This window comes from Phyllobates terribilis, unplaced genomic scaffold (assembly GCF_046119375.1).
Source record: "Phyllobates terribilis strain yellow unplaced genomic scaffold, ASM4611937v1 Scaffold_1__5_contigs__length_1240528914, whole genome shotgun sequence".
In the NCBI taxonomy this organism is placed as follows: domain Eukaryota; kingdom Metazoa; phylum Chordata; class Amphibia; order Anura; family Dendrobatidae; genus Phyllobates; species Phyllobates terribilis.
In genome coordinates this window covers 1,223,252,464-1,223,324,552 of record NW_027362761.1, presented here as the reverse complement: position 1 = coordinate 1,223,324,552, position 72,089 = coordinate 1,223,252,464, and the positions used below count along the sequence as shown (strand labels likewise).

General features: G+C 45.9%; 1 protein-coding gene across 1 annotated transcript; it reads right to left on the bottom strand.

Annotated features, from left to right (window-relative positions):
* Positions 1-43,165: 43,165 nt before the first annotated feature.
* LOC141231532 (vomeronasal type-2 receptor 26-like) lies at positions 43,166-45,462 on the bottom strand. Its single transcript, XM_073667733.1, has 2 exons — positions 45,459-45,462; positions 43,166-44,055 (listed from the first exon to the last, which is right to left on the bottom strand). Exons 1-2 carry the CDS (start codon positions 45,460-45,462, stop codon positions 43,166-43,168), a joined length of 894 nt encoding a protein of 297 aa, XP_073523834.1.
* Positions 45,463-72,089: the final 26,627 nt, after the last annotated feature.

The following is a 72,089-nucleotide window of genomic DNA, read 5'->3' as shown; positions in this document are numbered from 1 at the left end:
ACAGTTATTGTTTACTGGGGTATACCAGACAATTTTAAATAGATATATTTGTGACTGAACAGTGAGCGACACACTAAAACTGTTTTTTTTAGGTAAAAATGGCCCAAAAGTGGATAATACAGAGGTTTGAACCGTGGAGCTGCAAAACCACACTTCTATTTCTCGGCCCTACACCAGACTATTTTCAACAAATATAGTGGTGTCTGAACATTCAGGAGACACTACTGTTTTTCTTTACGGCAAAAAATGGCAGAAGCAGGATAATACAGAGATTTGACCCGTGGAACTGCAAAACCACACTTCTATTTCTTGGGCCTGCACCAGACTATTTTCAACAGATATATTTGTGTCTGAACAATCAGGAGACACTATTATTTATTTTTTTACGGCAAAAAATGCCAAAAGCAGAATAATAGAGATTTTTTACCATGGAACAGCAAAACCACAGTTATAATTTACTGGTGTGTATACCAGACTTTTTTAAATATATATATTTGCGGCTGAGCAGTGAGCGACACACTCAAACTGGTTTTTTTTTAGATTCAAATGGCCCAAAAGTGGATAATACAGAGATTTGAACTGTGGAACTGCAAAACCACACTTCTGTTTCTCTAGCCTACACCAGACTATTTTCAATAGATATATTTGTGTCTGAAAAATCAGAGACACACTTTTTTTTTTTTTGGGAGGGGGGGTCACCAAAAGGTTAATAAGACGGGTATTTGTACAGTGTGAAGGAGGAAAACAAAAAGAGGATTTAGATGAAAAAAAAGGATTTTTCCTGGCACCCGAGACCTGGAGCTAAGTCCTGCAATTTAAGCAACAGGGGCACACAGGACTGTAATGCAGCGTTTGCTGGTATAACCACTGCATCTCCAATACAGCCTGCCTGCCTGCCTGATATCTGAGATGGCTATTAGTCCTGAGAAGGACTGTTTGTTTGATCTGGCAGCCTTTACAGACCCTACAATAACTATTTTGCAGTATATATCTCTCCCTAAATCAGCCGTGCTGTCCCTACACTGTCTAATCCCAGCCGTCTGTGTACAAGATGGCGGCGCCCGGTTTTAAATACTCGAGGTGACGCTGTGTGGCCAGCCAATCACTGTAATGCCCACAAACAACATGGCTGCAGCATTACCGTCACTGGCTGGCAATCCCTGCATGTTAGTCTTGTGTAGGCCCGACATCCCAGTGTGGTTTCGCAGTTCCACAGGTCAAATCGCTGTACTATCCAGTTTTGGGCCTTTGGTATCTAAAAAAAAAGCAGTTTGAGTGTGTCGATCACTGTTTAGCCGCAAATATCTCTATTTAAAAAAGTCTGGTATACCCCAGTAAACAATAACTGTGATTTTGCCATCCCACGGTAAAAAATCTCTATTATTCAGCTTTTGGTAGTTTTTTCCGTAAAGAAAAACAGTAGTGTCTCCTGACTGTTGTGACACAAAAATACAGTCATATGAAAAAGTTTGGGCACCCCTATTAATCTTAAGCTTAATGTTTAATAAAAATTGGTGTTTTTGCAACAGCTATTTCAGTTTGATATATGTAATAACTGTTGGACACAGTAATGTTTCTGCCTTGAAATGAGGTTTATTGTACTAACAGAAAATGTGCAATCTGCATTCAAACAAAATTTGACAGGTGCATAAGTATGGGCACCCTTATCATTTTCTTGTTTTAAATACTCCTACCTACTTTTTACTGACTTACTAAAGCACTTTTTTTGGTTTTGTAACCTCATTGAGATTTGAACTTCATAGCCAGTTGTATGCAATCATGAGAAAAGCTACTTAAAGTGGCCACTTGCAAGTTGTTCTCATGTTTGAATCTCCTCTGAAGAGTGGCATCATGGGCTCCTCAAAACAACTGTCAAATGATCTGAAAACAAAGATTATTCAACATAGTTGTTCCGGGGAAGGATACAAAAAGCTGTCTCAGAGATTTAACCTGTCAGTTTCCACTGTGAGGAACATAGTAAGGAAATGGAAGAACACAGGGACAGTTCTTGTTAAGGCCAGAAGTGGCAGGCCAAGAAAAACATCATAAAGGCAGAGAAGAAGAATGGTGAGATCAGTCAAGGACAATCCTCAGACCACCTCCAGAGAGCTGCAGCATCAACTTGCTGCAGATGGTGTCACTGCGCATCGGTCAACTATACAACGCACTTTGCACAAGGAGAAGCTGTATGGGAGAGTGATGCGAAAGAAGCCGTTTCTGCAAGCACGCCACAAACAGAGTTGGCTGAGGTATGCAAAAGCACATTTGGAGAAGCCAATATCTTTTTGGAAGAAGGTCCTGTGGACTGATGAAACCAAGATTGAGTTGTTTGGTCATACAAAAGGCGTTATGCATGGTGGCAAAAAAACACAGCATTCCAAGAAAAACACTTGCTACCCACAGTAAAATTGGGAGGAGGTTCCATCATGCTTTGGGGCTGTGTGGCCAATGCCGGAACTGGGAATCTTGTTAAAGTTGAGGGACGCATGGATTCCACTCAGTATCAGCAGATTCTTGATAATAATGTTCAAGAATCAGTGATAAAGTTGAAGTTACGCAGGGGATGGATCTTTCAGCAAGACAATGATCCAAAACACCGCTCCAAATCTACTCAGGCATTCATGCAGAGGAACAATTACAATGTTCTGGAATGGCCATCCCAGTCCCCCGACCTGAATATCATTGAACATCTGTGGGATCATTTGAAGAGGGCTGTCCATGCTCGGCGACCATCAAACTTAACTGAACTGGAATTGTTTTGTAAAGAGGAATGGTCAAAAATACCTTCATCCAGGATCCAGGAACTCATTAAAAGCTACAAGAAGCGACTAGAGGCTGTTATTTTTGCAAAAGTAGGATCTACTAAATATTAATGTCACTTTTCTGGTGAGGTGCCCATACTTATGCACCTGTCAAATTTTGTTTGAATGCAGATTGCACATTTTCTGTTAGTACAATAAACCTCATTTCAAGGCAGAAACATTACTGTGTCCAACAGTTATTACATATATCAAACTGAAATAGCTGTTGCAAAAACACCAATTTTTATTAAACATTAAGCTTAAGATTAATAGGGGTGCCCAAACTTTTTCATATGACTGTATATCTGTTGAAAATAGTCTTGTGTAGGCCCGACATCCCTGTGAGGTTTCGCAGTTCCACGGGTCAAATCGCGGTACCATCCAGTTTTGGGCCTTTGTTATCTAAAAAAAATGCAGTTTGAGTGTGTCGCTCACTGTTCAGCCGCAAATATCTCTATTTAAAAAAGTGTGGTATACCCCAGTAAACAATAACTGTGGTTTTGCCATCCCACGGTAAAAAATCTCTATTATTCAGCTTTTGGTAGTTTTTTCCGTAAAGAAAAACAGTAGTGTCTCCTGACTGTTGTGACACAAAAATATATCTGTTGAAAATAGTCTTGTGTAGGCCAGACATCCCAGTGTGGTTTTGCAGTTCCACAGGTCAAATCGCTGTACTATCCAGTTTTGGGCCTTTGGTATCTTAAAAAAAATCAGTTTGAGTGTGTCGCTCACTGTTCAGCTGCAAATATCTCTATTTAAAAAAGTGTGGTATACCCCAGTAAACAATAACTGTGGTTTTGCCATCCCACGGTAAAAAATCTCTATTATTCAGCTTTTGGTAGTATTTTCCGTAAAGAAAAACAGTAGTGTCTCCTGACTGTTGTGACACAAAAATATATCTGTTGAAAATAGTCTTGTGTAGGCCCGACATCCCAGTGTGGTTTCGCAGTTCCACGGGTCAAATCACTGTACTATCCAGTTTTGGGCCTTTGGTATCTAAAAAAAAAGCAGTTTGAGTGTGTCGCTCACTGTTCAGCCGCAAATATCTCTATTTAAAAAAGTGTGGTATACCCCAGTAAACAATAACTGTGGTTTTGCCATCCCACGGTAAAAAATCTCTATTTTTCAGCTTTTGGTAGTTTTTTCCGTAAAGAAAAACAGTAGTGTCTCCTGACTGTTGTGACACAAAAATATATCTGTTGAAAATAGTCTTGTGTAGGCCCGACATCCCAGTGTGGTTTCGCAGTTCCACAGTTCAAATCGCTGTACTATCCAGTTTTGGGCCTTTGGTATCTAAAAAAAAATCAGTTTGAGTGTGTCGCTCACTGTTCAGCCGCAAATATCTCTATTTAAAAAAGTGTGGTATACCCCAGTAAACAATAACTGTGGCTTTGCCATCCCACGGTAAAAAATCTCTATTATTCAGCTTTTGGTAGTATTTTCCGTAAAGAAAAACAGTAGTGTCTCCTGACTGTTGTGACACAAAAATATATCTGTTGAAAAAAGTCTTGTGTAGGCCCGACATCCCAGTGTGGTTTCGCTGTTCCACAGGTCAAATCGCTGTACTATCCAGTTTTGGGCCTTTGGTATCTAAAAAAAAAGCAGTTTGAGTGTGTCGCTCACTGTTCAGCCGCAAATATCTCTATTTAAAAAAGTGTGGTATACCCCAGTAAACAATAAATGTGGTTTTGCCATCCCACGGTAAAAAATCTCTATTATTCAGCTTTTGGTAGTTTTTTCCGTAAAGAAAAACAGTAGTGTCTCCTGACTGTTGTGACAGAAAAATATATCTGTTGAAAATAGTCTTGTGTAGGCCCGACATCCCAGTGTGGTTTCGCAGTTCCACGGGTCAAATCGCTATACTATCCAGTTTTGGGCCTTTGGTATCTAAAAAAAAATCAGTTTGAGTGTGTCGCTCACTGTTCAGCCGCAAATATCTCTATTTAAAAAAGTGTGGTATACCCCAGTAAACAATAACTGTGGTTTTGCCATCCCACTGTAAAAAATCTCTATTATTCAGCTTTTGGTTGTTTTTTCCGTAAAGAAAAACAGTAGTGTCTCCTGACTGTTGTGACACAAAAATATATCTGTTGAAAATAGTCTTGGGTAGGCCCAACATCCCAGTGTGGTTTCGCAGTTCCACAGGTCAAATCGCTTTACTATCCAGTTTTGGGCCTTTGGTATCTAAAAAAAAAGCAGTTTGAGTGTGTCGCTCACTGTTCAGCCGCAAATATCTCTATTTAAAAAAGTGTGGTATACCCCAGTAAACTATTACTGTGGTTTTGCCATCCCACGGTAAAAAATCTCTATTATTCAGCTTTTGGTAGTTTTTTCCGTAAAGAAAAAACGTAGTGTCTCCTGACTGTTATGACACAAAAATATATCTGTTGAAAATAGTCTTGTGTAGGCCCGACATCCCAGTGTGGTTTCGCAGTTCCACGGGTCAAATCGCTGTACTATCCAGTTTTGGGCCTTTGGTATCTAAAAAAAAAGCAGTTTGAGTGTGTCGCTCACTGTTCAGCCGCAAATATCTCTATTTAAAAAAGTGTGATATACCCCAGTAAACAATAACTGTGGTTTTGCCATTCCACTGTAAAAAATCTCTACTATTCAGCTTTTGGTAGTTTTTTCCGTAAAGAAAAACAGTAGTGTCTCCTGACTGTTGTGACACAAAAATATATCTGTTGAAAATAGTCTTGGGTATGCCCGACATCCCAGTGTGGTTTCGCAGTTCCACGGGTCAAATCGCTTTACTATCCAGTTTTGGGCCTTTGGTATCTAAAAAAAAAGGAGTTTGAGTGTGTCGCTCACTGTTCAGCTGCAAATATCTCTATTTAAAAAAGTGTGGTATACCCCAGTAAACAATTACTGTGGTTTTGCCATCCCATGGTAAAAAATCTCTATTATTCAGCTTTTGGTAGTTTTTTCCGTAAAGAAAAACAGTAGTGTCTCCTGACTGTTGTGACACAAAAATATATCTGTTGAAAATAGTCTTGTGTAGGCCCGACATCCCAGTGTGGTTTCGCAGTTCCACGGGTCAAATCGCTGTACTATCCAGTTTTGGGCCTTTGGTATCTAAAAAATAATCAGTTTGAGTGTGTCGCTCACTGTTCAGCCGCAAATATCTCTATTTAAAAAAGTGTGGTATACCCCAGTAAACAATAACTGTGGTTTTCCTCTTCCACGGTTCTAATCTACTCTTTATTACCCTTTTTCCATTGAAAATGCAAGTGTAAGCTATTTTACTTCATTTACAATGGGCAAGGCGCGTGGCAAGGGACGTGGAAGTGGACGTTCTGGTGATGGTTCGTGCAGAGGATGGGGCCGTGCCAAGGTGAAAATGTGCCACAACCAACAGCCACCCACATCTTCTCGCTCCCACTTCTTGACCGAATTACTAGGAAAGCACAGAACAACACCAGTATTGAGAACTGATCAGTGTGAACAAGTTATTAATTGGATAGCAGATAATACTTCCTTTTACCTGGGCACCACCACCTCCGGTCTGTCTTCCACACGGTCAACTCTTAGTAGCCGTGAGTCTCGACCGCATACTCCTCCTCACCCTGATGCTCCTTCCTCCCACCATGCCGAGTGTCGTCAGACAGCAAGTGATCTCACACTTGGACACTCTGAAGAGCTGTTAACTGGTCCATTTCCATATTTGGGCCCCTCGCCTGATACGCTTGAAGTGGTGGAAGAGGAGATCCCATGTTGCGATGCCCAAATATTTGAACAGCCACGGCCACAGGAAGTCAACGTTGGCAATCTGTCACAAGAGGTGGACGATGACGAGACACAATTGCCAGGAAGTGAGGAGGAGGATCGTGGTGCGCAAGTGGAAGAGGAGGAGGTGGTGGATGATCTAGTAACTGACCCAACGCTGAAGGAGTTCATGCAGAGTGAGGCCAGCAGCACACAGGAGGAGGGAGGCAGAGTACCCCAACAGGCAGGAAGAAGCAGTGTGGTGGCCACAGACAGAAGGCAGGCAACAGTTCCCCGTAACCCCAACACGAGGGAAGTTACCAGTACAAGCGGTAGGTCTTCCAGAGTCTGGAATTTTTTTAAAGACTCTGCTGATAACCCCAAAAAGGGCATATGTTCCACCTGCCATGCCAGCATCAGCAGGGGTGACAAAACTACCAGCCTGACCACCACCAGCATGACCAGGCACATGGCAGATAAGCACCCGACTTTGTGGGGCGAAACCCAGGGTCCACGACCAGTGTCAGCGGGTGTCACCACTGCTTCTTCCACTGTTGTGCGTGCAATAGAACCCCTTGTTGTGTGTGCAAGGCAATCCCCTGTCCATACTGCATGTAAAGATGCCCCCTCCTCTCAGTCTTCACTTGTTATGGCAGTTTCTCAAGAAACAGCATCAACGTCCACGTCCCACCGCAGCGTTCAATTGTCCATATCCCAGACCTTTGAACGAAAGCAGAAATTCGCAGCTAACGCCCCACAGGCCACAGTCCTAAATTCGCACATTTTACGACTGCTTGCATTGGAAATGCTGCCTTTTAGGCTGGTGGAGACGGAATCCTTCCGCAATCTTATGGCGGTGGCCGTCCCTCGGTACTCGGTCCCCTACCGACAGTCTTTTGCCCGGTGTGCCATCCCCGCACTACACAAGCACGTGTCCCAAAGCATCTGCCGTGCCCTCAACAACGCAGTTACTGGGAGAGTCCACCTGACAATGAACACGTGGACAAGTGCTTGTGGCCAGGGATGGTACATCTCTCTGATGGCACACTGGGTAAACATAGTGGAAGCCGGGACCCAGTCTGACCTTGGGACGGAACACATCCTCCCCACACCCTATGTCAGTCAGAGTTGCCCACACAGTGGACAGCTCCTGCGCATCCTCCTCCTCCTCCTCATGTTCAGCTTCCATCTCAGATATCACCACATCAGTTACAAGCTGGAAGCATTGCAGTACTGCCTCCGCCAAGCGGCAACGGGCTGTGCTGAAACTCATAAGCTTAGGTGATAAACCTCACACTGCTTGTGAGTTGTGGACAGCTGTGAAAGACCAGGCAGATCTGTGGCTGAGACTGCTGAACCTACATCCCGGCATCGTCGTGTGTGACAATGGCCGTAACCTGGTGGCGGCTCTGAGGCGAGGTGAGATCACACACGTACCATGCCTGGCTCATGTGCTTAACCTCGTGGTTCAGTGGTTTCTTAAATCGTACCCCGAGTTGCCAGATCTGCTCGTGAAAGTACGCCACCTGTCAGCTCATTTTCACAAGCGGGCTACAGCTTCCGCCGCCCTTGCTGTGTTGCAGCAGCGTTTGGAGCTTCCGGCACACCGACTGGTGTTTGATGTCCCCACACGTTGGAACTCTACCCTCCACATGTTGAAAAGGATTTGTGAGCAGAAGAGAGCAGGTGTGGAGTACCAGCTGCAACAAGGCCGTCGATATTCAGGTCAGACTCCACACATAAGACCTCAGGAGTGGACCTGGATGTCTGACATATGTACCATCCTGACAAACTTTGAGGAGGCCACCAAGATGGTGAGTGGCGATGACGCCATCATTAGTGTCAGCATCCCACTTGTCCGTCTTTTGCAACGCTCTCTGCAGAGAATTAAAGAGGAGGCATTGCAGCCAGAGTATGATGAGATAGATCAAGAAGCCATAGCGGGCGATTACATACAGCCCAGCCTCATCTCATCCCAATGTGCATTGGGGGACACTGAGGAAGATGAGGAGGAAGAACAGGAGCTGCTATCATGCGTTGTAGACAGTAGTAACTGTACAAGTGTCTTACCGTCGGTTCAGCGTGGGTGGCCTGAGGACAGGGGGGAGGAGGAAGAGGAGGAGGAGAGCATGGTCAGTCGTCATCTTGGTGAGGACGTGGAAATCTTGCCCGTTACCAGTCTGGCACGCATGGCTGACTTTATGTTATGCTGCCTTAACCGTGACCCTCGCGTTGTCAAAATGTTGGGTGACTGTCATTACTGGTTGGTGACACTTGTAGACCCCCGCTACAAGGAGAAATTTCACTCTCTTATTCCTGAGGTGGAGAGGTCTACAAAAATGGGGCAGTACCAGAAGGCCCTTGCTGCAGAACTCTTAAAAAAATTCCCATCTGAACACGCTAGCAGCAGAGGTCACAGTTCGTTGCCCAACCAAGGCGTACAGGCGAGAGAGATGCAACTCCAATCCAGCAGAGGCAGGGGAACACTGTCAACGTTCTGGGACAGTTTTCTGACACCCGCCCAGCTTACAGGCCCTGAGGCGCGGGGTACTCTCACAAGGAGTGGAAAGTTTCAAAAGTTGGTGAGGGAGTACCTTGCCGATCGTATCAGCGTCCTCCGTGATACCTCTGTGCCTTTTAATTATTGGGTATCCAAGCTGGACACTTGGAATGAACTCGCTCTGTACGCCTTGGAGGTCTTGGCCTGCCCTGCAGCTAGCGTGTTATCGGAGCGTGTTTTTAGTGCCGCTGGGGGAATTATAACTGATAAGGGCACTAGCTTGCCAACTGACTATGCTGATAAGCTGACCCTTATCAAAATGAACAAGGGCTGGATTGGGCCAGACTTCTCATCACCACCAAATGACAGCAGAGTAACATAAAGTCAAATCCACTGTGTTATTTCGGGAGGTGTATTCACATGCACCGCTTAACACCCACACATGGGTATACGCTTCCTCGTTTCGGCTGTTTTATCTTCTTCTCATTATCCTCAGCCTCCACAACCACTATACCACCAGGGTGCCAGCATTGCAAGTTCCTACGTCCTTATTTTTGGCAGCTTTAGCTTGCAAGGCATAAGCAAACACTACGGGACACCCACTCCCCAATAATGGGACTTATGTTTGTAATATGCTGTACTGCATGGCTTTTGTAAGGGGCATTGCAAGTTGCTCCATCCTAATTTTTGGCAGCTTTTGCTTGGAAAGCATAAGCAAATACCATGGGACACCCACTCCCCAATAATGGGACTTATGTTTGTAATATGCTGTACTGCATGGCTCTTGTAAGGGGCATTGCAAGTTGCTCCATCCTAATTTTTGGCAGCTTTTGCTTGCAAGGCATAAGCAAACACTATGGGGCACCCACTCCCCAATAATGGGACTTATGTTTGTAATATGCTGTACTGCATGGCTCTTGTAAGGGGCATTGCAAGTTGCTCCGTCCTAATTTTTGGCAGCATTTGCTTGGAAAGCATAAGCAAATACCATGGGACACCCACTCCCCAATAATGGGACTTATGTTTGTAATATGATGTACTGCATGGCTCTTGTAAGGGGCATTGCAAGTTGCTCCGTCCTAATTTTTGGCAGCTTTTGCTTGGAAAGCATAAGCTAATGCCATGGGACACCCACTCCCAAATAATGGGACTTATGTTTGTAATATGCTGTACTGCATGGCTCTTGTAAGGGGCATTGCAAGTTGCTCCGTCCTAATATTTGGCAGCTTTTGCTTGCAAGGCATAAGCAAATACTATGGGACACCCACTCCCCAATAATGGGACATATGTTTGTAATATGCTGTACTGCATGGCTCTTGTAAGGGGCATTGCAAGTTGCTCCGTCCTAATTTTTGGCAGCTTTTGCTTGGAAAGCATTAACAAATACCATGGGACACCCACTCCCCAATAATGGGACTTATGTTTGTAATATGCTGTACTGCATGGCACTTGTAAGGGGCATTGCAAGTTGCTCCGTCCTAATTTTTGGCAGCTTTTACTGGGAAAGCATAAGCAAATACTATGGGACACCCACTCCCCAGTAATGGGACTTATGTTTGTAATATGCTGTACTGCAGGGCTCTTTTAAGGGGCATTGCAAGTTGCTCCGTCCTAATTTTTGGCAGCTTTTGCTTTGAAAGCATAAGCAAATACCATGGGACACCCACTCCCCAATAATGAGACTTATGTTTGTAATATGCTGTACTGCATGGCTCTTGTAAGGGGCATTGCAAGTTGCTCCGTCCTAATTTTTGGCAGCTTTTGCTTGCAAGGCATAGGAAAATACTATGGGACACACACTCCCCAATAATGGGACTTATGTTTGTAATATGCTGTACTGCATGGCTCTTGTAAGGGGCATTGCAAGTTGCTCCATCCTAATTTTTGACAGCTTTTGCTTGGAAAGCATAAGAAAATACCATGGGACACCCACTCCCCAATAATGGGACTTATGTTTGTAATATGCTGTACTGCATGGCTCTTGTAAGGGGCATTGCAAGTTGCTATGTCCTAATTTTTGGCAGCTTTTGCTTTGAAAGCATAAGCAAATACCATGGGACACCCACTTCCCAATAATGAGACTTATGTTTGTAATATGCTGTACTGCATGGCTCTTGTAAGGGGCGTTGCAAGTTGCTCTGTACTAATTTTTGGCAGCTTTTGCTTGCAAGGCATAAGCAAATACTATGGGACAACCAGTCCCCAGTAATGGGACTTATGTTTGTAATATGCTGTACTGCATGGCTCTTGTAAGGGGCATTGCAAGTTGCTTCGTCCTAATTTTTGGCAGCTTTTGCTTGCAAGGCATAAGCAAATACTATGGGACACACACTCCCCAATAATGGAACTTATGTTTGTAATATGCTGTACTTCGTGGCTCTTGTAAGGGGCATTGCAAGTTGCTCCGTCCTAATTTTTGGCAGCTTTTTCTTGGAAAGCATAAGCAAATACCATGGGACACCCACTCCCAAATAATGGGACTTATGTTTGTAAGATGCTGTACTGCATGGCTCTTGTAAGGGGCATTGCAAGTTGCTCCGTCCTAATTTTTGGCAGCTTTTGCTTGGAAAGCATAAGCAAATACCATGGGACACCCACTCCCCAATAATGGGACTGATGTTTGTAATACGCTGTACTGCATGGCTCTTGTAAGGGGCATTGCAAGTTGCTCCGTCCTAATTTTTGGCAGCTTTTGCTTGCAAGGCATAAGCAAATACTATGGGACACCCACTCCCCAATAATGGGACTTATGTTTGTAATATGCTGTACTGCATGGCTCTTGTATGGGACATTGCAAGTTGCTCCGTCCTAATTTTTGGCAGCTTTTGCTTGGAAAGCATAAGCAAATACCATGGGACACCCACTCCCCAATAATGGGACTCATGTTTGTAATATGCTGTACTGCATGTCTCTTGTAAGGGGCATTGCAAGTTGCTCCATCCTAATTTTTGGCAGCTTTTGCTTGCAAGGTATAAGCAAATACTATGGGACACCCACTCCATAATAATAGGACTTATGTTTGTAATATGCTGTACTGCATGGCTCTTGTAAGGGGCATTGCAAGTTGCTCTGTCCTAATTTTTGGCAGCTTTTGCTTGGAAAGCATAAGCAAATACTATGGGACACCCACTCCCCAGTAATGGGACTTATGTTTGTAATATGCTGTACTGCATGGCTCTTGTAAGGGGCATTGCAAGTTGCTCCGTCCTAATTTTTGGCAGCTTTTGCTTGCAAGGCATAAGCAAATACTATGGGACACCCACTCCCCAATAATGGGAATTATGTTTGTAATATTCTGTACTGCATGGCTCTTGTAAGGGGCATTGCAAGTTGCTCCTTACTAATTTTTGGCAGCTTTTTCTTGGAAAGCATAAGCAAATACCATGGGACACCCACTCCCCAAAAATGGGACTTATGTTTGTAGTATGCTGTACTGCATGGCTCTTGAAAGGGGCATTGCAAGTTGCTCCATCCTAATTTTTGGCAGCTTTTGCTGGGAAAGCATAAGCAAATACTAAGGGACACCCACTCCCCAATAATGGGACTTATGTTTGTAATATGCTGTACTGCATGGCTCTTGTAAGGGGCATTGCAAGTTGCTCCGTCCTAATTTTTGGCAGCTTTTGCTTGGAAAGAATAAGCAAATACCATGGGACACCCACTCCCCAATAATGGGACTTATGTTTGTAATATGCTGTACTGCATGGCTCTTGTAAGGGGCATTGCAAGTTGCTCCGTCCTAATTTTTGGCAGCTTTTGCTTGCAAGGCATAAGAAAATACTATGGGACACTCACTCCCCAATAATGGGACTTATGTTTGTAATATGCTGTACTGCATGGCTCTTGTAAGGGGCATTGCAAGTTGCTCCATCCTAATTTTTGGCAGCTTTTGCTTGCAAGGCATAAGTAAATACTATGGGACACCCACTCCCCAATAATGGGACTTATGTTTGTAATATGCTGTACTGCATGGCTCTTGTAAGGGGCATTGCAAGTTGCTCCTTTGTAATTTTTGGCACCTTTGGCTTGGAAAGCATAAGCAAATACTATGGGACACCCACTCCCCAATAATGGGACTTATGTTTGTAATATGCTGTACTGCATGGCTCTTTTAAGGGGCATTGCAAGTTGCTCCGTCCTAATTTTTGGCAGCTTTTGCTTGCTTGGCATCAACAAATACTATGAAAGACCCACTCCCCAATAATGGGACTTATGTTTGTAATATGCTGTACTGCATGTGACGCGCCCCCTGGGCCGTGTATACACCTGTGTGGGATACCCGATGCCGGGTCTCTGGGGTTTGTAGTCTCCGTGGTAGGGACCCGGTCCCGTGGCTCAGGCTGGTCAAACCAGTGGCAGTCTTTCTTAGGTTTTGAGGTTAATTGTCCGACTGCGCCACCCGTGAATTGCGGTCAGGGAGTACCACCGCTGCGAGGCAGACCGCTGAGGCTGGTGTTGTGTGCGCAGCATAGAATGGGATTACTCCCCTTGGGATGAGTATAGCCTCAGGGCAGTGAGTGTGGATGATGGAGGTGATGGTGCACGAGTGCAGTAGGAACGACTCAGAGTCTTTGCAGTGCAGTTCAGGGTCTTTACTGATGATTATAAGGTAGACCCTCCCGGGAGTACTGGCTAGCATAAGAGGCCTGGTCAGTCTGTGAGCAAGCAGGAGTACCCCTGGCCAGGTGGAGTTGTAGGCCTCCCTGTCTGTCTGCACTCTTCCTGGCTACCTTGCTGTAAGCGGATAGAAGTAGCCCACGTCCCTGAGTGTACCGTGTAGTGCTCACCCGTATGGCTGGTGACTTGGGGCCTTCTGTTAGCCTCCGCTCCATGACGGCAGTGCTGGTCCCTTGCTTGTGACTGAGCCTCCGGGCTTCTATGGCCAGAGGACCTGAAATCCCCTGACGGCTGGTTTCTGCTGCTGGATATATAAGTCCTCACAGCTTCGGACTCCTGTGTCCGGTTCCTATTGTCTTCTGCCAGGGCGAGCTCTGCTCAGCTTCCAGCCCCTTGTCTTTAACTCCTAGCTCCTACAGAGCTCCTTGCTGTTACTTTCCCTTGCTCTCACTCTGACTCTGACTGTTCTCTGACTCACTCAACCCCGCCCCAGATCCAGTTTATAAGGGCAGAATTCTCCGCTCCCAGGACTGGGGCAGGAGGATGATGCATGTTTAAGGGATCCTGACCAGGAAACTTCCCACTTGCTCTCCGACGTAATATCTCTATTACTGTGGTGACCAGACCCCTGGGGTGCCACACATGGCTCTTGTAAAGGGCATTGCAGTTCCTCATAATTTTTGGAAAGCCTTCCATTCACTGCTTAGGCCAACAGTGCACGGGAGACCCAGTTGCTATAAATGGAAAAAAAGGTTTAGTTAACGCCCTCTGACCTCCATGTCATTTCCAAGGGGCATTGGAGTGGCTCGAAATTTTTGGTAGGCATTGCACTCACTGTATGCCCTATAACTGTGTAGCCGAACCGCTCCTTTTGTTACAGAAACATATCCTACAAGACATATCTGGTTGACTGGCCTGATATTGATGTGAATGGTCCCTGTTCCTCCTGCTCTTTCTTCTTTGCCACTACCTCATCCATCATTTATCACCTGAAGCTTTGTTTTAACGGGAGTCATAGAACTTGGATAGTAGCAGGAAAACATCCAGCAATCCTCGGAGGAGGTAGGATATGCGCCAAAACGCTGACCACCTCAGGCCTAGCCGCTACTACATACATGCGCTTGCATTACAACAAAACAAAGCAGATGCTAACTTCTATCATCCTCATCATGCTCCTCACCTTGGCACTCTCAACTCCCCTGATGGAGAAGCCAGGGCCCACCGGAGGAGTCTGATAGTCCGGTGGGCTCGGCCAATGCTGCCCTAAAGCAGGCCAGGCTAAGAAAAGTGTGGGAAAGGTTATCGGGACAAATAGGGGTGGCTGGGGACTGAGTATGGACACCCGGCCACCCCCTGGAGGCTGGGGAGCAAGCGGGGACACCCAGCCACCAAGCGGCTGAGGACTGAGTATGGATACCAGGCCGCCGACACAGCCATGGCGTGGTGGCCAGATTCCACCTCCACATGCCTAAAAGGCCCAATTTAAAGTGCAAGCAAGCAAGCAGTATGGTATTGCAGCCTGGGGGTGGGTGGGTGGTAGGCTGCATACTTGCGCTTGCATTGCAAGGAATGGGAGAGGTACAATTGAACACTGCCCTGGGACAAGGACTTGAATGGGGATAGTTGCAAGTCTGCAATGACAGGTGCAAGGTGGGAGGCATCCTCGCATGTACCATGAACAGGGGTTTGGCATGCACACACTACAGCGGAATAGGCTCTCCTTCCCACTAAATGCACTGGGGAGGGCACAGGTAATGTTTTGGTATACGCACTTAATCTTATGTATAAGGCACACCAGGACAAATATGGGCGGCTGGGAACTGAGTATGGATACCTCGCTGCCGAAGCAGCCATGAGGTAGTGGCCAGCTTCGGCCTCCTCCAAACTAAAAGGCCCCATTTCAAGTGCAAGCTAGCAGTATGGAATTGCAGTCTGGGGGTGGGTGGGTGGCAGGCTGCACACTTACACTTGCATTAAAAGAAAACATAGCAGATGCTAACTTCTGTCATCATCATCATGCTCCTCACCTTGGCACTCTCAACTCCACCGATGTAGAAGTCAGGGCCCACCAGAGGAGTCTGGTTCTCTGGTGGGCTCGTCCAATGCTGCCTAAAGCAGGCCGGGCTAAGAAAAGTGTGTGGGGGGATGTTCCAAGGAGAAATAGGGGCGGCTGGGGACCTTTTATGGACACCCGCCTGCCCCCAGGCGGCTGGGGACCGTGTATGGACACCCGGCCGCTGGGCGGCTGGGGACCAAGTATGGACAACCGGCCGCCGGGCGGCTGGGGATTGAGTATGGATTCCAGGCCGCCAACACAGCCATGACGTGGTGGCTAGATTCCGCCTCCACATGCCTAAAAGGCCCAATTTCAAGTTCAAGCAAGCAGTATGCTATTGCAGCCTGGGGGTGGGTGGGTGGCAGGCTGCATACTTGACCTTGTATTGCAAGGAATGGGGGAGGTACAATTGAACACTGCCCTGGGACTAGAACTTGCATGATTATAGTTGCAAGTCTGCATCTTCTGATGCGGTAAGGATCACTTATGATGGGCACACTTTTAGACAGTGACCTGGGAGTCAGAGATGCTTCCAGGGGTCTTCCCGATGCTGTTCCCTTGTCTTTTCAGCACTTTATGCATGTGTCACACAGCATATGGCCAGATAAGGTTGTAAAATGTTAAAATGACTTTTTACGGTGAATGCATTTGTCATAGTTGAAAGCCATACAAAAGTGCAAAAACGCATAAAAAATGCTACTTGTGAACATAGCCAAAGGTGTGGAGGAGTATTTTTGTTTTTGATCATTTATTTTAACTTATACACAAGTCATTTCCCTGGAAAGGATGTTCCTTAACATATTTCACAGGAAAAAAGTTTCACTTTCGTTTTTGAACGTGTTATTGTGAGCCGGTTAAAGTGGCTTAATACCTCTGACCACGTTGTTGACAGCAGTGACCTGGGGGTCAGAAATGCTTCCTGGTGAGATCCCCATGCTGTCCCCATGTCATTTTAGCACTGTCACTATCGTTTTGGGCACTTGTTAGGCTTTTAAATGACTGCCCGGTGTGCCACCGCAAAAATGCTCGAGTCTCCCATAGACTAACATAGGGCTCGTTGCTCGGGTCGAGCACCCGAGTATCACGGCGAGCTCGGCCCGAGCTTCGAGCACCCAAGCATTTTAGTGCTCGCTCAACACTAATCAAAACCTGTCAGGAATTACGCCGTGCCGAGGGGAGCTGCTTCTACTGTGGCAGTAAGGAGCACCGGATCCGTTCCTGCCCGGAGAGGTCGGGAAACGCCTGTGTCTAGGATCGCTCAGAGAGGTCGCCCTAGACAAAAGTAAACCCTCTCCATCTCTGATGCTGTCGGTCTCTTTCATCTGCGGAGAGAACCGTTATTTCGAACTGGCTCAACTTGACTCTGGAGCTGCTGGAAATCTCATTTCTCAATCCCTGGTAGAAAAATACCGCATTCCCACCAAACCTCTGGCTGTACCCTTATCTGTCGCCGCCGTGGATGGGGGTCTCTTACCACATCCCATCCAACTCATCACCGAATCTCTAACTCTACAGGTGGGAATGCTGCACTCTGAGAGCATCTTCTTCCATGTTCTGCCTGGACTCTCTCACGCCCTCTTGCTAGGCCTACCTTGGCTCCAGAGACATGCACCCGTGCTTGATTGGCAGACCGGAGAAGTCCTTCGCTGGGGACAGGACTGCCATAAGACTTGTTTAGTTCCCGTTCATCCTGCTTGTCCTTCTCCTACCCCAGCCAATCTACCCGGCCTACTGGTTCCCTATTGGTCCTATGCGGATGTCTTTAATAAAAAAGAAGCAGAGACATTAAACCCTCATAGACCATACGACTGCCCAATCGACCTGATACCCGGTGCTACTCCTCCCCATGGGCGTATCTACCCTTTGTCCACTGCAGAAACCCGGTCCATGTCTGAATATATTGAGGAGAATCTGGCCCGGGGATTTATCCGGAAATCTACCTCTCCGGCGGGAGCAGGCTTCTTCTTCGTCAAAAAGAAGGACGGCTCACTCCGTCCCTGTATACACTATAGAGGCCTTAACCAGATCACAGTGAAAAATAAATACCCCCTTCTGCTAATTCCTGAATTATTTGACCGTTTGAGGGGGGCTAGAATCTTCACCAAGCTGGACCTCCATGGGGCGTATAACCTGGTCCGTATCCATCAGGGGGATGAGTGGAAGACGGCATTCAACACCCGGAACGGCCACTATGAGTACCTTGTAATGCCCTTCGGTCTCTGTAACGCTCCCGCCGTCTTTCAAGAGTTGGTCAACGACATCTTCCGTGACCTTCTCTACTCCTGCGTGGTGGTGTACCTGGACGACATCTTGGTCTTCTCTCTGGATCTTCCCACTCACCGGAGGGACGTTCGTCAGGTCCTGCTCAGGCTCAGGCAGAACCACCTCTACGCTAAATATGAGAAGTGCCTCTTTGAGCAAACCTCACTTCCGTTTCTGGGCTACATAATCTCTCAGACCGGCCTACGAATGGATCCTGAGAAACTGTCTGCCATCCAGAAGTGGCCCCGACCAGAGGGGTTGAAGGCTATTCAGCAGTTCCTGGGCTTTGCCAACTACCACCGCCTCTTCATACCGCACTTCTCTTCCCGGACTGCCCCAATCTCTGCGCTCACCAGTAAAGGCGCTAATCCCAGAGAATGGCCTCCCGAAGCAGAGGAAGCCTTTCTTTCCTTAAAACAGGCTTTCTCCTCCGCCCCGGTGCTGCATCGTCCGGACGGTAACAAACAGTTCTTCCTAGATGCTGACGCCTCCTCCTCCTCCTCCGGAGCGGTACTTACCCAAAAGTCGTCTTCTGGAAGAATGGTAACTTGCGGCTTCTTCTCCAAACTCTTCTCCTCTTCTGAGCGCAATAATTCTATAGGAGACCGAGAGTTATTGGCCATTAAGCTGGCACAGGAGGAGTGGCGTTACCGGCTCGAGGGGGCTCTTCACCCGGTAATAATTTACACGGACCAAAAGAACTTGGCTTACCTCCAGAGCGCCCAGAGACTTAACCCGCGCCAAGCCCGGTGGTCCTTGTTTTTTGCCCGCTTTGATTTCGTTCTTCATTTTCGCCCGGCAGACAAAAACATCAAAGCTGACGCCTTGTCCCGATCCTTTCTGGTCTCTGATCTAGAGGAGGAACCTAAGCACATCATTGATCCCGCCAGAGTAATGCAGGTGGCCCCCGTGAATCTAAATCGTCTTCCTCCCGGTAAGACGTTTGTAACAGTACCTGATCGGGAGAAGGTCTTACACTGGGGTCACTCGTCTAAGCTAGCTGGCCACGCTGGTCAGAAAAAGACCCTCCAGCTTATTACATGGCATTACTGGTGGCCTACCCTGCACAAGGACATAATAGACTTTGTTTCAGCCTGTGTGTCCTGCGCCCGCAACAAGGTTCCGAGACACCTGCCAGCCGGTCGCCTCCTTCCTCTGCCAGTACCTGCTGCCCCATGGCAGCATATAGCTATGGACTTTATTACGGATCTCCCTGTCTCTGCCGGTTGTACGGTCATTTGGGTGGTCGCTGACCACTTTTCCAAGATAGCCCACTTCATTCCCCTGCGGGGTCTCCCGTCTGCACCTGAGTTAGCTAAAGACTTCATCCATCATGTTTTCCGTCTTCATGGTCTTCCTCTCCACATTGTATCCGACCGAGGGGTCCAATTCACCTCTCGCTTTTGGTGAGCCATGTGTAAATTGCTGGGGGTCACCTTGGACTTTTCTTCTGCCTATCACCCACAGTACAATGGCCAAGTAGAGCGGATCAACCAAATTTTAACCAGTTTCCTCCGGCACTTTATTAATGCTCACCATTCCAACTGGGTGGATCTTTTACCATGGGCTGAATTTTCTTACAATAATAACGAGAGAGAATCTTCCTCCAAATCCCCATTTTTTGTAGTCTTCGGTCAGCATCCTCGGATCCCATTTCCTGTCTCCACCTCGGTGGACAATCTGGCTGCGGAATCTCTCGTTAGCGAATTTTCCTCCATTTGGGAGAATACCCGATCCGCACTTCTTTGGTCATCCGAGCGGATGAAAAAACGATCTAACAAAAAACGCCTGAATCCTCCACAATTCCGTCCTGGAGATAAAGTCTGGCTCTCGTCCAAGTATGTGCTCAAGATTCCTTCCTACAAGTTAGGGCCTCGGTTCATCGGCCCACTAGAAGTTATCAAACAAATCAACCCGGTGGCCTATAAATTGAAACTCCTGGCCAACTTGCGGATTCCTAACTCCTTCCATGTATCTCTATTCAAACCCGTGGTACTTAACTCTTTTTCCAAGTCTACAGGTACGCCTCCTGCTCCGGTTTCTGCTGAAAACGAGTTTGAGGTAGAGAACATTCTGACCACCAAAAGGGTAAGAGGAAAGACCTTTTTTCTAGTAGATTCGAAGGGGTTTTGTCCTTAGGAGAGAACGTGGGAGCCCCGGGAGAACATCCATGCCCCTCTCATCCTTGGTAAATTTCTATCTGGCCTAAAAAAAGGGGGGCCTAAAGGGGGGGGAACTGTAGCATCAGCGTCCCTGCCTCCTGCTAGGCAGGGACGCCGTTCCCCTCACCTCTCCGCTCCGTGCCCGGCGTCTTCCTCCCGCTCTGCTGGCAGGGCGCACTGCTTCCCGGCCACTGTGCTTAGGGTGCGTGCACGCGCGCGCTTCACCTCTCTTAAAGGGGCAGTGCGCGCCGTCATAAGGAGTCCCCGGCCAATGGCCGGAGGACCTCACCATATATAAGGCACCTCCTCCAAAATGGAGGTGCCCGAGCAATGTTGTTGCAAAGCCTTTCAACTCTGCTTCAGCCCTCAGGTCCCGTTACCAGATGCCTGCCAGTTTCCTGCCAGATCTCTGCTTGATACCTACCTGATTCCTGTCCATCTACTTGCATTCCTGCAGTCCGACAGTCTGCCTTCCAATCCCAGTCAGTCTGTCTATTGATCTGCCCGCCCGCTCATCTGGGAGCGCTCACCTGCTACCTGCCTGCTAGCCTACCTGGAGGCTCTGCTGTCACTTGCCGTGACCACCTGCCTGTCCAGAGACTCCTGCCCGCTCACCTGGGAGCGCTCACCTGCTACCTGCCTGCTAGTCTACCTGGAGGCTCTGCCGTCACTTGCCGTGACCACCTGCCTGTCCAGAGATTCCTGCCCGCTCATCTGGGAGCGCTCACCTGCTACCTGTCTGCTAGCCTACCTGGAGGCTCTGTCGTCACTTGCCGTGACCACCTGCCTGTCCAGAGACTCCTGCCCGCTCACCTGGGAGCGCTCACCTGCTACCTGCCTGCCTACCTGGAGGCTCTGCCGTCACTTGCCGTGACCACCTGCCTGTCCTGAGACTCTTGCCCGCTCACCTGGGAGCGCTTACCTGCTACCTGCCTGCCTGTCTAGAGACTCTAATCCTGCTGTCACTTGCTGTGACCACTTTCCTGTCTAGAGACTCTTACCCTGCTGTCACTTGCCGTGACCACCCGCCTGTCAAGAGACTATCCCCGTCAGTTGCCGTGACCTCCTGCCCTTCTACCCAGAGACTGTCCCCGTCAGTTGCCGTGACCTCCTGCCCTTCTACCCAGAGACTGCCCCTGTCACTTGCCGTAACTACTTGCCCACCTTCCCTGGGAGCCACCTGCTTCCTTACAAGGACTGCCCCTTTGTATAGTTGCTCAGAGGTTCCACCTCCCAGACCCGTTACAACCTGTAGGTCTTCCAGAGTCTGGAATTTTTTTAAAGACTCTGCTGATAACCCCAAAAAGACCATTTGTACCACCTGCCATGCCAGCATCAGCAGGGGTGACAAAACTACCAGCCTGACCACCACCAGCTTGATCAGGCACATGGCAGCAAAGCACTCGTCTTTGTAGGGCGAACCCCAGGGTCCACGACCATTGCCAGCGGCTGTCACCACTGCTTCTTCCGCTATTGTGCATGCAATAGAACCCCCTGTTGTGTGTGCAAGGCAATCCTCTGTCCACACTGTATGCAAAGATGCCCCCTCCTCTCAGTCTTCACTTGTTATGGCAGTTTCTCAAAAAACAGCATCAACATCAACGTCCATGTCCCACCGCAGCGTTCAATTGTCCATATTCCAGACCTTTGAATGAAAGCGGAAATTCGCAGCTAACGCCTAAATTCACACATTTCACGACTGCTTGCATTGGAAATGCTGCCTTTTAGGCTGCTGGAGACGGAATCCTTCCGCAACCTTATGGCTGTGGCCGTCCCTCAGTACTCGGTCCCGAGCCGACACTATTTTGCCTGGTGTGCCATCCTCGCACTGCACAAGCACATGTCCCAAAACATCTGCCGTGCCCTCAACTACGCAGTTAATGGGAGAGTCCACCTGGCGATGGACACGTGGACAAGTGCTTGTGGCCAGGGATGGTACATCTCCCTGATGGCACACTGGGTAGACATAGTGGAAGCCGGGAACCAGTCGGACCTTGGGACGGCACACATCCTCCCCACAACAAGGATTGCGGGTCCTTGCTGTTGCCCCCACAGTGTACAGCTCCTGTGCATCATCCTCCTCCTCCATCCTCATGATCAGCCTCCATCTCAGATATCACCACATCAGTTACAAGCTGGAAGCACTGCAGTACTGCCTCCGCCAAGCGGCAACAGGCTGTGCTGAAACTCATAAGCTTAGGTGAGAAACCTCACACTGCTTGTGAGTTGTGGACAGCTGTGAAAGAGCAGGCAGATCTGTGGCTGAGACAGCTGAACCTACATCCAGGCATGGTCGTGTGTGACAATGGCCGTAACCTGGTGGCGGCTCTGAGGCGAGGCGAGATCACACACGTACCATGCTTGGCTCATGTGCTTAACCTCGTGGTTCAGCGGTTTCTTAAATTATACCCCAAGTTTCCGGATCTGCTTGTCAAAGTACGCTGCCTGTCAGCTCATTTTCGCAAGTCGGCTACAGCTTCGCCGCCCTTGCTGTGTTGCAGCAGCGTTTGCAGCTTCCGTCACACCGACTGGTGTGTGATGTTCCCACACGTTGGAACTCTACCCTCCACATGTTGCAAAGGATTTGGAAGCAGAAGAGAGCAGTTGTGGAGTACCAGCTGCAACAAGGCCATCGATATTCAGGTCAGACTCCACACATAAGATCTCAGGAGTGGACCTGGATGTCTGACATATGCACCATCTTGACAAACTTTGAGGAGTCCAGCAAAATGGTGAGTGGCGATGATGCCATCATTAGCATCAGCATTCCACTTGTCTGTCTTTTGCAATGCTCCATGCAGAGAATTAAAGAGGAGGCATTGCAGCCAGAGTATGATGAGATGGATCAAGAAGCAGTAGCGGTCGATTACACACAGCCCAGCCTCATCTCATCCCAATGTGCATTGGGGGACAATGAGGAAGAGGAGAAAGAGGATGAGTAGGAGGAGGAAGAACAGGAGCTTGTATCATGCGCTGTAGATGGTAGTACCTGTACAACTGTCATACCGTCGGTTCAGCGCGGGTGGCCTGAGGACAGGGGGGAGGAGGAGGAGAAGGAGAGCATGGTCAGTCGTCATCTTGGTGAGGACACGGAAGTCTTGCCCGTTACCAGTCTGGCACGCATGGCTGACTTTATGTTACGCTTCCTTAACCGTGACCCTTGCGCTGTCAAAATGTTGGGTGACAGTCATTACTGGTTGGTGACACTTTTAGACCCCCGCTTCAAGGAGAACTTTCACTCTCTTATTCCTGAGGTGGAGAGGTCTACAAAAATGGGGCAGTACCAGAAGGCCCTTGCTGCAGAACTGTTAAAGAAATTCCCATCTGAACATGCTAGAGGCAGAGGTCACAGTTCGTTGCCCAACCAAGGCGTACTTGCAAGAGAGAGATGCAACTCCAATCCAGCAGAGGCAGGGGAACACTGTCAACGTTCTGGGACAATTTTCTCAGACCCTCCCTTCAGACAGACCCTGAGGCGTGGAGTAGTCTCACAAGTAGTGGAAAGTTTCCAAAGATGGTGAGGGAGTACCTTGCCGGCCGTACCAGCAACCTCCGTGATTCCTCTGTGCCGTTTAGTTATTGGATAATCAAGCTGGACACTTGGAATGAACTCGCTCTGTATGCCTTGGAGATCCTGGCCTGCCCTGCCACTAGCATGTTATCGGAGTGTGTTTTTACTGCCGCTGGGGAAATTATAACTGATAAGCGCACTCGCCTGTCAACTGACAATGCTGACAAGCTGACCCTTATCAAAATGAACAAGGGCTGTATTGAGCCAGATTTCTCATCACCACCAAATGACAGCAGAGTAACATAAAGTCAAATCCACTGTGTTATTTCAGGAGGTGTATTCACATGCACCGCTTCACACCCACACATGAGTATACGCTTCCTCATTTTGGCTGTTTTATGTTCTTCTCCTTATCCTCAGCCTCCACCACCACTACACCACAAGGGTGACCGTGGTCCATATTGTCAATATTGAAAGTTCCTCTGTCCTTATTTTTTCAGCTTTTGCTTGGAAGGCATAAGCAAAGAGTGTGGGAGACCCACTCCTCAATAATAGGAATAATAATTTTAAGATGCTGTACTGTATGGCTCTTGTAAGGGGCATTAAAACTGTTAAGCTACTGTGACCTCCACCACTTTTCCAAGGGGCATTAAAACTGTCTTGTTAAGCTCCTGTGACCTCCACCACTTTTCCCAGGGGCATTAAAACCATCTTGTTAAGCTACTGGGACCTCCACGTCTCTTCCGAGGGGCATTAAAACCATCTTGTTAAGCTACTGGGATATCCACGTCTTTTCTGAGGGGCATTAAAACCATTTTGTTAAGCTTCTGTGACCTCCACGTCTCTTTCGCAGGGCATTAAAACTGTTTTGTTTAGCTAAAGTGACCTCCACGTCTCTTCTGAGGGGCATTAAAACCGTCTTGTTAAGCTAATGTGACTTCCACGTCTCTTTCGAGGGGCATTAAAACCGTCTTGTTAAGCTACTGTGACCTCCACCACTTTTCCAAGGGGCATTAAAACCATCTTGTTAAGCTACTGGGACCTCCATTTCTCTTCCGAGGGGCATTAAAACGGTCTTGTTAAGCTCCGGTGACCTCCACGTCTCTTCTGACTGGCATTAAAACCATCTTGTTAAGCTACTGCGACCTCCACGTCTCTTCCGAGGGGCATTAAAATCATCTTGCTAAGCTACTGTGACCTCCACGTCTCTTTCGAGGGGCATTAAAACCATCTTGTTAAGCTACTGTGACCTCAACCACTTTTCCAAGGCGCATTAAAACCATCTTGTTAAGCTTCTGCGACCTCCACCAATATTTCAAGGGGCATTAAAACCTTCTTGTTTTGCTACTGGGACCTCCACGTCTTTTCCAAGGGGCATTAAAATCATCATTTTAAGCTACTGGGACCTCCACGCCTCTTCCGAGGGGCATTAAAACCGTCTTGTTAAGCTACTGTGACCTCCACGTCTCTTCTGAGGCGCATTAAAACTGGCTTGTTAAGCTACTAGGTCCTCCAAGTCTCTTCGGAGGGGCATTAAAACCGTCTTGTAAAGCTACTGTGACCTCCACGTCTCTACCGAGTGGCATTAAAATCGTCTTGTTAATCTACTGCGACCTCCACCACTTTTCCAAGGGGCATTAAAACCGTCTTGTTAAGTTACTGTGACCTCCACGTCTCTTCCAAGGGGCATTAAAACCGTCTTGTTAAGCTACTGTGACCTCCATGTCTCTTCCGAGGGGCATTAAAACCGTCTTGTTAAGCTTCTGTGACCTCCACGTCTCTTCCGAGGGGCATTAAACCATCTTGTTAAGCCACTGTGACCTCCAAGTCTCTTCCGAGGGGCATTAATACCGTCTTGTTAAGCTACTGTGACCTCCACCACTTTTCCAAGGGGCAATAAAATCATCTTGTTAAGCTACTGGGACCTCCACGTCTCTTCCCAGGGGCATTAAAACCATCTTGTTAAGCTACTGTGACCTCCACGTCTCTTTCGAGGGGCATTAAAACCATCTTGTTAAGCTACTGTGACCTCAACCACTTTTCCAAGGCGCATTAAAACCATCTTGTTAAGCTTCTGCGACCTCCACCAATATTTCAAGGGGCATTAAAACCTTCTTGTTTTGCTACTGGGACCTCCACGTCTTTTCCAAGGGGCATTAAAATCATCTTTTTAAGCTACTGGGACCTCCACGCCTCTTCCGAGGGGCATTAAAACCGTCTTGTTAAGCTACTGGGACCTCCACGTCTCTTCTGAGGCGCATTAAAACCATCTTGTTAAGCTACTGTGACCTTCACATCTCTTTCAAGGGGCATTAAACCGTATTGTTAAGTTTCTGTGACCTCCATGTCTCTTCCGAGGGGCATTAAACCCTCTTGTTAAGCTACTGTGACCTCCACGTCCCCTCCAAGGGGCATTAAAACCATCAAGTTAAGCTACTGTGACTTCCATGTCTCTTTCGAGGGACATTAAAACCATCTTTTTAAGCTACTGTGACCTCCACCACTTTTCTAAGGGGCATTAAAACCGTCTTGTTAAGCCACTGCAACCTCCACCACTTTTCCAAGGGGCATTAAAACCATCTTGTTAAGCTACTGCGACCTCCACCACTTTTCCAAGGGGCATTAAAATCGTCTTGTTAAGCTACTGTGACCTCCATGACTCTTCAAAGAGGCATGAAAAGTTTCTACTTAAACCACTCTGAACTCCACAGATCTTCCAAGGGGCATTGAAATGTTGTTTTTAATTACCTCTAACCGCCACGACTCTTCCAACGGGCATTGCTTTTCCTCCTAATTTTAGTCAGCTTTTGCTTTTCAATGCAAAGGCGAAAACTAAGGGAGATCCACTTCCCAATAATGGGTAGAAGGTTTTTAGTGCGCTGTAATCCACGTCTGTTTCAAGTTCCTCATGATTTTTGGAAAACCTTCCATTCACTGCTTAGGCCAACAGTGTACAGGAGATGCAGTTGCTGTTAATGGAAAAAACGGTTTAGTTAAGGCCCTCTGACCTCCATGTCATTTCCAAGGGGCATTGGAGTGCCTCCAAATTTTTGATAGGCATTGCACTCACTGTATGCCCTATAACTGTGTAGCCAAACCGCTCCTTTTGTTACAGAAACAAATCCAAATGTGGTTGACTGGCATGATATTAATGTGAATGGTCCCTGTTCCTCCTGCTCTTTCTCCTTTGCCACCACCTCATCCATCATTTAACACCTGAAGTTGTGTTTTAACAGGAGTCATAGAACTGGGATAGTAGCAATCCGGGGAGGAGGTAAGATATGCGCCAAAACGATGACCACCTCAGGCCTAGCCGCTACTACATACATGCACTTGCATTCCAAGAAAACAAAGCAGATGCTAACTTTTATCATCATCATGCTCCTCACCTTGGCACTCTCAACTCCCCAGATGGAGAAGCCAGGGCCCACCTGAGGAGTCTGGTTCTCTAGTGTGCTCGTCCAGTACTGCCCCAAAGCAGGCCAGGCTAAGAAAAGTGTGTGTGTGAAGGTGACAGAAGGAATAGGGGTGGCTGGGGACCATTTATGGACAACCGGTCGCCCCCTGGCGGCTTGGGACCGAGTGTGGACACCCGGCCGCCGGCAGCCAGGGACGGAGTATGGATACCAGGCCGCCAACGCAGCAATGACGTGGTGGCCGGATTCCGCCTCCACATGCCTAAAAGGCTCAATTTAAAGTGCAAGCAAGCAATTAGTATGGTATTGCAGCCTGGGGGTGGGTGGGTGGCAGGCTGCATACTTGCGCTTGCATTGCAAGGAATGGGAGAGATACAATTGAACACTGCCCTGGGACAAGGACTTGAACGGGAATAGTTGCAAGTCTGCAATGACAGGTGCAGGGTGGGAGGCATCTTCGCATGTACCATGAACAGGGGTTTGGCATGCACACACTACAGCGGAATAGGCTGTCCTTCCCACTAAATGCACTGGGGAGGGCACAGGTAATATTTTGGTATGCGCGCTTAATCTTATGTATAAGGCGCACTGGGACAAATAGGGGCGGCTGGGGACCGAGTATGTCGAAGCAGCCATAAGTAGTGGCCAGCTTCAGCCTCCTCCAAACTAAAAGGTCCCATTTCAAGTGCAAGCTAGCAGTATGGTTTTGCAGCCTGGGGGTGGGTGGGTAGCAGGCTGCACACTTACTCTTGCATTCCAAGAAAACAAAGCAGATGCTTACTTCTTTCATCATCATCATGCTCCTCACCTTGGCACTCTCAACTCCTCTGACAGAGAGGCCAGGGCCCACCGGAGGAGTCTCTGGTTGTCTGGTAGGCTCATCCAATGCTGTCCTAAAGCAGGCCAGGCAAAGAAGAGTGTGGGGAAGGTTCCCGGGACAAAAATTGGCGGCTGGAGACTGTGCATGGAGACCTCGCCGCCGACACAGCCATGAGGTAGTGGCCAGCTTCGGCCTCCTCCAAACTAAAAGACCCCATTTCAAGTGCAAGCTAGCAGTATGGTATAGCAGCTTGGGGGTGGGTGGGTGGCAGGCTGCACACTTACGCTTGCATTTTAAGAAAACAAAGCACATACTAACTTCTATCATCATCATCATGCTCCTCACCTTGGCACTCTCAACTCCCCTGATGGAGAAGCCCACTGGAGGAGTCTGGTTCTCTGGTGTGCTCGTCCAATTCTGCCCTAAAGCAGGCCAGGCTAAGAAAAGTGTGTGGGAAGGTGACAGGAGAAATAGGGGCAGCTGGGGACCAAGTATGGACACCCGGCTGCCCCCTGGCGGCTGTGGACCGAGTGTGGACACCCGGCCGCCGGGAAGCTGGGGACTGATTATGGATACCTCGCTGCCGAAGTGGCCATGAGGTAGTGGCCAGCTTCGACCTCCTCCAAACTAAAAGGCCCCATTTCAAGTGCAAGCTAGTAGTATGGCATTGCAGCCTGGGGGTGGGTGGGTGGCAGGCTGCACACTTACGCTTGTCTTCCAAGAAAACAAAGCAGATGCTAACTTCTATCATCATCATCATCATGCTCTTCACCTTGGCACTCTCAACTCCTCTGATGAAGAAGCCAATGCCCACCAGAGGAGTCTCTGGTTGTCTGGTGGGCTCATCCAATGCTGCCCTAAAGCAGGCCAGGCTAAGAAAAGTGTGGGGAAGGTTCCCGGGACAAATGGTGGCGGCTGGGGACTGAGTATGGAGACCTCACCGCTGATGCAGCCATGAGGTAGTGGCCATCTTCGGCCTCCTCCACACTAAAAGGCCCCATTTCAAGTGCAAGCTAGCAGTATAGTATTGCAGCCTGCGGGTGGTTGGCTGCATATTTGCGCTTGCATTGCAAGGAATGGGGGAGGAACAGTTGAACACTGCCCTGGGACAAGGACTTGCACGGGGATAGTTGAAAGTCTGCATCTTCTGATGCGGCAAGGATCACTTCTGATGGGCACACTTTTAGGCAGTGACCTGGGTGTCAGAGATGCTTCCAGGGGTCTTCCCCATGCTGATCCCATGTCTTTTCAACACTGATGCATGTGTCACACAGCACATGGCCAGATAAGGATGTAAAATGTTAAAATGACATTTCCCGGTGAATGCATTTGTCACGGTTGAAAGAAATACAAAAGTGCAAAAACGCATAAAAAATGCTACTTGTGAACATAGCCCAAGGTGTGGAGGAGTATTTTTTGGGGGGGTTAATTATTTTAGCTTATACACAAGTCTTTACCCTGGAAAGGAACTTCCTTAACATATTTCACAGGAAAGCAGTTTCAGTTTCGTTTTTGAACGTTTTATTGTGAGCCCTTAAAAGTGGCTTAATACCTCTGACCACGTTGTTGACAACAGTGACCTGAGGGTCAGAAATGCTTTCTGGGGCGATCCCCATGCTGTCCCCATGTCATTTGAGCACTGTCACTATCGTTTTGGGCACTTGTCAGGCTTTTAAAAGACTTCCGGGGGTGCCGCCGCAAAAATGCTCGGGTCTCCCATAGACTAACATTGGGCTCGTTGCTCGGGTCGAGCACCCGAGTATTACGGCGAGCTCGGCCCAAGCTTCGAGCACCTGAGCATTTTAGTTCTCGTTCTACACTAGTTACCACTCATCCCCCATCCTGGTATGCATGGTTTCTCTCATCCCCCAATCCCAGTATGCATGGTATTCCTCATCCCTCAATCCTGGTTTGCATGGTTCCCCTCACCCCTCAATCCTGGTATGCATGGCACCCCTCTTCCCCCAATCCTGGTATGCAATCCTGGGATTAGATTGCATTGGAATATCCGTAGATTAGAGGAGTACCTAAGGGTTAGCATTGTACCGCAGGGTCTGAGAGTTTCTATCTTCCCGTCATGGGAGCCTTCCCCTACATTCAAACAAACATGGGAGAATGGACTCTTATATTGTTGCAATATCATTATCAATATGTTGTTGGAACACGACAGAGCACTATTTATAGCTACTTAGGCTATGTGCCCACGTTGCGGAAATGAAGCAGAAAATTTCTGCTTCATTTCCGCATGTCCTCTCCCGGAAAAACGCATGCGGAATTCCGCACGCGTTTATTGCGCGTTTATCGCGCGCTTATCGTGCGTTTACCACATGCGGAATTGCCTTGCGTTTTTAATGCATTGCACAAGGCAATTCCGCTTGCGGAAACGCAAAATTAATGAACATGCTGCGGATTTTTGAACGCAGCATAAACGCTGTGGAAAAATCCGCAGCGTTGGCATAGAACTTGCGGAATCCCCTTGGGGACCATGGGGAGCGGATTACCTAGCGTTTAACAAGCGTTTAAGCTGCGGAAATTCCGCAGCGTAAACGCTTGAAAAACGCTACGTGGGCACGCAGCCTAAGACATTTATCAAGGAGCTAGAAGCTAAACTCTTGGGTTTCAACAGTGAACAAGTTACCACCTTTAAATCTAAGCTTAAAGAAATCCTGGACAAATATGAACAGGAGGTGATCCATAAAAAACTGACTTTGACAAGCAGGCAGTCCTTAAGTGGAGACATCATGGTAATAGACGCATGGCCAGGGGATCTAGATCTATGCCTACCTCTTCACACAATGAGCCGCTGTCTGCTCTCCCCCGTTCTAGTGAAGGTTTTTTATCCTCAGGCGACTCAGATGCTGCACTAGATGTGGGCACAAACCTAGGACAGCGACCCGTGCGAATAACCAGAAACAAGGGTCACACATCTTCGTTCTTGTGCCAACAGAATTGGAATTTCAAACACAGCTGAATGATCAACGCTCCTCCTCCCTTATTTAGGATGATACTATTATTGACACCCACTATGAGAACATTGAACAGGAAAATACTCCAACTCTACAGGTTGTCAACCTGTCTAGCTATACTTAGTCTACATGTGAAATTTCATTATTGGAAAGGGAACTTACCTTTTCAACCACACAAGGGCTTGACAAATTTTCTCTTACTAAAGACTTGTATCTATTCTGTAGAAAATGGATCCTTCAAGTGATCCACAGAAAACCTGATATCACCCTGAACTTACCGGAAGACGAGGATCAGACCTTCAGAAATCTATTGGACCAACTTAATGAAAATGAATCAACAACAGGTAGGATGTTTCCACAAAAGGCTAAATCTGCGGTTAGTCGATCTTTTGCCTAAGAACCTGCTGTAAAAATCTTTTTTAACCTGGTTAGGAGGGATATTATGAAAATGTCAGCACATACAGTACAGACCAAAAGTTTGGACACACCTTCTCATTTAAAGATTTTTCTGTATTTTCATGACTATGAAAATCGTACAGTCACACTGAAGCATCAAAACTATGAAATAACACATATGGAATTATATATTTAACAAAAAAGTGTGAAACAACTGAAAATATGTCTTATATTAAAGGTTCTTCAAAGTAGCTACCTTTTGCTTTGATGACTGCTTTGCACGCTCTTGGCATTCTCTTGATGAGCTTCAAGAGATATTCACCAGAAATGGATTTCACTTCACAGGTGTGCCCTGTCAGGTTTAATAAGTGTGAATTCTTGCCTTATAAATGGGGTTGGGAGAATCAGTTGTGTTGTGTAGAAGTCAGGTGGATACACAGCTGATAGTCCTGCTGAATAGACTGTTAGAATTTGTATTATGGCAAGAAAAAAGCAGCTAAGTAAAGAAAAACGAGTGGCTATCATTACTTTATGAAATAAAGGTCAGTCAGTGTGAAAAATTGGGAAAACTTTGAAAGTGTCCCCAAGTGCAGTTGCAAAAACCATCATGCGCTACAAAGAAACTGGCTCACATGAGGCCCGCCCCAGAAAAGGAAGACCAAGAGTCACCTCTGCTTCTGAGGATAAGTTTATCTGAGTCACCAGCCTCAGAAATCACAGGTTAACAGCAGCTCAGATTAGAGACCAGGTCAATGCCACACAGAGTTCTAGCAGCAGACACATCTCTACAACAACTGTTAAGAGGAGACTTTGTGCAGAAGGCCTTCATGGTAAAATAGCTGCTAGGAAACCACTGCTAAGGACAGGCAACAAGCAGATGAGACTTGTTTAGGTTAAAGAATACAAGGAATGGACATTAGACCAGTGAAAATCTGTGCTTTGATCTGATGAGTCGAAATTTGAGATCTTTGGTTCCAACCACCCTGTCTTTGTGTGATGCAGAAAAGGTGAATGGATGGACTCTGCATGCCTGGTTCCCACCGTGAAGCATGGAGGAGGAGGTGTGATGGTGTTGGGGTGGTTTGCTGGTGATACTGTTGGGGATTTATTCAAAATTGAAGGCATACTGAACCAGCATGGCTACCACAGCATCTTGCAGCGGCATGCTATTCCATCCGGGTTGCGTTTAGTTAGACCATTACTTATTTTTCAACAGGACAATGACCCCAAACACATCTCCAGGCTGTATAAGGGCTATTTGACCAAGAAGGAGAGTGATGGGGTGCTACGCCAGATGACCTGGCCTCCACAGTCACCAGACCTGAACCCAATCGAGATGGTTTGGGGTGTGCTGGACCGCAGAGTGAAGGCAAAAGGGCCAACAAGTGCTAAGCATCTCTGGGAACTCCTTCAAGATTTTTGTAAGACCATTTCCGGTGACTACCTCTTGAAGCTCATCAAGACTAGTGTTGAGCCACCCCTGTAGTGTTCGAGTTCGTTTCAGTTCGTTGAACACCCATATGTTCGCCGAACTGTTCGTCGAACTGTTCGTCGAACACCTTCGAACACCAATAAAACCAATGGCAGGCAAACAAAAACACATAGAAACACATAGAAAACACCTTCAAAGGTGTCCAAAAGCTGAAAAACTGCTCAAAAGAAACAACTAACACATGGAAAAGTGACAAGTACATATAGTCATGCGAAAAGAAAAGAGGTGGAGAAGTAAAAGGAGGGGGAGACACAGATATAGGCATGTCATGCCCTTCTAAAACCAAAAAACTGCGAAGCCAACAAGGCCAGTCCATTCCTGCCCGTGCTACCTCCGTGTCGCCGGGTTTGTGCCAGAGCCACGGTGGACCATGACGGCCAGCCCCCGTCTCCGAATACTGGTGCCTGTCTGCCGGTGGGTGGAGCGAGCCCCCCTGCGGTGGAGGCAGGTCTAATCTTTTTAATTTAAATTGTCTCTCTAATTTGAATGAGTACATTTTAAATCCTTTTACAAGGATCTATTGGAGGGCAAGTCTCATGCCAGCAGCCGCATAATTCCTGCTCCAGCAGCGTCCACTAAAGCTGCTGCAGTTAAAAAGCTTTTATAAGGATCGAGCTTGGCGGTCCACCACAAGGCGTCCTACCGCCATTCCCAGCCCCTGTGCCTTGGGGTGCCTCCCGATGCTCTTCACTGAGTGTCCCGGGGTCCCGAAGCATTTCCTTTGAAAAAATTAAGTGTCCAAACTTCAGGTGATGTAGCTTGCTTAAAAACTGGGATAATCCGCTGACTAGCAGACACTGCTACTAGGCACAAAGTATTTCCTGGGCTAGATGCAGTTAAAAATTTGTAATTAGATACTCTCGTTGGATGCTGAGAAAGCATTCCATAGAGTCTCCTGGCACGCCATATATTATTCTCTTAAAAAGCTTGGGGTAGGGGTCTAGGGGACCCTTTTATAGCCCAAATCACGGCCCTGTATCGCAATACGTCACCTAGGCTGAAGATAAATGAAACATTTTCATCACCTTTCATAATCATCAATAGGCCAAGGCAAGGATGTCCTCTGTCCCCTCTCTTATACATCCTAGTAACGGAGCACCTGCTCTCCTCAATTCGCCATAGCCCCAATATTAGGTGGATTGAGGTGGGAGGCACTGAGTACAAGTGCTCTGCATTTGCTGATGATGTCCTAGTATATATCACTCAATCACATATATCCATCCCTGCTGTTATGACTGAAATAGATCACTTTGTTACATGGTCAAATTTTAAAATCAATGCAGCAAAGTCTGAGGCCCTCGATGTCTCCCTCCCCAAATCCATACAGGATTAAATCCAGTCCAACTTTCCCTTTGCCTGGCCCTCACAGGGTATCAAATACTTAGGCATTCATATTCAATGAGACCTCTCCCATCTATGTTATCTTAATTTTTGGCCGTTTATTGAACAACTCCATACAGACCACGGTTGGCAAGTTAGAACTGTAGGATTCACTACGTGAACCACTGGTGTTTTGTGGAAAAGCACATGTACACTGTGTTCCAAATTATTATGCAAAAGGTGTTTAGGAGTGATAAGGGAAGAATTTGTTTGTTTGTCAGTTAAACTCATTGATGGTGATGTGTGTCAGGGCTCTTTATATCACTGTAAGCAATTGCAGACACCTGTGCTAATTAGTTTGGCAGGTGTGTCCAATGAAAGGCAAGACTACTTAAGAAGGCTCTCTCACATTATTAAGCAGCCTACATTTTCTGCCAAAATGGGAAAGAAAAAGGATGTGTCGGCTGCTGAGAAGCAACAAATTGTGGAGTGTTTAGGTCAAGGCATGACTACAATCAACATTGTGCGATGATCAGGATGAAGTGTCTTGGCAATCAAGAAGTATGTAGCTGATTCACAGTACACACGTGTGCGTGCTGATAAGGGCAAATTGAGGACTCTTTCCTACAGGCAATTACGTCAGGTTGAAAGAGCAGCGGCAAAAAAGCCTTGTCATAGCAGCAGACAAGTTTTTGAAGCTGCTGGTGCCTCCAACATCCCCCGAACAACAAGATGCAGGGTCCTTCAGAGGTTTGCAGCTGTGCGTAAGCCATCCTGTCGACCTCCTCTATCCACTGTACACAAGCAGAAACAGCTCCAGTGGGCCAAAAAATACATGAAAACTGACTTCAAAACTGTTTTGTTCACCGATGAGTGCCGTGCAACTCTCGATGGTCCAGATGGATGGAGTGGAGGATGGCTGGTTGATGGACACCCCATGCAAACAGGGCTAAGGCGCCAACAAGGAGGAGGTGGAGTAATATTTTGGGCTGGAATCATGGGGAGAGATATTGTTGGCCCCTTTAGGATCCCTGAAGGGGTAAAGATGAACTCTATAATGTATGTGGAGTTTCTCAAACAGCACTTCCTGCCATGGTTCAAGAAGAAGAACCGTGTATTCCACAGCAAGATCATTTTAATGCATGAAAATTCACCGTCTCATGCTGCACATAACACATCTGCATCTCTGGCTAATATGGGCATAAAAGGGGACAAACTTATGGTGTAACCCCCATGCTACCCTGACCTCAACCCCATTGAGAACCTGTGGAACAACATCAAAGGGAAGGTCTATGATGGCGGGAGGCAGTTTACATCTAAGCGACAGTTCTGGGAGGGTATTCTGTCCTCATACAAAACAATTGAACCAGAAACCATCCAAAACCTGAAAAATTCAATGGACGAGACAGTTCAGAAGCTCCTTTCGAACAAGGGGTCCTATGTGCAAATGTAACATCACCTAGAATAAAGTTTTGAGTTGAAAACTGTTTGATTTCAGTTTCTAATAACCTGCTAATGCTTATAGTTTCAAAAATGAAAATTTTTTTGTTCTTTATTAAAATGAAAAGGTTGATCGAAGAGTGTGGGGGATCTAAGAGTGTGGCAACCCAGTAGTCAGGATTACTTTGAATTCTGACAATCTGAGGGTCATGTTGCAGGTAGTGCAGCAAGAAGGCACTCATGTGTCTTGCGCATCTAGGAGCCCCAAAATTATTTTCCAGGCTAGATGCAGCTAAAAATTATTATTAATTTGAAAGTTGGTGGAGCTCAGTATACATGGCCTAATAGAATCAGTACTGCAAACTGCTACAAGGCCCAAATAATTTTACAGCCAAGAAACAGATAAACATGATTAGTAATTTTAAATCTGGTGGAGTTTAGTATAGATGGCGTAATAGAATCAGTACTGCACACTGCTACAAGGCCCAAATTATTTTGTAGCCAAGATACAGATAAACATAATTAGTAATTTTACATCTGGTAGAGTTTAGTATAGATGGCCTAATAGAATCAGTACTGAACACTGCTACAAGGCCCAAATTATTTTCCAGCCAAGATACAGATAAACATGATTAGTAATTTGAAAGCTTAAAATGGTTGGTGAGGTGATTTTAACAAATCATCAAGCTTTTACTCTCCCCAGGATGACACAGGGATAGAAAAGTCGTTTCGGATCCATGATTTGTTCATCTTTATGAACGTGAGTCAGTCTACATTATCAGTGGAGAGCTGCGTGCGCTTATCTGTCAGCACACCACCAGCAGTGCTAAACACACGTTCAGACAGAACGCTGGCTGCGGGGCATGACAAGATCTCCAAGGCGTAAGTGGTGAGCTCCGGCCATTTATCCAGATTGGAAGCCCAAAAAGAGCAAGGGTCCAGTGACACAGTCATGGCTTCAATGTTTACTTGGAGATACTCCTGTACCATCATCTCTAGGCATTGACTATGTGTCAGACTTCTTGTCTCCTGTGGCCTTGCAAAGGATGGGCTAAAAAAGTGGTGAAATGATTCCGCAAAATTGATGTTAGTTGGAACTGTGAGATTCACTACGTGCACCACTGGTGTTTTGTGGAGAAGCACATGTAAGATTCTGCAACAGTCTCTGCTGATACTCCTGCATGCGTGCATCTCTTTCTATGGCAGGAATAATTTCTGCAAATTTACTTTTGTACCTGGGATCTAACAGTGTGGGAACACAGTAGTCAGGATTATTTCGAATTCTTACAATTCGAGGGTCATGTTGCAGGTAGTGCAGCAAGAAGGCACTCATGTGTCTTGCGCATCCAGGAGCACCAAGTCCCTGTTGTGTTGGTGGCGAGGTAACAATCATGGTTCCTTCCTCTGCCCTCTCCCCCCAACCTCGCACAACAGAAATGTGATCAAGGTCTCCCTCATCTGATAAGTCTTCCACAAGTTCATCCTCCACTTCTTCCTGGGCTGCTGCACCTTCCTCACTAGATTGGCAGCTACCATGTGCCCTGGTAAAACCATCTCCCCCACCCTCACATGCCTGCCGCCTTGGTGCTGCCGACCATCTGGACCTTGCTGATGTTAGCCCTTCCGCATACAACTCCTCCTCCTCTACTTCCTCCACCTCCTCTTGTGCCACCACCTGACTCCGAATTCTGTTTAACATGTGCTCCAGCATGTAAATCACCGGAAAAGTCATGCTGATAATGGCATCGTCAGCACTAAACATCTTCGTCGCCATTTCAAAACTGTGCAGAAGGGTTCATAGGTCCCTGATCTGAGACCACTCCTCCTGCGTGATTTGCCCCACCTCTGGATCTCGTTGGCCCAGGCTATACGTCAGAACATATTGCACCAGGGCTTGTTGGTGCTGCCACAGTCGCTGCAACATGTGCAGAGTTGAATTCCACCGGGTAGGCACATTGCAATTTAGCCGGTGAACTGGCATGCCCAACGACATCTGCGGGATGCCAACGGCGTAAGTGCGCACACAGCAACCATGCCCTCTGCAGAAGGCCATATAGTCCGGGATAGTGGGCTAAAAATTGCTGGACAACCAGGTTCAACACGTGAGCCATACAAGGCACGTGTGTGACATTGCCCCGGCGAAAGGCCGCACCCATGTTTTCAGCATTGTCGCACACGGCCTTCCCTGGTTTCAGGTCCAGTGGAGACAACCATTCATGAAACTGGTTCTCCAGAGCTGACCACAACTCCTCAGCTGTATGACTCACATTTCCCAGACATTTCAAAGTAAAAACTGCCTGATGACGTTGAGCCTTGCTGCCAGCATAGTAAGAGGTATGCAGGATCCCTTCTGTACAGTTAGAAAACTTGTGGCATGACCAGACAGACTTTGGGTGCAGGTGGAGGACCGAGAAGAGGTTGAGGAGGCAGAAGCAGTGCAGGAACTTCGAGATAAAGAGGATTGACGCACAACTCGTGGGGATGGCAAAACTTGGACAGCAGCCCTTTGTCCTGCTGTTACCATAGTTACCCATTGCACAGTCAGCGACATGTTACGCCCTTGTCCATGCCTACTCGTCCAAGTGTCTGTGGTGAAGTGCACCCTGTCTCACACAGAGTTTCTCAAAGAAGCGGTGATGTTGTGTGCGACATGCTGGTGGAGCGCAGGCACACCTTTCTTTGAGAAGTAGTGCCGACTGGGCATCTGGTACTGGGGCACTGCAACGGACATAAGGTCTCAAAAATCCTCTGTGTCCACCAGGCGGAAAGGCAGCAATTCTGTAGCCAAGAGCTTGCAGATGGTGAAATTCAACCTCTTAGCTTTCTCATGGCTAGGAGGAAATGGTCTTTTACTTGTCCACATCTGATGGACCGAGGGCTGGCTGTTGTGCTTAGACGGGGTTGAGAAGGGTGTCCCCGGCAAACTGCCGGTCTGTGAGGAAGATGCAGGCAGGCATGTTAGGTTCCCTTGATCCAAAGGTGGTGCTATCGATGTCGAACAGCGCTGAACACCAGCTGGTGTTTCCACCCCCAAAGAAAATGATGACCTGCGAATCACGCTGGCTGTTGCGGGTAAAGAGGTGGCAGGTCTTCGTCCCAAAACAGGTGTGACTGCTGTCCCCCCAGTCACAGAGGATGAAGAGGCCGCGGATTCACAAGATGTGGCAGACAGTGGTTGGCCCGGCTGGCTAGGCCGCATTGTAGCACAGTGAACTTCCCACTGCAGCTTATGCTTCATATCCATGTGCCGGTACATGCATGAAGTACTCAAACTATGTATTTTTTGGCCTCTACTTAGCTTCTCCTGACAAATGTTACAGATAACATGAGTTGGGTCATCATTATCGATCTTAAATAATGCCCAGGTTATGCAAGGCTTAGCACCCATGCGACCTGAAGAGCCACCACAACTTGTGGTCAGAGGCAGAGTTGTGTTTGAGGATGCAGTTGTTGACGTGCTTCCAGTACTACATCTCTGTCCAGGAAGGCGCAACCTGACCTCGTCGTCACTAGCATCCTCCTCCACCTCCTCTGCTGACCTCATCGACTGGCTGACTGTGGGTTGACAGTAAGTGGGATCTCCAACCTCGTCATCATCACCCTGTGTGTTATCACACCCGTCGTCCTCAGAGCCAACCTCTTCCTGCCCTGACAAAAAACTAAAGTTGTCGCTCCAGTCAGGTATTTGAGTCTCATCATCGTCTTCCTCATTGTCTCCACCAACAGGAGTTACAGTTTGGGAACGAGGGTCTACATTATGGTCAGAACCTTCTGCGTCTGGTCCTGGATCCGTCTCATAAAGATTCTGGGCATCAGTGAAGATCATTTCCTCGTCTGGATTCACAGAAGCTCTGGAGCCGACCTCTGATTCCCAGGCTATAGTATGAGTAAACAGCTCTGCAGACTCAACCATCTGTTCTACCTCATACTCAGACGGGCAGCTGGAGATTTGGGAGCTGTGAGGAAACAAGTGCAATTGGGGTGACACTTCTGAGGACTGGAGTATTTATGATGTTGAAGTTGAGGTGGAGGAGAGCCCACTTAAAGAAGCAATTGATATCCGTTGAAGCACCTGCTGTTTTTGTGCCTCATCTCGAATTTGTAGCGATTGGTGTGGCCGTAAGAAAGGGATCTTATCATATTGTCCGCTAAAAGAAGTAGACATCTTAGTTTGTCTGGAAGATGGTCTTTCTTCTGCAGGTGTTACTGTTGCTTTAACACCTACCCCACGGACACAACCTTTTTTTCCCTTCCCAGCACGCCTATTCCCCTTTCCACCAGCAGCAGGCCTTCTTCCACTCATTTTGGTGGTTAACTAATTGACAACTCTGGAGTTGTTTGCACAAAAAACAATGGATGGGAACCGAGCACAGCTGAGTGGCCAAACTGTGGTATTAGCCCAAAAGTATTGGCTGAGTTAGATGCAGATAAAAATTATAATGAATTTGCAACCTGGTGGAGGTTAGTATAGATGGACTAATAGACTAAGTCCCACACACTGCGACAAGCTGAAATATTTTTTCAGAGCTAGATGCAGATAAAAATTATATTGAATTTGCAACCTGGTGGAGGTTAGTATAGATGGACTAATAGAATGATGCTATGCCCAAAAGATTTTACTTCACTAGGTGCAGTAAAAAAATTTGGTATTCTATACACAGGTGGTGTAGCTTGCAACACAGATAGGCTACTCCAATGACTAATACACACTGCAAGAGGCCAAAAAGGATTTGCTTTGCTAGATTTAGCCAAATGCTGGGAAAAAAACTTGCACAGCACTGGCACAGACCTGGCTGGCAAAAAGTGATATGAACTGATGTAACCTAGCACTCAAAAGGACTGCAATTACAATTAGTCTTTACTCCCAACCTATCTATTTAAGAGCACAGAACTATTCCCTACTCCCAAGCTATCTGTAGATTTGTGTGAAAATTGGCTTGAAATTAACAAAGTATAGCACACACACCAAAAGCGGTGCCGTCTAACATGCAGCTGCAGCAGTGAGAAAATGGTGGCGACAGGGAAAATGGCTGGGTCTTAAAGGGCAAGGACATGTGACATACACTGCCAATGACACATGCCCTTGCTAGTGTGAAAAAAAGCAGTTCGCTCCGTGTGTGCGCTGCTGATAGGCTTACAGATTGCACCTCCCCACTGTAAATGCGGGAAAGAGAAAAAAAATGGAGATCTTCATTATTTCTGCAGAGATCCATCCCCTGCCCCTCCCGCCGCCCCGCTGTGCACTCAAACTGCATATTAACATTAATTTTCAGTATTACTGAGAAAAAATCCAGTTATGATTTTGGTGCATGAACAGTTATCGAACATAGCCTCGAACAGCCGAATTTTTTTCAAATTGTTCGTGTTCGCCGAACAGCTCGAACACCGCCCAAAACAGCTCGAATTTGAGATTGGCAAACAGTGCGATTTGAGCACCGCTCATCTCTAATAATAAACCAACCTCATCCTTACCTTTCCATGGTTCCCAGGATGGCTTCAGCTCTGCTACATTGACATGACAGGCTGGATCGCAGCCAAAAGCTGCCATGGAAGCTCCGTGGGTATTACCCCCTTCCCAAGTTTCAAACATCTGCCCCAGCCGTCTGCTTAACCTCAGCTAGAGACTAAAATTATGGGGAACCCCACGCCAATTTTTTTTTTAATAAATCCTTTATTTTAACACTAAATGACAAGTACAGTAATCAACACTGTCACTGTACTTATTATATATGTGACTGACATGTTTCTATCTATCTAATCTATGTGTGATGCTCTATTCTTTCTGTTCTAAATTGTCGGGTACTGGTGTATGCCGCTGATGAATTGCCGGTTGGCTTTTTTAAAGAGAAGGGTGCATGAAAATTGGAGGGCACTAGTGTGCTCTGAGTGCCCTATGTTTTTCATACATCCTACTATATACCCCGCCTGCCTGCCGCCTATATATTCTGCCTGCCTGACGTTTAATTGAGCAATGTTCTTATCGATTTGGGCAATTTTTGACCTTCTGGAGACAGCCGGGGGGGACCACCAGAAAAATGCTCGAGTTTCCCATAGACTTACATTGGGCTCGTTGCTCGGGTTGAACACCCGAGTATTCCAATGTGCTCGACCCTAGCTTTGAGCACCCGATCATTTTAGTGCTCGCTCATCACTACTTATAAGCAGTTCGCTGAGGGTTGAAAATTTTGAAGAGCGTGACTTAGATGATCGATTTGATTGCCTGGCTGAGCCCGAATTGCAGGATGACATCTCAGCCAATAGTGTAATTCTTGCCTCTGTCTTGGCTTTAATATCACGCACCATGTTTCTCTCTCAGAGTTAAGTTGTTGGAAAGCTTGCAGCGCTTTACAAGAAACAGAAGGGCTAAGTTTTTATAAAATGGAGGCGTATTCATCTGTTGTTTTTACATACAGTTGATAATCTGAACACAGTTGTAGAAGGGCTCCCTCTGTTGGTAGTTGGAGAGAAGCAGACTGAGACAGACTATCAATGTGAGCTAGCAGCTTTTGCCATAAGTCTGCTATAACACAGGAAAGTTCATGCTTACTGATTTAAAGGTTCTCTATAACCTTTCATGTAGGCTTTGTGGGGCGTCTAGCCTTATCACTAGACAGTGGATCAAGTTCTATGCATTCTTCCTCTAACAATGGGTCTGGCAGAGATCATGTAGTCATTCCCTCAGCCATCTTAATTCACAGGTAGAAGGGAAGCTATATGGTCTCTTATATGATGAGAGCAAATGCTCTGCTTAATGTTAAGTAGCCTTAGGGTATGTGCACACGATCCTTTTTAGGCAGCGCTTTGAATGCAGCATACTTGTGCTGCATCCAAAGCGCTGCACGCAGGTGAAGCCGCATGTGTTCACTGAACACATGCAGCTTCATCGCATTCTATCCTTTGCACTATAGAATTTCTCTTGCGGAGAGATATTGACATGCTGCGGTCTGTGAAGACATGCTGCGTGTCCATCTCCACAGGTGAGCCGCAGGAGAACAGGAACGCATAGTGGGCATGGGATTTGTATAATTCCCATCCACTATGCTGTAACATCTGATCATCTGATCACTGCGGATTGCACGCAGCACACTTGCGCAGCTGTAGCTGGCTTCATGGATGAATCTGTGAAGTGATTTTTTACTATTCTGTCCCCATGGGATGTGGCTGTAAATATGGCTCTGTGAGACGGGGTCTCTTCACCTGTACTTACGATGGCGATGGTCACAGACAGCTTTACTCGGCTGCTAGCAGGCACGTTGTGAAGAATTCAAAAGAGACTTTGTTTTCTTAAAGAATTCTTGTTAAAGGCATACATAGTGGCAGGTAAAAAAGAACTTTACCTGAGACAGGGTAAAGCACATGAGCTTCTAATGGAGGATACATGAGGAATGAGGGGAGGCGGGACAAGAAGGGAGGGGTTTGCTACAGTCACATGAGAGTGAGACAGGGAGAGAGAAGGGACAAACTCCAGGAAAGTAAATATTACAGCTTTACAAAGAACGATATATATGAAAACTGCAAGAAGTCCATTATTGTTCATGAATGTCCCAATCATGGGACAGAACATAACCATAAAAAGAGAATGTTTATGATATTGATTTATATTTTTCTTATTAAACTGTATATTTATTTCTATTTTTAATTTATTGTTATTATTATGGATAAATACACATTTTTAATAGAATAGTAATAATATTTTTTTCTCTACATTTGTCTTCTTATATTTATCTCAATTTTAAAAAGTATCATATAACATTTTGGGAAAAATATGCAGCACAATATTCCAGCACTTGAGGTCAATATGGCGAATATCTCCACAGCCACTGCATTCTTCCCTCTGGTGCTCAGATATGCCGGGATCATGGCAATCCAGGTGCTGCAGGACACCAGCATGCTGAAGGTGATGTACTTGGCCTCATTAAAGCTGTCCGGTAATGTCCTCACCATGAAAGCCAGTACAAAGCTCACAGCTGCAAGGAGGCCCAGATAACCCAACATGGAGTAGAACCAGATATCTGAGCCTTCATTACACTGAATGATGATCCTATCAGTATATGACACCATGTCCAACTCCTGATAGGGAGAGCAAACAGACATCCAAACAATGCAGATGAGAACTTGGACAGAGGAGCAGATCCCCACCACATAATTTGATGTCTTCACACCAACCCACTTCCTCCAGATGCTGCCTGGTTTGGTGGCTTTGAAGGCAATGCAGACTGTGATTGTTTTGGCAAGCACAGAAGATAGGGAAATAGAGAAGAATATCCCAAATGACGTCTGTCTCAGTAAGCAGGTGATGTCCACCGGACGACCAAGGAAGAAGAAGACACAGAGAAAACTAAGTAAGATGGAGACCAGGAGAATGAAGCTCACAGTGCGGTTGTTGGCCCTCACAATTGTGTTGTCCCAGTAATGAATGAAAATTCCTAATATAAAAATGGTAACAATGCAAAATAATAATGATGTCAACATAAAAAGAATTGCAATTTCATCCTCCTCATAGGACAGAAACTCATGGGATTTAGGGACACATTTCACTTTCTTCTCATCCGGCCACTCATCATCAGGACATCTGTCGCAGGTCTCACTGTCTGCAGGAAACAAAGAAAAATATATGAAATTGTTAAAGTGTCCAATATTCCAATGTCCATAAAAAAGAATAACATGATTTCATATACAATGAATATAAACAGTCTACGCACCCCTGTTAAAATGCTAAGGTTTTCTCATGTAAAAAATTCCTACCAAGATGAATTATTTCAGAAATAAAAATAATAGGGATGAGTGAGCACTAAAATGCTCGGATGATCGTTAGCCGAACCAAGCAATTCCTAATGATCGAATGCTCATTTCGAGAAACAACTATAATGGGGGTCAGTAGGAAATCCGAGCATTTTTCCGGTAGACTCTACAAGAAGGTCTGAGGGGCAGCGAAAATGTTGAAGTGGATGGAAAAAATGCTTATTGGAAGGAGATCTGCATGGTAAAGAATAGTGATGGGAGATCACTAAAATGCTTATCTGCTTGTTGTTCGGGTCGAGCAAATTGGAATACTCGGGTGCTCGACCCGATCCACGAGCCCAATGTAAGTCTATGGGAAACTCGACCATTTTTCCGTCGGCTCCCCCCGGCGTTCTGCAGAAGGCCTAGAAATTGCAGAAATCAATGGAAACAATGCTCAAATGACATGGGAACAGCATGGGAAAGACCCCTGGAAGCATTTCTGACTCACAGGTCACTGCTGTGAACAACGTTGTCAGACATATTACGCCACTTTTACAGACTCACAATAAAACATACAAAAACAAAACCAAAATGGATTTTCCTGGGAAATATGTTAAAGAACATCCTTTCCAGGGTAAATACTTGTACATAAGGAAAAATAAATAACCAAAGACAAAAATGCTCCTCCACACCTTGGGCTATTTTCACACGTAGCATTTTTGATGCGTTTTTGCACTTTTGCATTGCTTTCAATCCAGACAAATGCATTCACTGGGAAATGTCATTTTAACATTTTACAACCTTATCTGGCCATGTGGAGTGTGACACATCATCAGACACATGCATACAGTGCTGAAAAGACATGGGAACCCCTGGAAGCATCTCTGACTCCCAGGTCACTGCCTAAAATTCTGCACAACATAAGTGATCCTTGGCACATGCAAAGATTCCTCCCGCATGCGCCTGTCATTGCAGACTTGCAACAATAACCGCCATGTCCTTGCCCCACCTCAGCATTCAGGTATCCCTACCCACTCCTTGGAATGCTTGTGCAAGGATGCAGCCAGCCACCCACCCACAGGCTGCAATACTATACTGCCGCATTTTTGGACAGCTGATTGCACTTGAAATGTGGCCTTTTAGGCTCGTGGAGGCGGAAGCTGTTCACAACCCCATGGTGGCAGCCGGGTGTCCATGCTTGGTCCCAAGCCGCTATTATTTCTCCAGGTGTCGTCTCTGCCTTCCACAAGCACGGCTCCCACAAAATTACCCATGCCCTCCCCAATGGACTTCCTGGGAAGGACTGCCTAACCACAAACACGTGATCAAGTGAATGTGGCCAGGGATGGTGCGGAGCCAGTCCACAGCTTTTTTTGCTGAGAGTTGTATTTCACCACAGCCATATTCCTTAGCATGGTGAAAGGACTTGGGAAACCATATCTACTCCAGCTGTCATTTCTCCTAGGAAGTCCTCTAAAGATGCTTGCACTTGAAATGTGACCTTTTAGACTAGTGGATGGCGGAAGCTTTTCACAACCTCATGGAGGTGGCATCGGGTGTCCATACTCGGTCCCCAGCCGCCACTATTTCTCCCTGTATTGTTTCCACCTTCTACAAGGGCGGGTCCCTGAACATTACTGCTGGAACTTTTCTGTGGGAATCTGCTTGCCTCCTACCAGCCTGGAATATTTCCAGTAAACTATGGTATGACGCCATAGTACCATAGAAAGGAGAGGGTCTCCCATTCTGTTTGACTATACAGTACCAGTAGTGAAGCCATCCCCAATTTCCTTCTCGGGAATTTTATTTGGTAGACTTAGTGGCTGCTGAAATACACTAGTTTTTAATAAAGGAGCTAAAGATAGAGAGGCAGTAGGTGCAAGTTTCTCCAGCTTGTTAGATGTCAGAGGGTTAACAACAGCACATTGCCTCAGTGGTTAGCACTGAAGCCTTGCAGCACTGGGATCCTGGGTTCAAATCCCAGCAAGGAAAACATCTGCAAGAATTTTGTATGTTCTCCCTGTGTTTGCGTGGGTTTCCACCTCAGTAAAAAAGAAACCATAGAGTATCTGTAAACCTTCCCACACACTTTTTTTCGCCAGGACTGCTTCTCGGCAGGGCTGGACGGTCCCAAAAGAGAATCCTCAGGTGGGCCCTGGCTTCTACATCAGGAGAGTTCATGATGATAGCGCAAACTTTGCAGCTGCTATGGGACTCATGAGAGGGGGGAGAAAGGTGAGCCCTCAGAATCAATTCCTCTGGTGGGCCCAATGTTTTTCAGTCTGAAACTGCTTCTCAGTGGAAGTTGTATTTCACCGCAGCCATATTCTTCTGCTCAGTGAAAGGATTAGCATAGAGGGAAACCGCATCTACTCCGGCTGTCATTTTTCCGCCACCAGGTTCCGCCCATTGTAACACACAACCATACCTGGCTGTATGTTTAGCGGTGAGAGCCACAGCTTTCAACAACTCTGCAGCGCTGGACGGTTTGTCACCTAAGCATTAAGCATGTTATCTTCAGCACAGCCTGTTGCCGCTTGGCCAAGGCAGTGCTGCAGTGCTTTCAGCTTATGACTGATGTAGTCATTTCAGAGATGGAGGAGGAGTTGCAGGAGCTGAACAATGTGATTACATTGAGGTTACATTACATATCAGGCTGCTGTGTTACATCTTTCAACAACTCTGCAGCGGTGGGTGGTTTGTCACCAAAGCAGCATTAAGCTTGTTATCTTCAGCACAGTCTGTTGCCGCTTGGCCAAGGCAGTGCTGCACTGCTTTCAGCTTGTGACTGATGTGGTCATTTCGGAGATAGGGGCCGAACTGGAGGAGGAGGAGGAGGTGCAGGAGCTGAACAATGTGATTACATTGTGGTTATATTAGCGACTCTGGTTTTTCTACTAAAGATAGATCCTACTGGTTTTTTTTTTTTACGTTATTTTTTAAGACAAATGCATTTACTGGGAAATGTCATTTTAACATTTTACAACCTTATCTGGCCATGTGGTGTGTGACACATCATCAGACACATTCTGTTTCATTTATGATGGAGAGACTCTGAAAGTTACAAAGCCTATTTTCATAGGGCCATCAGGTGGCCCTCGCTATTGTTAGAAAGCCATCAGCCGGCTATGCTTTGTTTTTTCCATTATTAACGAATGGGTCTCGTAAACTGTTATTGCATATTAAGTGACTGCAATGGCTGCCAAAAATGTGGATGCAACCCAATACCCCTTTGAAGAGACATAGAGGAGGGTCTCAGTAAAAAAAAGTGTTCCCGTTATAAAGGAGCGGGTCTCCTATAGTGGTAATGCCCATGTTGTGACTGGAAGGGCTGACAAAATTTGGGAAAACCCAACTAACAATTTAAAGACATGTAGAGCAGGACCACAGTAATGATATATTTACATTACAAAGGATCGCGTGTGCTATAAAGTTATAAAATATGCAGTGAGTCCAATGGGTGACAAATTTAGGAAAAACCCCACTAACAATTTAAAGACACATAGAGCAGGGCCACAGTAATGATATATTCCCATTAGAAAGGAGAGGGTCTCCCATATTGTTTGCCTATGCAGTGACTGAAATGGCTATCAAAAATTTGAAGACACTCCAATCCCTGGTGTGTAAAGGAGTAGAGATGTAAAGGTCAAAGAGCCTCCTAAAAACAATGTTCCCATTATAAGGAAGTGGGTCTCCCATAGTGTTTGCTTATGCAGTGAAGCAACGGCTGGCAAAAATTTAGAGGAACTCCAATGCCCCTTGGAAGAGACGTAGCTATGTTGATATAGTACATATGGTGGTGATACGGTGGAGGATGAGGATGCAGAGAAGGAGAAGGACAAGAGCAAATAGACAAAATCAGGAAGCGTATACCCATGTCTGGGTGTGAAGACAGAGGTGCATGGGAAAAGACTTAGACCTCCCCAAAAAAATACATTTTATTTGAGCTTATGTTACACTGCTATCATTCGGTGGTGTTGAGAAGTCTGGTCCAATCCAGCCCTTGTTCTTTTTTATAAGAGTCAGCCTGTCAGCATTTTCAGTTGACAGGCGAATGCGCTTATCATTTATAATTCCATCAGCAGCAATAAAAACCCGCTTTGATAAAATGCTAGTGGCAGGGCAGGCCAGGACCTCCAAGGCATAGAGAGCCAGTTCATTCCACGTGTCCAGCTTGAATACCCAATAATGATAAGGCACTGAGGAATCACGGAGGATGTTGGTATGGTCGGCAAGGAACTTCCTCAGCAACTTCCAAACTTTCCTCTCCTTGTGAGTGTAGCCCGCGCCTCAGGGCCTGTGCGATGGGAGGGGCTGAGAAAACTCTCCCAGAACTTTGACAGTGTTCCCATGCCTCTGCTGGATTGCATTTGTGGTTCCCTTGCCTGTACTCTTTGGTTGTCCAACGAACTGTGACCTCAGCCGTCAGCGTTTTCAAATGGGAATTTTTTTTAATAATTCCGCAACAAGGGCCTTCTTGTACTGCACCATTTTATTAGGCCTGTCCTGCGCGGGAATAAGAGACATAAAGTTCTCCCTGTAACGTGCATCTAGAAGCGTCAACCAGTAATGACTGTCACCCAAAATTTGGACAATGGGAAAGGCAGCATAAAATAAACTCAACCATGTGTGCCAGACTGCAAAGAGGCAAGATTTCCATGTTTTCACCAAAAGGATGACTGACCATGCCCCCCTCCTCATCCTCCTCCTCTTCCTCCTCCATCCACGCTGAACAGACGATTTGACAGTTGTGCTGGTAGTACTGTCTATAGCACAGGAAATTAGCTCATTTTCTTCCTCCTCCTCTTCCTCATTGTCACTAGTGTTGAGCCACCCCCGTAGTGTTCGAGTTCGGTTCGGTTCGTCGAACACCCGTGTGTTCGCCGAACTGTTCGTCGAACTGTTCGTCGAACACCTTCGAACACCGTTAAAACCAATGGCAGGCAAACAAAAACACATAGAAACACATAGAAAACACCTTCAAAGGTGTCCAAAAGCTGACAAACTGCTCAGAAGACAGAACTAACACATGGAAAAGTGACAAGTACATATAGTCATGCGAAAATAAAAGAGGTGGAGGAGTAAAAGGAGGGGGAGACACAGATATAGGCATGTCATGCCCTTCTAAAATCCAAAAAGTGAGAAGCCGACACGGCCAGTCCGCTCCTGCCCGTGCCACCTCCGTGTCGCCGGGTTTGTGCCAGAGCCGCGGTGAACCCTGATGGCCAGCCCCCCTCTCCCAATACTGGTGCCTGTCCGCTGGTGGGTCGAGCGAGCCCCCCTGTGGTGGAGGCAGCTCTAAGCTTTTTAATTTAAATTGTCTCTCTAATTTGAATGAATACACTTTAAATCCATTCACAAGGATCTATTGGAGGGCAAGTCTCATGCCAGCAGCCGCGTAATTCCAGCTCCAGTAGCGTCCACTAAAGCTGCTGCAGTTAAAAAGCTTTTATAAGGATCGAGCTCGGCTGTCCACCGCAAGGCATCCTACTGCCAGTCCCAGCCCCTATGCCTTGGGGTGCCTCCTGATGCTCTTCACTAAGTATCCCATGGTCCCGAAGCATTTCCTTTGAAAGAATTAAGTGTCTAAACTACAGGTGGTGTAGCTTGCTTAACAGCCGGGATAATCCGCTGACTAGCAGACACTGCTACTAGGCACAAAGTATTTCCTGGGCTAGATGCAGTTAAAAATTTGTAATTAGATACTCTCGTTGGATGCTGAGAAAGCATTTCATAGAGTCTCCTGGCACGCCATATATGATTCTCTTAAAAAGCTTGGGGTAGGGGTCTAGGGGACCCTTTTATAGCCAAAATCACGGCCCTGTATCACAATACGTCACCTAGGCTGAAGATAAATGGAACTGTAGCACCCTGAGGGCTCGGTTGCTACAGACGTATTGCACCTCACCCAGAGGTGTGATATCTCACTCTCAGGTAAGGATGGAGTGTGGATCAGGACCCGACACCTGCATGCATTACACCACACTGCCGTGGGGCAGGGCGACCAATATGCCCCTGAGATGGGCACGACAGTCCCTGTCCCTGGCTGGAGTGGGGGGAGGGAACAATGAGGAAGGGGAACCCTGCAGTGCAGGAGCAGGGAGGAAGCAGTTCCTGGGTGCATTGAGAAGGGAGTATAAAAGCTGGGCACCATCTTAGTTCAATGCAGAGAAGTCTGAGCAGAAGTGGCAGGGAGCAGGGGCTCTGCATGAGCTCTGCTCCAGAGGCGGGCCTAGTAACAGAGGCCCAGGCCTGGAAGAGGGAGAAGGAAGGAAGAGGAGCGGAGAAGGCTCCAGGAACGAGGAATGAAGGGATCCCAGGGGTGCGGACGGGCGAGTCGCCACCGCACGCCCGAATCCACCTGCGTGGAGGGGTCAGGCCAAAGGGGGAGACCGGTCCCCGAACTAGTGGAGGCAGGAAACGACCCTCAGCTAGAAACCGGAGGCTCTGACATTTTATGTGGCGCAGCCCCTCGCTACACCCGCTAGGAAGGCACCACATAGGGTCAGGGAAACTGGCGCCAAGTTTACCAAGAGGAGGCCCGAGGCAGCCGGACAGAAGTGTTGGTAAGAAAGGCCAGACAAAGGACACACAAAGGGGGTCCTGTGAAGTGCTCCAAAGTTATCTGGGAGTTGTCTGAGCCCCTCACCTAGTGAGCACAGTATGATGTGGGCAGCCGTTACCTGCAGATGTGGTCTGGATAATAAGAACTGTGAGTAAAGGCCCTGAACTGCATCACTGACTCCGTGTCGTTACTGCTGCTGCCCTGCACCATCACCCCCATCCTCCGCATACAGTGCCCTGAGGCTATACTCCTCCCATGGGGAGTTATGCTACACTCTGCTGCACCCACAACACCAGCCTCAGCGGTCTGCCCTGTAGCGGCGGTTCACTCTGACCGCAATCCACGGGTGGCGTAGTCGTACATTTAAACATCAAAACCACATAAATAGTTCCGCCACTGGTTTGACCGCCCTGAGTCACGGAACCGGGTCGTCGCCACGAAGATTACAACCACCAGCATCCACCAAAAAGGGTCCGGCTCCGGGTGTCCCAAGGCCCAGGGGGTGCGTCAGAACATTTTCATCACCTTTCACAATCACCAATGGGACAAGGCAGGGATGTCCTCTGTCCCCTCTCTTATACATCCTAGTGACGGAGCACCTGCTCTCATCAATTCGCCATAACCCCAATATTAGGTGGATTGAGGTGGGAGGCACCGAGTACAAGTGCTCTCTATTTGCTGATGATGTCCTAGTATATATCACTCAATCACATATATCCATCCATGCTGTTATGGCTGAAATAGATCACTTTGTTACATGGTCAAATTTTAAAATCAATGCAGCGAAGTCTGAGGCCCTCGATGCTCCCTCCCCAAATCCATATAGGATTCCATCCAGTCCAACTTTCCCTTTGCCTGGCCCTCACAGGGTATCAAATACTTAGGAATTCCTATTCATAGAGACCTCTCCCATCTATGTTATCTTAATTTTGGGCCCTTTATTGAACAACTCCATACAGACCACGGTTGGCAAGTTAGAACTGTAAGATTCACTACGTGAACCGCTGGTGTTTTGTGGAAAAGCACATGTACACTGCGTTCCAAATTATTATGCAAAAAGTGTTTAGGAGTGATAAGGGAAGAATTTGTTTGTTTGTCAGTTAAACTCATTGATGGTGATGTGTGTCAGGGCTCTTTATATCACTGTAAGCAATTGCAGACACCTGTGCTAATTAGTTTGGCAGGTGTGTCCAATGAAAGGCAAGACTACTTAAGAAGGCTCTCTCACATTATTAAGCAGCCTACATTTTCTGCCAAAATGGGAAAGAAAAAGGATGTGTCGGCTGCTGAGAAGCAACACATTGTGGAGTGTTTAGGTCAAGGCATGACTACAATCAACATTGTGCGATGATCAGGATGAAGTGTCTTGGCAATCAAGAAGTATGTAGCTGATTCACAGTACACACGTGTGCGTGCTGATAAGGGCAAATTGAGGACTCTTTCCTACAGGCAATTACGTCAGGTTGAAAGAGCAGCGGCAAAAAAGCCTTGTCATAGCAGCAGACAAGTTTTTGAAGCTGCTTGTGCCTCCAACGTCCCCCGAACAACAAGATGCAGGGTCCTTCAGAGGTTTGCAGCTGTGCATACGCCATCCTGTCGACCTCCTCTATCCACTTCACACAAGCAGAAACGGCTCCAGTGGGCCAAACATTACATGAAGACTGATTTCAAAACAGTTTTGTTCACGGATGAGTGCCGTGCAGCGCTCGATGGTCCAGATGGATGGAGTGGAGGATGGCTGGTTGATGGACACCCCACGCAAACACGGCTACAGCGCCAACAAGGAGGAGGTGGAGTAATGTTTTGGGCTGGAATCATGGGGAGAGAGATTGTCGGCCCCTTTAGGATCCCTGAAGGCGCTAAAGATGAACTCCATAATGTATGTGGATTTTCTCAAACAGCACTTCCTGCCATGGTTCAAGAAGAAGAACCGTGTATTTCACAGCAAGATCATTTTTCTGCATGATAATGCACCATCTCATGCTGCACATAAAACATCTGCATCTCTGGCTGATATGGGCATAAAAGGGGACAAACTTATGTTGTGACTCCCATGCTCCCCTGACCTCTACCCCATTCAGAACCTTTGGAGCATCATTAAAAGGAGTGTCTATGATGGCGGGAGGCAGTTCACATCTAAGCAACAGCTCTGGGAGGGTATTCTGTCCTCATGCAAAACAATTGAAGCAGAAACCATCCAAAACCTGACAAATTCAATGGACGAGAGAGTTCAGAAGCTCCTTTCGAACAAGGGGTCCTATGTGAAAATGTAACATCACCTAGAATAAAGTTTTGAGTTGAAAACTGTTTGATTTCAGTTTCTAACAACCTGCTAATGCTTATAATTTCAAAAATGACCATTTTTTTGGTCTTTATTAAAATGAGGGTCATGCTGCAGGTAGTGCAGCAAGAAGGCACTTATGTGTCTTGCTCATCTCGGAGCCCCAAAATTATTTTCCGGGCTAGATGCAGCTAAAAATTATTTTTAATTTTAAATCTGGTGAAGCTTTAGTATAGATGGCCTAATAGGATCAGTGCTGCACACTGCTACAAAGCCCAAATTATTTTCCAGTCAAGATACAGATAAACATGATTAGTAATTTGAAAGCTTAAAACGGTTGGTAGGGTGATTTTAACCAATCATCAAGCTTTTACTCTCCCCAGGATGACACAGGGGTAGAAAAGTCATTTCGGATCCATGATTTGTTCATCTTTATGAACGTGAGTCTGTCTACATTATCAGTGGAGAGCCGCGTACCCTTATCTGTCAGCACACCACCAGCAGCGCTGAACACACGTTCAGACAGAACGCTGGCTGCGGGGCATGACAAGATCTCCAAGGCGTAAGTGGCTAGCTCCGGCCATTTATCCAGATTGGAAGCCCAAAAAGAGCAAGGGTCCAGTGACACAGTCGTGGCTTCAATGTTTACTTGGAGATACTCCTGTACCATCGTCTCTAGGCGTTGACTATGTGTCAGACTTCTTGTCTCCTGTGGCCTTGCAAAGGATGGGCTAAAAAAGTGGTGAAATGATTCCGCAAAATTGATGTTACCAGCAGATACTGTGGTTCTGTTACGGTTTGAGTGCTGAACACCTGACGGTCCCACGGTTGGCAAGTTGGAACTGTGAGATTCACTATGTGCACCACTGGTATTTTGTGGAAAAGCACATGTAAGATTCTGCAACAGTCTCTGCTGATACTCCTGCATGCGTGCATCCCTTTCTATGGCAGGAATAATTTCTGCAAATTTACTTTTGTACCGGGGATCTAACAGTGTGGCAACCCAGTAGTCAGGATTATTTCTAATTCTCACAATTCGAGGGTCATGTTGCAGGTAGTGCAGCAAGAAGGCACTCATGTGTGTTGCGCATCCAGGAGCACCAAGTCCCTGTTGTGTTGGTGGCGAGGTAACAATCATGCTTCCTTCCTCTGTCCTCTCCCCCCAACCTCGCACAACAGAAATGTGATCAAGGTCTCCCTCATCTGATGAGTCTTCCATCAGTTCGTCCTCCACTTCTTCCTGGGCTCCTGCACCTTCCTCACTAGTTTGGCTGCTACCATGTGCCCTGGTAAAACCATCTCCCCCACCCTCACATGCCTGCCGCCTTGGTGCTGCCGACCGTCTGGACCTTGCAGATGTTAGCCCTTCCGCATACAACTCCTCCTCCTCTACTTCCTCCACCTCCTCTTGTGCCACCACCTGACTCCGAATTCTGTTTAACATGTGCTCCAGCATGTAAATCACCGGAAAAGTCATGCTGATAATGGCATCGTCAGCACTAAACATCTTCGTCGCCATTTCAAAACTGTGCAGAAGGGTTCATAGGTCCCTGATCTGAGACCACTCCTCCTGCGTGATTTGCCCCACCTCTGGATCTCATTGGCCCAGGCTATACGTCAGAACGTATTGCACCAGGGCTTGTCGGTGCTGCCACAGTCGCTGCAACACGTGCAGAGTTGAATTCCACCGGGTAGGCACATCGCATTTTAGCCGGTGAAGTGGCAGGCCCAACGACTTCTGTAGAGATGTAAGTCGCTGAGCTGCGGGATGCGAACGGCGGAAGTGAGCACACAGCGACCGTGCCCTCTGCAGAAGGCCATCTAGTCTGGGATAGTGGGCTAAAAATTGCTGGACAACCAGGTTCAACACGTGAGCCATACAAGGCACGTGTGTGACATTGCCCCGGCGAAGGGCCGCACCCAGGTTTGCAGCATTGTCGCACACGGCCTTCCCTGGTTTCAGGTCCAGTGGAGACAACCATTCATGAAATTGGTTCTCCAGAGCTGACCACAACTCCTTAGCTGTGTGACTCACATTTCCCAGACATTTCAATGTAAAAACCGCCTGATGACGTTGAGCCCTACTGCCAGCATAGTAAGGAGGTGTGCAGGATCCCTTCTGCGCAGTTAGAAAGCTTGTGGCATGACCAGACAGGCTTTGGGTGCAGGTGGAAGACCGAGAGGAGGTTGAGGAGGCAGAAGCAGTGGAGGAACTTTGACATAAAGAGGATTGACACACAACTCGTGGGGATGGCAAGACTTGGACAGCAGCCCTTTGTCCTGCTGTCACGATATTTACCCAGTGCCCAGTCAGCGACATGTAACGCCCCTGTCCATGCCTACTCATCCAAGTGTCTGTGGTGAAATGCACCCTGTCACACACAGAGTTTCTCAAAGAAGCGGTGATGTTGTGTGCAACATGCTGGTGGAGCGCAGGCACACCTTTCTTTGAGAAGTAGTGCCGACTGGGCATCTGGTACTGGGGCACTGCGATGGACATAAGGTCTCGAAAATCCTCTGTGTCCACCAGGCGGAAAGGCAGCATTTCTGTAGCCAAGAGCTTGCAGATGGTGAAATTCAACCTCTTAGCTTTCTCATGGCTAGGAGGAAATGGTCTTTTACTTGTCCACATCTGAGGGACCGAGGGCTGGCTATTGTGCTTAGACGGGGTTGACAAGGGTGTCCCAGGCAAACTGCCGGTCTGTGAGGAAGATGCAGGTGGACATGTTAGGTTGCCTTGATTCAAAGGTGGTGCTATCGATGTCAGACAGCGCTCAACACCAGCTGGTGTTCCCACCTCCAAAGAAAATGATGACCTGCCAATCACGCTGGCTGTTGCGGGTAAAGAGGTGGCAGGTCTGCGCCCCAAAACAGGTGTGACTGCTGTCCCCCCAGTCACAGAGGATGAAGAGGCCACGGATGCACAAGATATGGCAGACGGTGGTTGGCCCGGCCGGCTAGGCCGCATTGTAGCACACTGAGCTTCCCACTGCAACTTATGCTTCATGTCCATGTGTCGGTTCATGCATGAAGTACTCAAACTATGTATTTTTTGGCCTCTACTTAGCTTTTGCTGACAAATGTTACACATAACACGAGTTGGGTCATCTTTATCCATCTGAAAAAATGCCCAGGCTATGCAAGGCTTAGCACCCATGCGACCTGAAGAGCCACCACGACTTGTGGTGAGAGGCAGAGTTGTGTTTGAGGATGCAGTTGTTGACGTGCTTCCAGTACTACGTCTCTGTCCAGGAAGGCGCAACCTGACCTCGTCGTCACTAGCATCTTCCTCCACCTCCTCTGCTGACCTCATCTCTTTGCTGACTGTGGGTTGACAGTAAGTGGGATCTCCAACCTCATCATCATCACCCTGTGCGTTATCACACCCGCCGTCCTCAGAGCCAACCTGTTCCTGCCCTGACAAAAAACTAAAGTTGTCGCTCCAATCAGGTATTTGAGTCTTATCATCGTCTTCCTCATTGTCTCCACCAACAGGAGTTACAGTTTGGGAATGAGGGTCTACATTATGGTCAGAACCTTCTGCGTCTGGTCCTGGATCCGACTCATAAAGATTCTGGGCATCAGTGCAGATCATTTCCTCGTCTGGATTCACAGAAGCGCTGGAGTCGACCTCTGATTCCCAGGCTATAGTATGAGTAAACAGCTCTGCAGACTCAACCATCTGTTCTACCTCATACTCAGACGGGCAGCTGGAGATTTGGGAGCTGTGAGGAAGCAAGTGCGATTGGGGTGACACCTTTGAGGACTGGAGTATTTGTGATGTTGAAGTTGATGTGGAGGAGAGCCCACTTAAAGGAGCACTTGATATCCGTTGAAGCACCTGCTGTTTTTGTGCCTCATCTGGAATTTGTAGCGATTGGCGTGGCCGTAAGAAAGGGATCTTATCACATTGTCCGCTAAAAGAAGTAGACATTTTAGTTTGGCTGGAAGATGGTCTTTCTTCTGCAGATGTTACTGTTGCTTTAACACCTACCCCACGGACACAACCTTTTTTCCCCTTCCCAACACGCTTATTCCCCTTTCCACCAGCAGCAGGCCTTTTTCCACTCATTTTGGTGGTTAACTAATTCACAACTCTGGAGTTGTTTGCACAAAAAAACAATGGATGGGAACCGAGCAGAGCTGAGTGGCCAAACTGTGGTATTAGGCCAAAACTATTGGCTGGGTTAGATGCAGAAAAAAATTATATTCAATTTGCAACCTGATGGAGGTCAGTATAGATGGACTAATACAACAAGTCCCACACACAGCTAGAAGCCCAATATTTTTTTCAGAGGTAGATGCAGAAAAAATTATATTCAGTTTGCAACCTGATGGAGGTCTGTATAGATGGATTAATAGAACAAGACCCACACACAGCTAGAAGCCCAATATTTTTTCAGAGGTAGATGCAGAAAAAAATATATTCAGTTTGCAACCTGATGGAGGTCTGTATAGATGGATTAATAGAACAAGACCCACACACAGCTAGAAGCCCAATATTTTTTCAGAGGTAGATGCAGAAAAAAATATATTCAGTTTGCAACCTGATGGAGGTCAGTATAGATGGACTAATACAACAAGTCCCACACACAGCTAGAAGCCCAATATTTTTTCAGAGGTAGATGCAGAAAAAAATATATTCAGTTTGCAACCTGATGGAGGTCAGTATAGATGGACTAATACAACAAGTCCCACACACAGCTAGAAGCCCAATATTTTTTCAGAGGTAGATGCAGAAAAAAATATATTCAGTTTGCAACCTGATGGAGGTCAGTATAGATGGACTAATACAACAAGTCCCACACACAGCTAGAAGCCCAAACATTTTTTCAGAGGTACTGTAGATGCAGATAAAAATTATTTTTAATTTGCAACCTGATGGAGGTCAGTATAGATGGACTAATAGAGAAAGTCCGACACACTGCTAGAAGGCCAAATATTTTTTCAGAGCTAGATGCAGAAAAAAATTATATTCAGTTTGCAACCTGATGGAGGTCAGTATAGATGGACTAATAGAATGATGCTATGCCCAAAAGATTTTACTTCACTAGGTGCAGTAAAAAAATTGGTATTCTATACACAGGTGGTATATCTTGCAACACAGATAGGCTACTCCACTGACTAACACACTCTGCAATAGGCCAAAAAGGATTAGCTTTGCTAGATTCAGCCAAATGCTGTGAAAAAAACTTGCACAGCACTGGCACAGACCTGCCTGGCAAAAACTGATAGGAACTGATGTAACCTAGTCCTGAAAAGGACTCCAATTACAATTAGTCTTTACTCCCACAATCTATCTATTTAAGAGCACAGACCTCCCTGATAAAAGTCGTAGGAAATGCTGTAACCTAGTCCTTAAAAGGACTGCAAACACAACTGTTCCCTACTCCCAAGCTATCTGTATATTTGTGCGAAAATTGGCTTGAAATTAACAAGGTATAGCGCAGACAGCAACAGCGGTGCCGTCTAACACGCAGCTGCAGCAGTGAGAAAATGGTGGCGACGGGGAAAATGGCTTGGTCTTATAGGGCAAGGACATGTGACATACACTGCCAATGACACATGCCCTTGCTTGTGTGAAAAAAAGCACTTCGCTCCGTGTGTGCGCTGCTGATAGGCTGACAGATTGCACCTCCCCACTGCAAATGCGGGAAAGAGAAAAAAAAATGGAGATCTTCATTGTTCCTGCAGAGATCCATCCCCTGCCCCTCCCCCCACCCCGCTGTACACTCAAACTGCGTATTAACATTATTTTCATCATTACTGAGAAAAAATCCAGTTATGATTTTGGTGCACGAACAGTTATCGAACATAACCTCGAACAGCCGAATTTTTCTCAAATTGTTCGTGTTCGCCGAACGGCTCGAACACCGCCCAAAACAGCTCGAATTTGAGATTGGCGAACAGTTCTAGTAGAACAACGCTCATCTCTAATTGTCACCCAATCCACGATGGGATGAGATGAGGCTGGGCTGTGCGTAATCACTCTGTATGGTTCATTGCTCTATCTCATCGTGCTCCGACTGCAATACCTCCTATTTAATTGTGAGTAGCGAGCGTTTCAGTGCACAGAGAAGAGGAATGGTGATGCTAATTATGGCATCATCGCCGCTCACCATGTCAGACATCCATGCCCACTCATCAGATCTTATGTGCGGAGACTGACCTGAATACCAACGGGCATGTTGAAGCTGGTACTCAACAACTGCCCTCTGTGGCTCTCAAGTCCTTCCCAACATATGCAAGGTTGAGTTCCAACATGTGGCGACATCGCACACAAGTCAGTGAGCTGGAAGCTGCAAACGTGGCTGAAGCACAGCGAGGGCGGCATAAGCTGTAGCTGACTTTCTAAAATGGGCATACACACAATGTACTTTGACAAGCAGCTCAGGCAGATCCGGGTAGGTTTTGAGAAACCGCAGAATTACTAGGTTGAGCACATGTGCCAGGCATGGTACGTTTGTGAGGTTGCCTAGATTCAGACCATTGTCTGCCTGCTCTGTTACAGCTGTCAACAACTCTGCAGCAGTGTGCATTTTGTCCTCTAAGCATATTAGCTTCAGCACAGCCTGTTGCCGCCTGGCCAAGGCAGTGCTACAGTGCTTCCAGCTTCCGACTCATGTGGTCATTTTGGATATGGAGGCTGAAGAGGAGGAGGAGGTGCAGGAGTTGTAGAATGTGCGGGCAACCCTGATTGACCCAGAGCTCACAATCCTTGCCATCGGGAGGATGTGTTCCATCCCAGGGCCTGACTGAGTCATGGCTTCCACTTTATTAACCCAGTATGCTGTCAGCGAGATGTATCATCCCTGGATACAAGCACTTGTCCTTGTGTCTGTGGTTATGTGGACCTTCCAAGTAACTGTATTGTTGAGGGCATGGCCACTGTTCTGGGACACGTGCTTGTGTTTGGCGGGTATGGAACACCTGAAGAAATAGTGGAGGCTGAGGACCAAGCACCAAGGGATGGCTGCTGCCATGAGGTTGCAAAAATATTCTGTCTCCACGAGCTTAAGAGGCAACATTTTAACTGCAGGCATTCGAGAAATTTGGCAGTTAAGAGCTGTGGCCTGTGGATGGTTGGCTGCGTATTTGTGCCTGCGTTCAAAGGACTGGGTATTGACAACTGAACGCTTCGCTGGAGCAAAGACATGGACATGATTGCTGATGATGGTGGTTGTGAGTGTGCAACAACAGGTGCAAGAAGGTAGGTATCTTCACTTGCGCAATGGACAGGGGATTGCTGTGCCCGCACAACAGAGGAGCAGACAGTGGTGTCACCCGCAGACACTGTTTCTTGCTGTCATCTGCCTTAGAACGCTGGTGACGGTCAGGCTGGTAGTTTTGCTGCCCCTGCTGATGCTGGCATGGCAGATTTTGCAAATGGCTTTTTGGGGGTTATCTGGACAGTTTTTAACCGCTTTCCGACTTTTATGGTAATAGTACATCCCTGTGCCCTTGGCCTATTGCACCAGGGATGTACTATTATGCGTGCTGTGATCGCGCCCGCACACAAGCGATCGTTACAGCTGACACCCGGTGCTATGTTCAAGGAGCGGTCCTGGCACATTAACCCCCGCAATGCTGAGAACAAAGTCGATCACAGCTTTGTGGGGGCAAGGAGAGGAAAGCGCAGATACTAACCTCCTCTTCAGGGTCCTGCGGTGTCTGTGGCCGGGTGCCGGATGTCGTCAAGGTGACCTGATGTCATCATGACAACATACGGGTCACCAGGAGGCAGCAAGTTACTTTGGTCATGCGCAGTGCATGCTTCGCACCCAAAAAAACCTTGCAGGAATTGCCTGCCATGCACGAGCGATTGCCGAATGTTTTTTTTTGGGTGTCTAACAACGAGCACTTGCGCTCATTAGTCTTGAGCACTTGCACTCAAGACTAATGACAACTTATTCAATATGATGACCTAATTTTATCAATTTCTGTGTCATACCTCGGGGTCCAAAATGTTCACTATTCCCCTTGATATAATCCTTGAGGGGTGTAGTTTCCAAAATGGGGTCACTTGTGGGGGGTTTCCACTCTTTACACACATCAGGGGCTCTCCAAACGCAACATGGCGTCCGCTCTCAATTCCAGCCAATTTTGCATTAAAAAGTCACACAGTGCTCCTTCCCTTTTGAACCCTGACTTGTGCCCAGACATTGTATTTCCCCACATATGGGGCATCAGCATACTCTAGAGAAATTGCACAAAAGTTTGTGGGGTCCATTTTCTCTTCTTACCCATGTGAAAATAAAAAATTTGGGGCTAAAACATGATTTTTGTGGAAAAAGTTAGATTTTCTTTATTTTCACGGCTCCATGTTATAAACTTCTGTGAAGCACATGGGGTTCAGGGTGCTCACCACACATCTTTATAAGTTTCTTGAGGGGTCTAGTTTCCAAAATGGTGTCACTTGTGGGGGGTTTCCATTGTTTAGGCACATCAGAGGCTCCCCAAACGCAACATGGTGTCTGCTAATTATTCAAGCAAATTTTACATTCAAAAAGTCAAATGGTGCTCCTTCCCTTCTAAATCCGGCTGTGCGCCCAAACAGTGGTTTGCCCCCCCAAAATGGGGTATTGCCGTGCTCAGGAGATATTGCACAACAAATTTTGAGGTCCATTTTTTCCTGTTGCCCTTGCAAAAATAAAACAATTGGGGTCTAAAGTAAAATTTTGTGAAAAAAGTTAAATGTTAATTTTTTTCTTCCACATTCCAAAACTTCCTGTGGAGCACCTGAAGGGTTAATAGGGTTATTGAATGTGCTTTTGAGCACCTTGAGGGGCTCAGTTTTAAGAATGGTGTGACTTTTGGGTATTTTCTGTCATTAAGGTACCTCAAAGTGACTTCAAATGTGATGTGGTCCCTAAAAAAAATGGTTTTATAAATTTTTATAGTAAACTTTTAACCCTTATAACTTCCTAACAAAAAAAATTTGGTTCCAAAATTGTGCTGATGTAAATTATACATGTGGTAAATGTTATTTATTAACTATTTTGTGTGACATATCTCTCTGATTTAAGGGCATGGAAATTTAAAGATTAAAATTGGCGAAATGTTCACAATTTTTGCAAAATTTCCGATTGTTTCACAAATAAATGCAAGTCATATCAAAGAAATTTTACCACTATCATGAAGTACAATATATCTCAAAAAAATATTCTCAGAACCATTGGGATCCGTTGAAGTATTCCAGAGTTCTTATGTCATAAAGTGAAAGTGGTCAGAATTGTAATAATTGGCATGGTCATTAACATGCAAACGATCCTCGGGGGTAAAGGGGTTAAAAAAGAGACAGACTCTGGAAGACCTAACAGTTGGACTTGCAACTTCCCTTGTGTTGGTGTTCTGTGGAACAGTTGCCCACCTTGCGTCTGTTGCCCCCACTGCTTGTTCCTGTCTGTCGTGGTGCTACGCCTCCCTCGCCCTCTATGCTGCTGCCCTCACTATACATATCACCTTGCCAGGTTGTGTCAGTGACTTCATCGTCCACCACCTTGTCTTCCTCGTCTGAACACACACTAGGCCTCCTCCTGACTTTCTGGCAATTGTGTCTCATTATCATCCACCTCTTGTGACAGTAATCGCACTTTCCTACCATCGCCTTCATGTGACCTTGGTTGCTCAAATATTTGAACATTGCTATATGCAATCTCCTTTTGCTTTGCTTGAAGCGGGCCGAGCGAGAGGCCCAAATCTATAATTGGGAAAGTGAACAGCTGTTCGGATTTCACAAGTGTGGGATCACTTGTCTCCGGGCACTTGGCATGGTGGGAAGAAGGAGGATCAGGGTGAGGAATATGTGGTACAAACAAGCAAAAAAGTGGTGAAAAAAGTTAAAACATAACCTTTACTAATAAATAGATAAAATATACCAAATATAAAAAGTCACAAGGACCATAAGTGCAAACAGACACCTGCCACCGGAATTAAAACATGCACTACCCTAAACAAATAGGGGTGTTTTTATTATCGAGGTCATTCAGTGGCATAGGAAAATATTATTGCACGTCCAAAAAATGTCACGATTATCACGGCAGTAATGTCAGATCACGTGTGATGATGGACAAGTTTCTCCACTTCCACAATACAGCGATCTGAATAAAATCAACCTAATCTGTCTGTATTTTGCTGACAAGCAAATGGAGCAATAAAAATGGTGTACTGTATTGCATTTTAAGCAAATAATTAAGATAAAAAAAAAATTAGCCCTGATATCAAGGGCTATGGATATTAGTAACAGTACCAGACAGCACGTGTAATGGACCCTTTTCGGCTCTATACACTGTCCAGAAACTCTGCCTGCCTAACTCATGCTATCGCCAGTAGTAATATATGCAGCTGATTAGTTCTTAGGACTGTTAGTTCAGATGTGTATATATAGCTATGGAATACCTAATACCTCACTAGTAATCCGCCAATTCTCTCCCTAGCTCAGCAGCATCTCTCCCTTGTCTGCCTGTCTGAAGGGTAGACTTTGATGAGCATAGGGTCACCTGGTCTGATATAGACCCAATGATGCTATGCCGCTAGACAATCACTTCAATGCCACAACCAACATGGGTGCGGCATTACAGTGAGTGACAGGCAATCCCCGCATGTTTATTTGCTGTTAAAACAGCACAAAACATGTGGAGCAGAGACTCTAGAAGAACTCACCAAGCAGAATCTCATCACCAAAAAATAACAAGCTGAGATGTGACCTGCTTTATTTATCATGGTAGTAACAGAAGAAATTAAACTTTTTACTGTGGATGAGGCCTGTATACAGAAGAATATATGCGCCAAAAAATTACAAGCTGAGATGTTGCTTGCTTTCTGTAACACGGTAGTAACAGAAAAAAATTGACTTTTTACTGTGGAGCCCTGGATACAGCTGAATTTCAGCGCAAAAAAAATACAAGCTCAGACGTGGCCTGATGTATGTATCATGGTAGAAACAGAAAAAATTAATGCTTCAAATGTGTACTCCTGCATAGAGCACAATATCAGCACTTCAGAGTTCTATGCTGAAATGTGGCCTGGTGTCTCTGTCTGGAACACACTAATAGCAAAAGCGATTGATCTGCTGGAAAGTCAATTTCATTACCACACAGGATCCTATCTTTCTAAACTATCTGATTTGACCGTTTTTCAGTAAAAACGCTCTGATGTCCAATCACGAATCCGAATGTACAATGTTCCGAATTTGAAAAAAACAAACATTTTCCAAACATGAATGCTCATCTCTAGTGGACATGTGTCTGCCGATGGGGTGCTTGATCTTGTGCCATTATTTTGAAATGTTTAGCTCCATTTTGGAATGGATGCTGAGATTTGAGATGGGCATCCTATCAACAACACATTTTGTGGATGACTTTCTTTTCGTAGGTCCCGGTGCTTCAGGAGTTTGTCATTATTTGTTACACTCGTTTGAAGTTTTAATGACAGTTAAGTGTTCCACTGTTGGCTGAAAAAACAGAGGGCCCAAGTGCACGTTTAACATTTCTGGGAATTGAGATAAACACAGAGCAGATGGTTTTCAGGTTGCCGGAAGACAAAGTGGTAAAGCTATAGGAATGTATACCAGAGGTTTGTGGGGCTAGGAAAGTAACACTGCATCAGCTGCAGGTATTGATGGGCCTTCTGATTTTTGCTTGTAAAGTCATGCCTATGGGCAGGGTTTTCTCTCAAAGGTTATCTTTGAATGGCCTCAATATTGAAAAGAAATAATGTTCCTAAAAAATATGACGCTTCTCGAATAGTTACCAATTTTAGTGGCTCTAGAGTTGTGGGGTGAGGAGATGAGTAATAGGAGGATTTGTGTTTGATAGATAATAGCTCAGTGATAGTGGTAGTGAACTCACAAACATCAGCATCTCTTCCAGTTTCGGCATTGTTGCTACATTTGGTGTTGAAATGTTTACAACACAGCATATTGTTTAAAGCAAAATACGTGTCAGGTTGCCAGAGTGTAGTGGCTATTGCTTTAACCTGTTCACAGATTCGAGCCTTCAAGGAGTTGCATCTGAGTGCAGAAATTGTGGGTGACACTTCCCACGATTTCTTATGGATGCTGGTAGAGCGGAATTTACCAAGTGAGTGTGGAATTTGGTGTCAGTGAATACATGGCAGGCGCATACGACAGCTTGGAGTGAGTGGCTGTTGTGCGCTAAGAACAGTTTACAGGGAAGTACAGCATTGCTTTTGGTGGTAATGTTAGAGTATTTAAGTAAATTGAGGGGAATTGGTGCAAAGCTCGGAAAGCTTTAGCAGAGATTACATTTTTTCATAAGCAGCATGAGAGGACAGAAGTGATAAAGGCATTTGCTATTAGGCAGATTGTTAGAGGTTGGAGTAAGCAGGTGGTGGTTTGCAACAGACACTGCAAAGCATAGGATTAGCCCTTAGAAGGACTGTTAGTATGATGGTTCAGCGCCAGCACCAGTATCACCACTAGAGGACTCTGATTGGTGAAATTGTTCACACACAGACCTGGATAACTGCTCTCTCCCTCCAACCACTACTATCCCTGAGCTGTGCAATGGCGCCACTGTGCTGAGCATTGTGGCGCCTGTCCATTTATAACCTCTGATGGAGTAATGCGGCCAGCCAATCACAGTAATGCCACTACCAAGATGGCTACAGCATTGCAGTCACTGGCAGGATATCCGCCAGTAACATGCGGGGCGGGAACTCGAGCTTCAATGGTCGTCGAGTGCAGAGCATCCAGGTACCCGAGTGATATCCGAGGATCACAGATCACGTTCACTCATCGTTAAAAAATAACAAAATGAAAATAATGGGGTTGCATTAAATTAGCCAGTCATCTTTACTCACATTACATAATGGTAATTGCACGTCTGCCATCATTTACAGGAATTCTCACTAACCCATCATTTACAGCAATTCTGACTAACCCAATAGAAAGCTTCGCTGTTCTTGGATGATTTTCCTGACATTTTCTTAGTTGCATTTTACAGTGAAAGCCATGGTCCATAAACAACATACAAATCAGTCAAAGGATTTCAACGTTGAAAACTATCAGTTAGGACAAGGGTAAAAAAAAATTCTAAGACATTACAGTAGATGAATCATGTAGCACTGAGAAGATGGTCGCAAAGTGGTGACAATTATTTACGTGCATAACTAACAAATAAAGCAGCACACTGTAGCGCTAAGTATGCGAGCATGACATATAAGAAATTAGAATAGTATCACTGCACAAGAGAATAGAAATAAGTGAGAAATATTAGCACATAAATTGGCCAATTCACCTGGCAGCCACGTTAAGGTGCTTCTCATTGCAAGGAACCTACCAATGTGTATTGTCTCTTAGAGGCTAAAGTCTGCATGTGCATGAGACAACTCTTAGTTAGCACCTGTACACACCAGTTTTCTGTTCTGGAAGGGACAGTTTTTTTTCGTTTATAAGCATAGACCTTCTGACTGGGCAGTCTGTCTCTAAGCCACAGGCGGCTTTAATTACAGCACGTTCTTACCTTCCTTTACACATGCAGACTTTAGTCTCTAAGAGAAGATTCACATTGGTAGGTTCATGGCAACGAGAAACACCTTATTGAGGCTGCCAATTTATGTGCTAAGATTTATCAATTATTTCTATTTTCTTGAGCAGTAATGCTATTCAAATTTCACATATTTTATGTTTGCAAAATTAGCGTTGCAATGTGCTCCTTTGTTTGTTAGTTATATATGGAGATGGCTGCTCTTAGTAAGCACCTGTACACACCAGTTTTCGGTTTTGGAAGTGACGGTCAGTTTTTTTAATTATTTACATACAGTCATGGCCAAAAGTGTTGGCACCCTTGAAATTGTTCCAGAAAATTAAGTATTTCTCCCAGAAAATTATTACAATTACACTTTTGTTATACACGTGTTTATTTCCTTTGTGAGTATTGGAACAACGCAAAAAAATGAAAAAAAGGCAAATTGGACACATTTTCACACAAAACCCCCAAAATGGGCTGGACAAAATTGTTGACACCTCCAACTTAAAATTTGGTTGCACATCCTTTGGAATAAATAACTGCAATCAATAGCTGTCTATAACCACCATCAAGCTTCTTACATCTCTAAGCTGGAATTTTGGACATCTCTTCTTACAAACAGCTCCAGGTCTCTCATATTTGAAGGCTCCTTCTCCCAACAGCAATTTTAAGATCTCTTCACAGTGTTTTAATGGGATTTAGATCAGGACTCATTGCTGCCACTTCAGAACTCTCCAGTGCTTTGATTCCGTCCATTTCTGGGGCTTCATGAAGCATGTTTGTGGTTATTTTCCTACTGGAAGACCCATGACCTAGAACGCAAACCCAGCTTCATGACACTGGGCACTACATTGCGACCAAATATCCTTTGGTAATCTTCAGATCTCATGATGCCATGCACACAGTCAAGGTACCTAGTGCCAGAGACAGCAAAATCAACCCCAAAACATCTTTGAACCTCTACCATATTTGACTTTAGGTAGTGTTCTTTTCTTTGTAAGCCTCATTATTTTTTCAGTAAACAGTAGAATGATGTGCTTTACCAAAAAGCTCTATCTTGGTCTCATCTGTCCACAAAATACTTTGCCAGAAGGATTTTGCCTTACTCACATACGTTCACACAGTAGTGTTTCATTTCATTCAAATGTCGATGGATAGTTTGCTCTGGCACTGATGCACCGTGAGCCTGCAGGACAGCTTAAATTTCATTAGAACTTGATTGGGTATGCTTAGCCACCATACTGACTAACCTGCGCTACAACCTTTGATTCATTTTCCAATGCTGTCCACCTCCAGGGAGATTAGCTGCAGTATTTTAGGTTTTAAACTTCATGATTATGTTGTGCATAAAGGAACATCAAGATCTCTGGAGATGGACTTGTAACTTTGAGATTGTTGATATTGTTAAACAAGTTTGGATCTCAAGGTCTTAGACAGCTCTTTTCTCCTCTTTATATTCTCCATGCTTAGTGTGGCATACACAGACACACAATGCAAAAATTCAGTCAACTTCTTATCTTTTTATCTGGTTTTTCAAATTGTCCAGTCCTGTTACTTATCACACGTAAGTTTGAATGAGCATCACATGCTTGAAGCAATTTGTTTACTCATAATTTTAGAAAGGAGCTAACAATTTTTTTCTGGCTTGTTTTAGGGGTTTAGTGTGAAAATATGTCCAATTTGCCTTTTTCTCTCTGTTGTTACAATAAACACAAAGGAAATAAACATGTGTATAACAAAACATGTAAAAATGTATTAATTTTCTAGCAGGAAAATGTCATTTTCTGGAACAACTTTAAGGGTACCAACACTTTGTTTTTAATTTCAAATGTCCATTTCTATATTTATTCTTACTAGAATTTCTGTACCTGTTGCATTTGACATTTCTCCCTCAGAGCAGACAAGGCAGTCATAGCAGCAATCTTGATGTCCTGTCTTAGGAGCTTTTCTGAATCCAGGAGAACATCTCTCATTACATCGGGAATGTGGAATCTAAGCATTATGTGGATGAAAAAATACACTGATTCATCAAGTTCAACCTGTGATTTTACATAACATAAGGAATAAGGTGGTCTTGTCAGATGAGACCAAAGTGGAACTTTTTGAGCTAAATGCAAACGATACATGTGGTGAAAAAATAACACTGCATATCACCCTGAAAACACCATCCCCAGCATCACACATGGTGGTGGCAGCATCATGCTGTGGGAGGCTTTTCTTCAGCAAGGGCAGAGAAACTGGTCATAGTTGATGTGAAGATGGAAGAGTTAAATACTAGCAATCTTGGAGGAAAACCTGTTTGAGGCTGCAAAAAAAGACTTGAGAATGGGATGTAAGTTCACCTTTCAGCAGGACAATGACCATAAATATCCTGCCAGAGCTATAATGGATGGTTTAGGTCAAAGTATATTCATGTGTGTGAGTGACCCAGTCATAGTCCAGACCTAAATCCCATTGAGAATCTGTGTCTAGACTTGAAAATTGCTTTTCACAGACTCCTCCATCCAATCTCACTGAGCGAGAGCTATTTTGCAAAGAAGAATGGACAAAAATTTCAGTCTCTACCTGTGCAATGCAATACTGGTATAGACATCCCCAAAAGACTGCAGCAGTAATTTCAGCAAATAGTGATCCTACAAAGTACTGACTCAGGTGGGTGAATAAAAATGCATAGATTTATATTTTTTAAGTATTTAGAAAACCTTGCATTATTTCCTTTACTTCACAAATACTTACTACTTTGTATTGTCATCACATGAATTCCCAATAAAATAAGTCTTTGGATGTAACGTAAAAAAAGGTGGACAAGTTCATGGGGTATGAATACTTTCTCAAGGCATTATACATTTATCTACATGAAACTTCAATTGCCATTTCCGAGCCCAGGCCTACAGTTTATTTAAATCCCTCTGTATTAATGAATCATCCTCCTTTGTGTTGATTACTCTGCAGAGTTTAGTATAATCTGCAAATATTGCATTTTTACTCACTATGTCCTCAAGGTCATTAATAAATCTGAAAGTTTTCCATTAATATCCCCTTTTGTTTCCTATCACTGAGCCAGTTGTTAATGCAGTTACACACATTTTACCTTAAACCCGTTATTCTCATTTATGTTCCAATCTTTTATGTGATGCTGTATCAGACGCCTTTGAAAAGCCCAGATAGACAACATCCATGGTCTTACTATGATCCAGACTAGAACTTACCTGATTGAAGATCATCAGATTAGTTTGACAGAACCGATTCCTCATAAACCCTAATTGATTGTGGAATCATGATGATATTTTTAGAAAACCCTAAAGGATTTTAGCTACAGTAAAGGTTAAATTTACCGGCCTATATTTTCCAGGCTCAGATTTTGTCCCCTTTTTGAATATTTGCACCACATTTGTTCTGCGCCCGTCGTGTATGCAGACGTGTTATTATGAGATCCGATGATGTTAGAAATAATGGTCGGTTTATCACGAAGATTAATTCCTGCAGTACTCGGGGGGTGTTTGCCATCCATGATCTGTCTACTTTAGTGATTTTGAGGCAACACCGTATTTTCCTGCTGGGTTAAGCAGATGACCTTTAATGAATAATTTTTATTAAACCTGATACAGGGAAAATATATATTTTTGTACCATGTTAGCCAGTAGAAAGCACCTATAGAAATTACACAACTACTATTGAATAAAAGATAACAATTTTTATTAAGTACAATTTAAAATTAAATAAAGAAGGCAGAAAAAGACTCCAAAATGTGGGAAAACCAACAAGGGGTACAGCACCAATCTCAAAAATGTTTTCATATAACAGTCAAACGTATTTAATCATTGGATGTATCTGATGTGGATAACTGAATTGTATACATAGCTGTTAGAACCCTCCTGTTAGTTTTTTCTATTTTGTGGTCACGTGACCTGCTGCCTATTTTTACAGTTCCACCTTTCTGGCTTTGCTGGACTTCAGTGTTATTTTGACTCTCTAGCTAGCCAGGTGCTTTTGTACCTATCTCTCTAGTTCGTTTGGTCCTTTGGACCTCTAAGTACTTTTTGTCTGTTTGTCTTTTTGCTCCACTATAACATCTGCTAGGAGGTGTCCAATTTTGTCCCAGTCCCTGGTTCTTTTAGGGACCCCTCCCTTTATTCTATTGGTCTGCGTTCAGACTAGCTCAGGACGAAGGCGGGTCTGTTGACAAGGAACAGGTTGCCCGCTGCATCGTAGGGAATCAGCTTAGTCTTATTGTAGGGGCAGATTCCCTTTCTTTGATAGTTCTTGTAGCAGATGGCTGTTGGATTTTTCTTTGTAAAAAAAAAGGACGGTGGTTTACATCCATGTTTGGACTTTCGTGAAATTAATAAAATTACCTTAAGCAATTCCTACCCATTGCCGTTAATTCCTGTCTTGTTTAACCAGTTAGTGGGGGCCAAGTGGTTCTCTAAAATTGATCTCTGGGGGGCATACAATTTGTTACGAATAAAGGAGGGTGATGAATGGAAAACTGCTTTTAACACTCCAGTAGGTCATTTTGAGAATCTGGTGAAGCCTTTGGGTCTTACCAATGCACCCGCCTTTTTTCAGAACCTTATTAATGACATCCTGAGACCTTTGATTAGTAAGAATGTGGTTGTGTATTTGGATGACATTCTGATTTATTCGCCTGATCTGGAGTCTCATTGGCAGAGTGTACGTGAGGTATTGCAGTCATTAAGTGACAATTCACTTTTTGCTAAGCTGGAGAAATGTGAGTTCGCTGTGCAGAGAATTAGTTTTTTCATCTACATTATCTCCAGCGAGGGCTTTGAGATGGACCCGGTGAAGGTTCAGGCTGTGCAGGAATGGCCTAGGCCTATTGGTTTGAAATCGATACAGAGATTTTTGGGTTTCGCCAATTATTACAGTAAATTCATTAAGAATTTTTCTATAATTGTTAAGCCGCTGACCGATCTCACCAGGAAAGGTGCGAATACGGTCCAGTGGACTACTGAGGTCATTGAAGCTTTTGTGTATCTCAAGGAGAGGTTCAGTTCTGCCCCTATCCTTTTGCAGCCTGATGAGACCAAGCCTTTTTTGGTCGAGGTTGATGCTTCTTCCGTGGGGCTAGGTGCGGTTTTTTCTCAGGATAACAAGGATGGAGTACATGCTTTTTTTTCGAAAAAATTTTCTGAAACCGAACTTAATTACGATGTTGGTAATCGGGAATTGCAGGCTATTAAACTCGTGTTTGAACATTGGCGTCATTTCATGGAAGGTGCTAAATTTCCTATTCAGGTTTTCACAGATCATAAGAATTTGATCTATCTTGATGCTACCAAGCGCTTGAATGCCCGTCAAGCTAGGTGGGCACTTTTTTTTTCCAGGTTTAATTTTTCTGTAGCTCACATCCCTGGTACTAAGAATGTTAAAGCCGATGCTTTATCTCGCAGCTTTTCTCCCATAGTTGGTACCCAGGAGTAGGAGAGCATTTTACAGGAAGGAGTTGTGTTAGCGGCATTGGACTCAATTTTGGAAGATGGGATTCTGAAAGCCCAGGAGGATGCTCCATCTAACACTATTCATGGGAGGTTGTTTGTGCCT